The sequence below is a fragment of the Macaca thibetana genome, chromosome 1 (assembly GCF_024542745.1).
Source record: "Macaca thibetana thibetana isolate TM-01 chromosome 1, ASM2454274v1, whole genome shotgun sequence".
Taxonomy (NCBI): domain Eukaryota; kingdom Metazoa; phylum Chordata; class Mammalia; order Primates; family Cercopithecidae; genus Macaca; species Macaca thibetana.
This window is the reverse complement of record NC_065578.1, coordinates 133,063,097-133,132,493: the sequence shown is the minus strand read 5'-3', so window position 1 is coordinate 133,132,493 and position 69,397 is coordinate 133,063,097. Positions and strand designations below refer to the sequence as shown.

At 40.5% G+C, this 69,397-nt stretch overlaps 1 protein-coding gene across 2 annotated transcripts; it reads left to right on the top strand.

Moving 5' to 3' along the window:
* The first annotated feature begins 14,995 nt into the window (after positions 1-14,995).
* On the top strand, positions 14,996-53,606 carry SLAMF6 (SLAM family member 6). Of its 2 annotated transcripts, none has more exons than XM_050758922.1 (8): positions 14,996-15,114; positions 42,023-42,355; positions 47,360-47,623; positions 48,060-48,170; positions 48,509-48,547; positions 49,575-49,657; positions 51,486-51,557; positions 51,907-53,606. In XM_050758922.1, the coding sequence occupies exons 1-8, from the start codon at positions 15,066-15,068 to the stop codon at positions 51,952-51,954; spliced, it is 999 nt and encodes a 332-aa protein (XP_050614879.1). In that variant the 5' UTR covers positions 14,996-15,065; the 3' UTR covers positions 51,955-53,606. The 2 variants fall into 2 exon arrangements, with proteins under 2 accessions (XP_050614879.1, XP_050614887.1); XM_050758930.1 differs by lacking the exon at positions 14,996-15,114 and adding an exon at positions 17,789-18,066.
* The last annotated feature ends 15,791 nt before the right edge of the window (positions 53,607-69,397 follow it).

Here is a 69,397-nt window from a genome sequence, read left to right as displayed (position 1 = left end):
GTCCAAAGGTGCAGGCCAAGGAAGTTGTGCTGAGGGAGGAGGGTAGGGGCTTTTTTATAGCCCAAGAGGTAGGGAAGCTGATTGTACAAACAGGGCCTGGGGGGTCTTGAAACTACTAGAGCAGGAGTCGAGTAAGGGTCATGAGGAAGGGGTCTTTGGAAACTGTTAACCGAAACTGCTGTTTACAAACTTGTGGAATGTAGGTGAGCTGCAGGTCATGGGGGAGTGTGGTTGCCCAGCCGGAACCTCTGATGTATGCAAGTCTGTGGGTGTGTTCAAAGAGGAAGGGAAGTCTTGAACAAAGGGCCTGCTATGCCGGGTGGCACCGCCATGTCAGGTCTAGATCCCTGCCTAACAAAAGGAGCATATTCTAACCCAATGCAAGGAAGCTAAGAAGCTTGAAAAAAGGTTAGAGGAATTGCTAACTAGAATAACTAGTTTAGAGAAGAACATAAATGACTTGATGGAGCTGAAAAACACAGCACAAGAACTTCGTGAAACATACACAAGTATCGATAGCTGAATTCATCAAGCAGAAGAAAGGATATCACTGATTGAAGATCAACTTAATGAAATAAAGCATGAAGACAAGATTAGAGAAGAAAGAATGAAAAGAAATGAACAAAGCCTCCAAGAAATATGACACTATCAGAAAAGACCAAACCTACGTTTATTGGTGTACCTGAAAGTGACAAGGAGAATGAAACCAAGTTGGAAACACACTTTAGGATATTATCCAAGACAACTTCCCAACCTAGCAAGATAGGCCAACATTCAAATTCAGGAAATACAGAGAACTCCACAAATATACTATGTCCGGAATTGGTGGGTTCTTGGTCTCACTGACTTCAAGAATGAAGCTGCGGAGCCTCACAGTGAGTGTTGCAGTTCTTAAAGATGGAGTGTCTGGAGTTTGTTCCTTCAGATGTTCAGATGTGTCTAGAGCTCTTTCCTTCTGGCGGGTTCGTGGTCTCACTGTCAGGAGTGAAGCCGCAGACCTTCATGGTGGGTGTTACAGCTCTTAATGGCAGCGCATCTGGAGTTACTCGTTCTTCTCAGTGGGTTCGTGGTCTCACTGGCTTTAGGAGTGAAGCTGCAGACCTTTATGGTGAGCATTACAGCTCATAAAGGCAGCATGGACCCAAAGAGTGAGCAGCAGCAAGCTTTATTGCAAAGAGTGAAAGAATAAAGCTTCCACAGTGTGGAAGGGGACCCCAGTGGATTGCCACTGGCTGGCTGGGGCAGCCTGCTTTTATTCCCTTATCTGGCCCCACCCAAATCCTGCTGATTGGTCCACTTTACAGAGAACTGATTGGTCTGTTTTTGACAGAGTGCTGATTGGTATGTTTACAATCCTTGAGCTAGACACAGAGTCACAAAGTGCGAGTTAGCTAGATACAGAGTACCAATTGGTGTGTTTACAAACCTTGAGCTAGACACAGAGTACTGATTGGTGTATTTACAAACCTTGAGCTAGACACAGAGTGCTGATGGGTGCATTTACAATCCTTGAGCTAGACACAGTCAGAGTGCTAGTTCTCCAAGTCTCCACTAGGTTAGCTAGATACAGAGTACCAATTGGTGTATTCACAAACCCTGAGCTAGACACAGAGTGCTGATTGGTGCACTTACAATCCTTGAGCTAGACACAGAGTCACAGAGTGCTAGTCTTCCAAGTCTCCAATAGGTTAGCTAGATACAGAGTACCAATTGGTGTATTCACAAACCCTGAGCTAGACACAGAGTGCTGATTGGTGCGCATATGATCCTCCAGCTAGATATAAGAGTTCTCCAAGTCCCCATCCAGTTGAGGAGCCCAGCTGGCTTCACCCAGTGGATCCTGCACCAGGGCTGCAGGCAGAGCTGCCCACCAGTCCCCAGCGGCACCTGCACTCTTCAGTCCTTGGGCTGTCGATGGGACTGGGCACCACAGAGCAGGGGGTGGCACCTGTCGGGGAGGCTCAGGCTGCACCGGAGCCCACTGCAGGGGAAGTAGCTCAGACACGCAGGTTGCAGGTCCGGAGCTGCAGGTCCCGAGCCCTGCCCCACCTGGAGGCAGCCAAACCAGGGGAGAATTTGAGTGCAGTGCTGGCAGGCTGGCACTGCTGGGAAACCCAGCACAACTGCCACAGCTGCTGGCCCGGGTGCTAAGCCCCTCACTGCCCTGCCTGGCGGTGCCAGCCGTCAGCTCCCTGTGCGGGGCCCATGGAGCCTGTGCCCGCACCCCCCCCCCGGAACTCACACCGGCCTGCGAGTGCAGTGGGCAGCCCCGGTTCCCGCCCCGGCCTCTCCCTCCACACCTCCAGGCAAGCAGAGGGAGGGGGCTGCCACCTCAGCCAGCCCAGAGAGGGGCTCCCACAGTGCCGGTGCCACAGCAGGCTGAAGGCCACGTCAAGCGCCACCAGAGTGGACGCTGAGGCTGAGGAGGTGCTGAGAGTGAGGGCTGCTAGCACTTTGTCACCTATCAATACTCCTGGAGAAGAGCAACTCCAAGACACATAATCTTCAGATTCACCATGGTTGAAATGAAGGAAAAAATGTTAAAGGTAGCCAAAGAGAAAGGTCAGGTTACCCAAAAAGGGAAGCCCATCAGACTAAGGGCAGATCTCTTGGCAGAAACCTTACAAACCAGAAGAGTGGGGGCCAATATTCAACATTCTTAAAGAAAAGAATGTACAACCCAGAATTTCATATCCAGCCAAACTAAGCTTCATAAGCGAAGGAGAAATAAAATCCTTTACAGACAAGCAAATGCTGATATTTTGTCACCATCAGGCCTGTCTTACAAGAGTTCCTGTAGGAACCACTAAACATGGAAAGAAACAACTAGTACCACCCACTGCAAAAACATACCAAATTGTAAAGACCATCAACACTATGAAGAAACCGCATTAACTAACAGGCAAAATAACCAGCTAGCATCATAATGACAGGATAAAATTCACACATAACAATATTAACCTTAAACATAAACGGGCTAAATGCCCCAATCAGAAGATGCAGGCTAGCAAATTGGATAAAGAGTCAAGACCCATCAGTGTGCTGTATCCAGGAGACCCATCTCACAGGCAAAGAGACACATAGGCTCAAAATAACGGGATGGAGGAATATTTACCAAGCAAATGGAAAGCAAAAAAAAAAAAAAAAAAAAAAAAAAAAAAAGCAGGGGTTGCAATCCTACTCTCTGATAAAACAGACTTTAAAACAACAAAGAAAAAAAAGACAAAGAAGAGCATTACATAATGGTAAAGGGATCAATGCAACAAGAAGAGCTAACTATCCTAAATAGATATGCACCCAATACAGATGCACCCAGATTTATAAAGCAAGTTCTTAGAGACCAACAAAGAGACTTAGACTCCCACACAATAATAATGGGAGACTTTAACACCCCATTGTCAATATTAGACGGATCAACAAGACAGAAAATTAACAAGGATATCCAGGACTTGAACTCAGCTCTGGACCAAGTGGAACTAATAGACATCTACAGAACTCTCCACCCCAAATCGACAGCACATGCATTCTTCTCAGCACCACATTGCACTTAGTCTAAAATTGACTACATAATTAGAAGTAAAACACTCCTCAGCAAATGTAAAAGAATGGAAATCATAACAAACTGTCTCTCAGACCACAGTGCAATCAAATTAGAACTCATGAAGAAACTCACTCAAAACAACACAACTATATGGAAACTGAACAACCTGCTCCTGAATGACTGCTGGGTAAATAAAAAAATTAAGGCAGAAATAAGTAAGTTATTTGAGACCAATGAGAACAAAGACACAATGTACCAGAATCTCTGGTACATAGCCAAAGCAGTATGTACAGGGAAACTTATAACACTAAATGCTCACAAGAGAAAGCAAGAAAAATCTAAAATCGAAACTTAACATCAAAATTAAAAGAACTAGAGAAGCAAGAGCAAACAAATTCAAAAGCCAGCAGAAGACAAGCAATAACTAAAATCAGAGCAGAACTGAAGGAGGTAGAGACATGAAGTACGCTTCAAAAAATCAATGAATCCAGGAGCCGTTTTTTTTTTGGTTGTTGTTGTTTTGTTTGTTTGTTTTCAAAGATCAAAATAGATAGCTAGCCAGACTAATGAAGAAAAGAGAAGAATCAAATAGACACAATAAAAAATGATAAAGGGGACATCACCACTGATCCCACAGAAATACAAACTATCATCAGAGAATACTACAAACACCTCTACACAAATACTAGAAAATCTAGAAGAAATGGATAAATTCCTGGACACATACACCCTCCCAAGATTAAATCAGGAACAAGTCAAATCCCTGAACAGACTAATAACAAGCTCTGAATTTGAGGCAGTAATTAATAGCCTACCAACCAAAAAAAAAAAAAAAAAAAAAAAAAAAGCCCAGGACCAGGTGAATTCACAGCCAAATTCTACCAGAGGTACAAAGAGGAGCTGGTGGCATTCCTTCTGAAACTACTCCAAACAATAGAAAAAGAGGGACTCCTCTCCACTCATTTTATGAGGCCGGCATCATCCTGATACCAAAACCTGGCAGAGACACAACAAAAAAGAAAACTTTAGGACAATTTCCCTGATGAACAACGATGCAAAAATCCTCAATAAAATACTGGTAAACTGAATCCAGCAGCATATCAAAAATCTTATCCACCACAATCAAGTTGGCTTCATCCCTGGTATGCAAGGCTGGTTCAACATACACAAATCAATAAATGTAATCCATCACATAAACAGCACCAAAAAACACATAATTATTTCAACAGATGCAGAAAAGGCCTTTGACAAAATCCAACATCCCTTCATGTTAAACACTCTCAATAAACTAGGTATTGATGGAACGTATCTCAAAATAATAAGAGCTCTTTATGACAAACCCACAGCCATTATCATACTGAATGAGCAAAAGCTGGAAGCACTCCCTTTGAAAACCGGCACAAAACAAGGATGCCCTCTCTCACCACTCCTATTCAACATAGTATTGGAAGTTCTGACCAGGGCAATCAGGCAAGAGAAAGAAATAAAGCATATTCAAATAAGAAGAGAGGAAGTCAAATTGTCTGTGTTTGCAGATGACATGATTGTGTATTGAGAAAACCTCATCATCTCAGTCCAAAATCTCCTTAAGCTGATAAGCAACTTCAGCAAAGTCTCAGGATACAAAGTCAATGTGCAAAAATGACAAGCATTCCTATACACCAAAAATACACAGACAGAGAGCTAAATCATAAGTGAACTCCCATTCACAATTGCTACAAAGAGAACATAATACCTAGAAATACAACTTACAAGGAATGTGAAGGACCTCTTCAAGAAGTACAAACCACCGCTCAAGGAAACAAGAGAGGACACAAACAAATGGAAAAAACATTCCATGCTTGTAGATAGGAAGAATCAACATCATGAACATGGTCATACTGCCCAAAGTAATTTATAGATTCAATGCTATTCCCATCGAACCATTTGGACTTTCTTCACAGAATTAGAAAAAAATTACTTTAAATTTCATATAGAACCAAAACGAGCCCATGTAGCCAAGACAATTGTAAGCAAAAAGAACAAAGCTGGAGGCAGCATATTACCTGACTTCAAACTGTACTACAAGGCTACAGTAACCAAAACAGAATGGTACTGGTACCAAAACAGATATATAGACCAATGGAACAGAACAGAGACCTCAGAAATAACACCACACATTTACAACCACCTGATCTTTGACAAACCTAGCAGAAACAAGCAATGGGGAAAGGATTCCCTATTTAATAAATGGTTTTGGAAAAACTGACTAGCAATAAGCAGAAAATTGAAACTGGATCCCTTTCTTATATCTTATACTAAAATTAACTCAAGATGGATTAAAGATTTTAACAGAAGACCTAAAACTACAAAAACCCTAGAAGAAAACCTAGGCAATACCATTCAGGACATAGTTATGGGCAAAGACTTCAACACCAAAACACCAGAAGCAAAGGCAACAAAAGCCAAAATTGACAAATGGGATCTAATTAAACTAAAGAACTTCTGCACAGCAAAAGAAACTACCATCAGAGTGAACAGGGAACATACAGAAAAGGAGAAAATTTTTGCAATCTATCCATTTGACAAAGGGCTAATATCCAGGATCCAAAAAGAACTTACACAAATTTACAAGAGAAAAACAACCCCATCAAAAAGTGGGCAAAGGATATTAAGACACTTCTCAAAATAAGACATTTATGGGGCCAAGAAACATATGAAAAAAGCTCATCATCACTGGTCTTTAGAGAAATGCAAATCAAAACTATTATGAGATACCATCGCACACCAGTTAGAATGGCAATCATTTAAAAATTAGGAAACAACAGATGCTGGAGAGAATGTGGAGAAATAGGAACATTTTTACACTGTTGGTGGGAGTATAAATTAGTTCAACCATTGTGGAAGATAGTATGGTGATTCCTCAAGGATGTAGAAACAGAAATGCCATTTGACCCAGCAATCCCATTACTGGGAATATACCCAAGGGATTATAAATCATGCTGCTATAAAGAGACATGCACAAGTATGTTTATTGCAGCACTGTTCACAATAGCAAAGACTTGGAACCAAACAAAATGCTCAACAATGATAGACTGGATAAAGAAAATGTGGCACATATACACCATGGAATACTATGCAGCCATAAAAAAAGGATGAGTTCATGTCCTTTGTAGGGACATGGATGAAGCTGGAAACCATCATTCTTAGCAAACTAACACAAGAACAGAAAACCAAACACCACATGTTCTCACTGATAAGTGGGAGTTGAACAATGAGAACACATGGACACAGGTAGGGAAACATCACACACTGGAGTATGTCAGGGGGTGGGGGGCAAGGGGAGAGATACCATCAGGAGAAATATCTAATGTCAATGATGGGTTAATGGGTAAGGCAAGCCATCACAGCACGTGTATACCTATGTAATAAACCTGCACATTCTGCACATGTATCTCAGAACTTAAAGTATAGTAATAAAAAATAAATAAGTAAAAGCATCCCCAAACAGCAAAAAAAAAAAAAAAAAGAAAGAAAGAAAGAAAGAAAGAAGGGGCGGAGCAAGATGGCCGAATAGGAACAGCTCCAGTCTCCAACTCCCAGCACAAGCGACACAGAAGACCGGTGATTTCTGCATTTTCAACTGAGGTACTGGTTTCATCTCATTAGGGAGTGCTGGACAATCGGTGCTGGTCAGCTGCTGCAGCCCGACCAGCGAGAGCTGAAGCAGGGCGAGGCATTGCCTCACCTGGGAAGCCCAAGGGGGAAGGGAATCCCTTTTCCTAGCCAGGGGAACTGAGACACACAACACCTGGAAAATCGGGTAACTCCCACCCCAATACTGTGCTTTAAGCTAACGGGCACACCAGGAGATTATATCCCACACCTGGCCGGGAGGGTCCTACGCCCACGGTGCCTCCCTCATTGCTAGCACAGCAGTCTGTGATCTACCGGCAAGGCAGCAGCGAGGCTGGGGGAGGGGCGCCCACCATTGCTGAGGCTTAAGTAGGTAAACAAAGCCCCTGGGAAGCTCGAACTGGGTGGAGCTCACAGCAGCTCAAGGAAACCTGCCTGTCTCTGTAGACTCCACTTCTGGGGACAGGGCACAGTAAACAATAACAAAAGCAGCAGAAATCTCTGCAGACGCAAACGACTCTGTCTGACAGCTTTGAAGAGAGCAGTGGATCTCCCAACACGGAGGTTGAGATCTGAGAAGGGACAGACTGCCTGCTCAAGTGGGTCCCTGACTCCTGAGTAGCCTAACTGGGAGACATCCCCCACTAGGGGCAGTCTGACACCCCACACCTCACAGGGTGGAGTACCCCCCTGAGAGGAAGCTTCCAAAGCAAGAATCAGACAGGTACACTCACCGTTCAGCAATATTCTATCTTCTGCAGCCTCTGCTGCTGATACCCAGGCAAACAGGGTCTGGGGTGGACATCAAACAATCTCCAACAGACCTACAGCTGAGGGTCCTGAATGGTAGAAGGAAAACTAACAAACAGGAAGGACACCCACACCAAAACCCCATCAGTACGTCACCATCATCAAAGACCAGAGGCAGATAAAACCACAAAGATGGGGAAAAAGCAGGGCAGAAAAGCTGGAAATTCAAAAAATAAGAGCGCATCTCCCCCAGCAAAGGAACGCAGCTCATCACCAGCAACGGATCAAAGCTGGACGGAGAATGACTTTGACGAGATGAGAAAAGAAGGCTTCAGTCCATCAAACTTCTCAGAGCTAAAGGAGGAATTACATACCCAGCTCAAAGAAACTAAAAATCTTGAAAAAAAAGTGGAAGAGAAGATGGCCGAATAGCAGCAGCTCCAGTCTCTAACTCCCAGCGCGAGCGACACAGAAGACTGGTGATTTCTGCATTTTCAACTGAGGTACTGGATTCATCTCACTGGGGAGTGCCGGACGATCGGTGCTGGTCAGCTGCTGCAGCCCGACCAGCGAGAGCTGAAACAGGGCGAGGCATTGCCTCACCTGGGAAGCGCAAGGGGGAAGGGAGTCCCTTTTCCTAGCCAGGGGAACTGAGACACACAACACCTGGAAAATCGGGTAACTCCCACCCCAATACTGCGCTTTAAGCAAACAGGCACACCAGGAGATCATATCCCACACCTGGCCGGGAGGGTCCCACACCCACGGAGCCTCCCTCATTGCTAGCACAGCAGTCTGTGATCTACCGGCAAGGCAGCAGCGAGGCTGGGGGAGGGGCGCCCGCCATTGCTGAGGCTTAAGTAGGTAAACAAAGCTGCTGGGAAGCTCGAACTGGGTGGAGCTCACAGCAGCTCAAGGAAACCTGCCTGTCTCTGTAGACTCCACCTCTGGGGACAGGGCACAGTAAACTAAACAAACGCAGCAGACACCTCTGCAGACCCAAACGACTCTGTCTGACAGCTTTGAAGAGAGCAGCGGATCTCCCAACACGGAGGTTGAGATCTGAGAAGGGACAGACTCCCTGCTCAAGTGGGTCCCTGACCCCTGAGTAGCCTAACTGGGAGACATCCCCCACTAGGGGCAGTCTGACACCCCACACCTCACAGGGTGGAGTACACCCCTGAGAGGAAGCTTCCAAAGCAAGAATCAGACAGGTACACTCGCTGTTCAGAAATATTCTATCTTCTGCAGCCTCTGCTGCTGATACCCAGGCAAACAGGGTCTGGAGTGGACCTCAAGCAATCTCCAACAGACCTACAGCTGAGGGTCCTGACTGGTAGAAGGAAAACTATCAAACAGGAAGGACACCTCCACCAAAACCCCATCAGTACATCACCATCATCAAAGACCAGAGGCAGATAAAACCACAAAGATGGGGAAAAAGCAGGGCAGAAAAGCTGGAAATTCAAAAAATAAGAGCGCATCTCCCCCGGCAAAGGAGCGCAGCTCATCGCCAGCAACGGATCAAAGCTGGACGGAGAATGACTTTGACGAGATGAGAGAAGAAGGCTTCAGTCCATCAAATTTCTCAGAGCTAAAGGAGGAATCACGTACCCAGCACAAAGAAACTAAAAATCTTGAAAAAAAAGTGGAAGAATTGATGGCTAGAGTAATTAATGCAGAGAAGGTCCTAAACGAAATGAAAGAGATGAAAACCATGACACGAGAAATAAGTGACAAATGCACAAGCTTCAGTAACCGACTCGATCAACTGGAAGAAAGAGTATCAGCAATTGAGGATCAAATGAATGAAATGAAGCGAGAAGAGAAACAAAAGAAGAAAGAAGAAAAAGAAATGAACAAAGCCTGCAAGAAGTATGGGATTATGTAAAAAGACCAAATCTACGTCTGATTGGGGTGCCTGAAAGTGAGGGGGAAAATGGAACCAAGTTGGAAAACACTCTTCAGGATATCATCCAGTAGAACTTCCCCAACCTAGTAGGGCAGGCCAACATTCAAATCCAGGAAATACAGAGAATGCCACAAAGATACTCCTCGAGAAGAGCAACTCCAAGACACATAATTGCCAGATTCACCAAAGTTGAAATGAAGGAAAAAATCTTAAGGGCAGCCAGAGAGAAAGATCGGGTTACACACAAAGGGAAGCCCATCAGACTAACAGCAGATCTCTCGGCAGAAACTATACAAGCCAGAAGAGATTGGGGGCCAATATTCAACATTCTTAAAGAAAAGAATTTTAAACCCAGAATTTCATATCCAGCCAAACTAAGCTTCATAAGTGAAGGGGAAATAAAATCCTTTACAGATAAGCAAATGCTTAGAGATTTTGTCACCACTAGGCCTGCCTTACAAGAGACCCTGAAGGAAGCACTAAACATGGAAAGGAACAACCGGTACCAGACATTGCAAAAACATGCCAAAATGTAAAGACCATTGAGGCTAGGAAGAAACTGCATCAACTAACGAGCAAAATAACCAGTTAATATCATAATGGCAGGATCAAGTTCACACATAACAATATTAACCTTAAATGTAAATGGACTAAATGCTCCAATTAAAAGACACAGACTGGCAAACTGGATAAAGAGTCAAGACCCATTAGTCTGCTGTATTCAGGAGACCCATGTCACATGCAGAGACATACATAGGCTCAAAATAAAGGGATGGAGGAAGATTTACCAAGCAAATGGAGAACAAAAAAAAGCGGGGGTTGCAATACTAGTCTCTGATAAAACAGTCTTTAAACCATCAAAGATCAAAAGAGACAAAGAAGGCCATTACATAATGGTAAAGGGATCAATTCAACAGGAAGAGCTAACTATCCTAAATATATATGCGCCCAATACAGGAGCACCCAGATTCATAAAGCAAGTCCTTAGAGACTTACAAAGAGACTTAGACTCCCATACAATAATAATGGGAGACTTCAACACTCCACTGTCAACATTAGACAGATCAATGAGACAGAAAGTTAACAAGGATATCCAGGAATTGAACTCATCTCTGCAGCAAGCAGACCTAATAGACATCTATAGAACTCTCCACCCCAAATCAACAGAATATACATTCTTCTCAGCACCATATCGCACTTACTCCAAAATTGACCACATAATTGGAAGTAAAGCACTCCTCAGCAAATGTACAAGAACAGAAATTACAACAAACTGTCTCTCAGACCACACTGCAATCAAACTAGAACTCAGGACTAAGAAACTCAATCAACCGCTCAACTACATGGAAACTGAACAACCTGCTCCTGAATGACTACTGGGTACATAACGAAATGAAGGCAGAAATAAAGATGTTCTTTGAAACCAATGAGAACAAAGATACAACATACCAGAATCTCTGGGACACATTTAAAGCAGTGTGTAGAGGGAAATTTATAGCACTAAATGCCCACAAGAGAAAGCAGGAAAGATCTAAAATTGATACTCTAACATCGCAATTAAAAGAACTAGAGAAGCAAGAGCAAACACATTCGAAAGCTAGCAGAAGGCAAGAAATAACTAAGATCAGAGCAGAACTGAAGGAGATAGAGACACAAAAAACCCTCCAAAAAATCAATGAATCCTGGAGTTGGTTTTCTGAAAAGATCAACAAAATTGACAGACCGCTAGCAAGACTAATAAAGAAGAAAAGAGAGAAGAATCAAATTGATGAAATAAAAAATGATAAAGCGGATATCACCACTGACCCCACAGAAATACAAACTACCATCGGAGAATACTATAAGCACCTCTTTGAAAATAAACTGGAAAATCTAGAAGAAATGGATAATTTCCTGGACACTTACACTTTTCCAAGACTAAACCAGGAAGAAGTTGAATCCCTGAATAGACCAATAGCAGGCTCTGAAATTGAGGCAATAATTAATAGCCTACCAACCAAAAAAAGTCCAGGACCAGATGGATTCACAGCTGAATTCTACCAGAGGTACAAGGAGGAGCTGGTACCATTCCTTCTGAAACTATTCCAATCAATAGAAAAAGAGGGAATCCTCCCTAACTCATTTTATGAGGCCAACATCATCCTGATACCAAAGCCTGGCAGAGACACAACAAAAAAAGAGAATTTTAGACCAATATCCCTGATGAACATCGATGCAAAAATCCTCAATAAAATACTGGCAAACCGGATTCAGCAACACATCAAAAAGCTTATCCACCATGATCAAGTGGGCTTCATCCCTGGGATGCAAGGCTGGTTCAACATTCGCAAATCAATAAACATAATCCAGCATATAAACAGAACCAAAGACAAGAACCACATGATTATCTCAATTGATGCAGAAAAGGCTTTTGACAAAATTCAACAGCCCTTCATGCTAAAAACGCTCAATAAATTTGGTATTGATGGAACGTACCTCAAAATAATAAGAGCTATTTATGACAAACCCACAGCCAATATCATACTGAATGGGCAAAAACTGGAAAAATTCCCTTTGAAAACTGGCACAAGACAGGGATGCCCTCTCTCACCACTCCTATTCAACATAGTGTTGGAAGTTCTGGCTAGGGCAATCAGGCAAGAGAAAGAAATCAAGGGTATTCAGTTAGGAAAAGAAGAAGTCAAATTGTCCCTGTTTGCAGATGACATGATTGTATATTTAGAAAACCCCATTGTCTCAGCCCAAAATCTCCTTAAGCTGATAAACAACTTCAGCAAAGTCTCAGGATACAAAATTAATGTGCAAAAATCACAAGCATTCTTATACAGCAGTAACAGACAAACAGAGAGCCAAATCATGAATGAACTTCCATTCACAATTGCTTCAAAGAGAATCAAATACCTAGGAATCCAACTTACAAGGGATGTAAAGGACCTCTTCAAGGAGAACTACAAACCACTGCTCAGTGAAATAAAAGAGGACACAAACAAATGGAAGAACATACCATGCTCATGGATAGGAAGAATCAATATCGTGAAAATGGCCATACTGCCCAAGGTTATTTATAGATTCAATGCCATCCCCATCAAGCTACCAATGAGTTTCTTCACAGAATTGGAAAAAACTGCTTTAAAGTTCATATGGAACCAAAAAAGAGCCCACATCTCCAAGACAATCCTAAGTCAAAAGAACAAAGCTGGAGGCATCATGCTACCTGACTTCAAACTATACTATAAGGCTACAGTAACCAAAACAGCATGGTACTGGTACCAAAACAGAGATATAGACCAACGGAACAGAACAGAGTCCTCAGAAATAATACCACACATCTACAGCCATCTGATCTTTGACAAACCTGAGAGAAACAAGAAATGGGGAAAGGATTCCCTATTTAATAAATGGTGCTGGGAAAATTGGCTAGCCATAAGTAGAAAGCTGAAACTGGATCCTTTCCTTACTCCTTATACGAAAATTAATTCAAGATGGATTAGAGACTTAAATGTTAGACCTAATACCATAAAAATGCTAGAGGAAAACCTAAGTAGTACCATTCAGGACATAGGCATGGGCAAGGACTTCATGTCTAAAACACCAAAAGCAATGGCAACAAAAGCCAAAATTGATAAATGAGATCTAATTAAACTAAAGAGCTTCTGCACAGCAAAAGAAACTACCATCAGAGTGAACAGGCAAACTACAGAATGGGAGAAAATTTTTGCAATCTACTCATCTGACAAAGGGCTAATATCCAGAACCTACAAAGAACTCAAACAGATTTACAAGAAAAAAACAAACAACCCCATCAAAAAGTGGGCAAAGGATATGAACAGACATTTCTCAAAAGAAGACATACATACAGTCAACAGACACATGAAAAAATGCTCATCATCACTGGCCATCAGAGAAATGCAAATCAAAACCACAATGAGATACCATCTCACACCAGTTAGAATGGCGATCATTCAAAAGTCAGGAAACAACAGGTGCTGGAGAGGATGTGGAGAAATAGGAACACTTTTACACTGTTGGTGGGATTGTAAACTAGTTAAACCATTGTGGAAGATAGCATGGCAATTCCTCAAGGATCTAGAACTAGAGGTACCATATGACCCAGCCATCCCATTACTGGGTATATACCCAAAGGATCATAAATCATGCTGCTATAAAGACACATGCACACATATGTTTATTGTGGCACTATTCACAATAGCAAAGACTTGGAATCAACTCAACTGTCCATCAGTGACAGACTGAATTAAGAAAATGTGGCACATATACACCATGGAATACTATGCGGCCATAAAAAAGGACGAGTTTGTGTCCTTTGTAGGGACATGGATGCAGCTGGAAACCATCAATCTTAGCAAACTATCACAAGAACAGAAAACCAAACACCGCATGTTCTCACTCATAGGTGGGAACTGAACAATGAGATCACTTGGACTCGGGAAGGGGAACATCACACACCAGGGCCTATCATGGGGTTGGGGGGAGGGATTGCATTGGGAGTTATACCTGATGTAAATGACGAGTTGATGGGTGCTGACGAGTTGATGGTTGCAGCACACAAACATGGCACAAGTATACATATGTAACAAACCTGCACGTTATGCACATGTACCCTAGAACTCAAAGTAAAATAATTATAAAAAAAAAAGAAATAAGAGAAAAAATAAAATAAAATAAAATAAAATTGATAAATGTAAAAAAAAAGAAAGAAAGAAAGAAAAAACATAAAACAGAAGAAGAAAAGAAAAATTAGACTTTTAAAAATTTAGTTTTCTTCTGGCTTTTTGTTAGCTTTATATTTAAGTATTTTTCTGACATAATTAGAGTGGAATTGTTTTTCTAATTTTATTTTCAGATTACTCAGTGAGTATACACAATTGCAATTGAATTTTATATGTTGGTTTTGTATCTTTTCACCTTGCTGACCTCACTTATTTGTTCTAGTAGATTTTAGGAAATTCCTTACAGACTTTTACATATAAGTTTATGAAAGATGCAGTAAAGGACTTTATCTTCTTTCCCCCCCCCCAAAAAAAAAGATTTGTGCACTTAGTTCAGAAAAAAGTAAACAAAAAATTGACACAGTTAGAAATTAGGATTTTCAGTTCAGGAGAAAAAGTTCTCACCACGCCTCTAGAGGAAGGGGAAGTCTCAGTAAAAAGTATTTTCAGTTTATGACAGAAAAGCAAAACGTTGACTGCCTCAAGGTCTCAAGCACCAGTCTTCACCACGGAAAGCATGCTGTGGCTGTTCCAATCGCTCCTGTTTGTCTTCTGCTTTGGCCCAGGTAAATGTCAATGCAGACCGGTGTAGTCACTGAGTGACTTCCTGGTTTTGTGGCGCTTGCTCAACCTAAATCGTCTGTATACAATTGTCTGTCTGGTTCTCTGCCAAGGGATTGGGGTGGGAAAGGGGACACTCACAGTGTTACCTGATATACTACTACCTCCTCTCAACTTTGGATGCAATAAGCCTGAGATGGTTGTCGGTGAACAATTTCAACTGTGTCTGCATGTAAGAAAGTTATTTGCTGGGGCAGAGGAAATAAGTTTTTGCAAGACAAGACTGTTTCTGGTTTATGACCAGCATCTTGTGTTTTAAAGAGTACCAAGATCAAGAAAATGAGCCCTCATACCAATTTAGCTACTATCATACTGTGAACCTCAGGGAGGTTACTTATCCTTCCTGAACCTCACTATCCTCAGCTGAAATATTAAAAACCTATTATTCAGCTGAGCCAAATTTTCTGGGCCCAATCGAACACACTAAAAATAATCCTCTCACCTTTTGCTCGTTGCGGGAAAAAAAAAAAAAAAAAAAAGGTTTCCATCTCTCCCCTCCTTTAGTGCAAATAAGGACTAGCTAGTCCAGCAATACATGGCATTGAGAAAAGCACAGTAATATGACATTGCTTTTCTCACAGCAATATGGCAGTGAGAAAAGAATGAACTGATCCAACTGGCTTCTTGTTCCCTCCTGTCCATTATATGGAGAAGATGAAGATTCGTATCATATTTGGGAAACTACAAATGGTCCAAGGGAGACAAAGTGTAGCATTCAGGCAGAGATAGGCCAGGAGATAACGGAAACCTAGCCCAGAGCTAGCCCAGGGTAGCGGATGAAAGTAGGAAGCATTCACTGAGTGCTTATTGTATTTCAAGTATTGTTCCAGGTGCTGTACACACATTATGAGTCTCATGAGAATTCTATGAATTTATACTATTATTATCTCCATTTTAAAATAAAGAACTGAGGTGAAGTTCACTTAAATAATTTGCCCAAATTTCATTAGCCAGCATGCGGCAAGCTCTTGTAATAGTTCTGAGAAACAATGACAGTTGAATGAGTGTGGCAGCAGCATAAAAGAAAGAAGGGACCGAAGCAAGAGATCCCATCAATATGGAGTTAAGTAAATTAATTGGCAATTGGAATGAGGGGACAGGAATAAATATTCATCAAGCGCCTACTGAATGCTTGGCACTGTTCTAATTTGCATGAATACATCATGAACGAAGCAAGCAAAAATTCTAGCTCTCATAGAGTTAACATTTTAGCAGGAGACAAACCGTAAAAAAAGGTAAACAAGTAAAATAGTGTATTCGGTAGTGATAAGGCATAAATAAATCAAGTAGGAAAGGAAGAGATGAAATATGGTAAAGAGGGCAGTGAAATTTCAAACAGGATAAGCAAAGAAAGTGACAAAATTGGAAGGTGGACCGCAGCCACAGGAGGAAGGCGAGTTCAATTTTGGACCTACTGATTTTAGGATGTCAGTGTTCTATCCATGAGGAAGTTATGTGAAAGTTCCTGGGAACTTAGGACTAGGGGTAGGGCTGAGGCTAGAGACTTAAAAAATCAATGGCATAGAGATATGTTACATTGAGGAGAAAACTGGAATGAGTACAGAACTTTGGGAAATACATATAAAATGCAGAGAGAGAGAATTCTTTCTTTCATTCAAGAGCCACTTCCTGACCTGGGAGCAGAATCTTGAGTTTTTGCTTCATTTTTACCTCCCTGCAAAATTAATTCCACCTCTAGAATAAAATATTCTAAATGTCCTCATGTTAAAACTCCTCTTCTTCTCCCTATTTCCATGAATACTTCTTATAATGACCCTATGAAATTTACAGTGCTCCAATCTCCACTTCACAGATGGGGAAAGAAGGCACAGAACACTTAAGTAACTTGCTCACTGCCCCACACTTCTAGGGGAAATGGGTATAGAAAGAGAAACACATTTGAATGAGTTTTCAGGAGGCAGATGCAGGTGTTCTGAGACCCAGAAGGAGAGAAGTGGCTGCTAGAATTGGAAATCAGGAAGCCTGGCTCTGGAGTCTGTGCTTATAACAACTTCACTGCACTACTTAGCTTACACGCAGTCATATATTCACACAAATGCATACATAATTAGAAAATGTGAGGCTAGCAAAAAATAAATAAATAAACAAGCAGGGGACCTTGATAGAGAAAAACACGGGGACCTGCTTTGGACGGAGTGATGAAGAAAGGACTTTCTGGAAAAGTAACATCTCATCTGATATTTAAAGGGTGTGAAAAGTTAAACAGGAAAAGTCAAATGAAGAAGCTTTTAAGGCAGAGGGAATCAAGTGTACAAAAGCTCTGATGCAGGAAAGAGCCTGGAGTGATTTAGGAAGGGAAAGAAGACCACTGTTGCAAAAGCGTGGGGCAAATGAAATCAATGTTGGAAACAACCATGAAAAACAATGACTCACACCAGCCTACATTTTTTCAAGTGGGTTGGGCAGTATCCTGACTCCTTTTAGAAAATTTAGCTGAAGAGACAAACCATATTGAGAAATAATCCCATTTCCTTTAACTCAAGCCCTGGGTGGCAAAACTAACAGAACAAAACAATAATTATAGCTAAAATCAAGCATCATGACATCCTAGAGAAAATAAATCTCGTTCGTTTCTTCATTTCAATTTTTATAGATGGAAAATTGTCAAACTTAAATGTGCATATAAATTACTTGGGAGAATCTTACTAAAATGCTGATTCTGGAATAGGGAATGAGATTCTGCATTTCTAACAGGCTCGCAGGTGACACCAATGCTGCCTAACCATGGACCACACTGAGCAGCAAGGTTCTAAATTCCACTGGACTTCAGTCACACTGGGATTGCAGGGAGGAAGAAATAGGAACTAACTTTGAGTGTGTTTGCAGGAAGCAGACATAGGTATTCTGATGTCCAGGAGAGAGCGGTGGTTGGAAATGTAAGTAAAACAAACACATGAGGGCTGATTCTGAGGTTGAGTCAAAATGTGCAATGCTCTTCTGTGAAGAGATTGTGACCTGATGGCCCCCTGAGCAGTGTTATCTACTTTTTACCAACCGTCCACATCTTCAAATGTTTGTTGTGCTCAACAGGCAGAGAGCTGTTTTATATTTTTTCATTATCCTCAAAGACACGTGTTTTTCCACCTCTCAGAATCTGCAATCTCCAATGCGGCCTCCAGACATTCAGGCCTCTGTTTCTGGTCCTTTAAACCCAGATTCAGCTTTGGTTGTTTCTCTGTTCACACTCAGACATTTTTTATTAAGGTGAAATTCTTATAACACAATGTAATAATTTTAAAGTGACATTTTGTACATTCACAATGTTGTGAAACCACAACTTCTATTGTTCTAAAACATTTTCATCACCCCAAAAGGAAACCCTGTACCCACTAAGCAGTCGTTTCCCATTCTCCCCTCCCCCCAGCCCCTGGCAAATACTGATCTGCTTTCCGTCTCTGTGGGTTTACCTATTCTGGATAATTTCATATAAATGAAGTCATAAAACATATGACCTTTTGTGTCTGACTTCCTTCACTTAGCATCATGTTTTCCAGGTTCATCCATGTTGTACCATGTATCAGTACTTCATTCCTTTTTGGCTGAATAGTATTTTATATTCTGCATATACTACATTTTATTTATCCATTCATCTATCAGAGGACATCTGGGTTGTTTTGGCCTTTAGGCTTTTGCGAATAGTACTATTATGTATACAAGTATTTGACTACCTGTTTTTAATTTGTCTGGGTATATACCTAGAAATGGAATTGTTGGGTCATATAATTCTATGCTTAACATTTTGGGAAATTGACAAACTGTTTTCCACAATGGCTGTACTATTTTACATTTTCACTAGCTGTGTACAATAGTTATAATCTATCCACATCCTCATCAACACTTGTTTTTTTTTTTCCTTTTTAAAAGAATTATTATCACCATTCTAATAGGTGTCAAGTGGTATATTATTGTGGTTTTGATTTGCATTTTCCCAATGACAAATGATTTTGAGCATCTTTTCAAGTGTTTATTGGCCATTTGTATATCCTCTTTGGAGAAATGTCTATTCAAGTCCTTTGCCCATTTTAATTGAATTATTTGTCTTTTTGCTATTGAGTTATAGGAGTTGTTTATATATTCTTGAACCCAGACCTTTATATATGATCTGAAAATATTTTCTCCCATTCTGTAGGTTATCTTTTCACTTTCTTAATAATGTTCTTTGATGCACAAAAGTCTTTAATTTTGATGAAGTACAATTTACCTATTTTTATCTTTTTTTCTTTTTTATCATTTTATTTTAAGTTCCAGGATACATGTGCAGGATGTGCAAGTTTGTTACATAGGTAAACATGTGTCCTGGTGGTTTGCTGCACCTATCAACCTCACCTAGGTATTAAGCCCTGCATACATTAGCTGTTTTTCCTGATGCTCTCTCTCCCCGCTGCCTCATCCCCGACAGGCCCCAGTGTGTGTCTTTCCCCTCCTTGTGTCCATGTGTTCTCATTGTTCAGCTCCCACTTATAGAACATGTGGTGTTTGGCTTTCTTTTCCTGCATTAGTTTGCTGAGAATAATGGGTTCTGGCTTCATCCATGTCCCTACAAAGGACATGATTTCATTCCTTTGTATGGCTGCACAGTATTCCATGGTGTATACATACCACATTTTCTTTACCCAGTCTATCATTGATGGGCATTTGGGTTGATTTCATGTCTTTGCTATTGCAAATAGCGCTGCAATGAAGATACATGTGCAATGAACATGTACATACACATATCTTTATAACAGAATGATTTATATTCTTTTGGGTATATACCCAGTAATGGGATTGCTGGATCAAACTGTCTTTCTGCCTCTAGGTCTTTGAGGAGTCCCCACATTGTCTTCCACAATAGTTGAACTAATTTACATTCCCACCAACAGTGTAAAAGAGTTTCTATTTCTCCACAGCCTCACCAGCATCTGTTTTTTCTTGACTTTTTAATAATTGCCATTCTGACCCGTGTGAGATGGTATCTCATTGTGGTTTTGATGTGCATTTCTCTAATGACCAGTGACGTTGAGCTTTTTTTCATATATTTCTTGGCCACATAAATGTCTTCTTTTTTTTTAACACATGAAGAGTAAGTTTAATGAAATTCATAGTTACAGATATTCAGAAAATATTTGTTGGAGGAACTAATGAATACTTTTTTTCTTTTAATTTTTATTTTTAGTTCTAAGGTACATGTGCAGGATGTGCAGGTTTGTTACACAGGTAAACCTGTGCCCTGGTGGTTTGCCCCACCTATCAACCCATCACCTAGGTATTAAGCCCAGCATGCATTATCTATTTTTCTTAATGCTCTCCCTCCTGCAACCCCACTTCCCAAGAGGCCCCAGTGTGTGTTGTTTCCCTCCCTGTGTCCATGTGTTCTCATTGTCCAGCTCCCACTTACAAGTGAGAACAGCCAGTGTTTGGTTTTCTGTTCTTGCATGAGTTTGCTGAGGATAATGGCTTCCAGCTTTATCCACATCTCTGCAAAGGACATGATCTCATTCCTTTTGATGGCTGCACAGTATTCCATGGCGTATATGTTCCACATTTTCTTTGTCTGGTCTGTCATTGATGGGCATTTGGTTTGATTCCAGGTCTTTGCTATTGTGAATAGTACTGCAGTGAACATATGCATGCATGTATCTTTGTAACAGAGTGATTTATATTCCTTTGGGTATATACCCAGAAATGGGATTGCTGGGTCAAATGGTATTTCTGGTTCTAGATCTTTGAGGATTCCCACACTGTCTTCCACAATGATTGAACTAATTTACATTCCCACCAACAGTGTCAAAGTGTTCCTGTTTCTCCACAACCTCACCAGCATCTGTTGTTTCTTAACTTTTTCATAATTGCTATTCTGACTGCCGTGAGATGGTATCTCATTGTGGTTTTCATTTGCATTTATCTAATGATCAGTGATATTGAGCTTTTTTTCACATGTTTGTTGGCTGCATGAATGTCTACTGTTAATGTCTGTTAATGTCCTCTGCTCACTTTTTAATGGGGTTGTTTGATTTTTTTCTTGTAAATTTGTTTGAGTTCCTTGTAGATTCTGGATATTAGACCTTTATCAGATGAAGAGATTGCAAAAATTTTCTCCCACTTTGTAGGTTGCCTATTGGCTCTGATAATAGTTTCTTTTGCTATGTAGAAGCTCTTCAGTTTAGTTAGATCCCATTTGTCAATTTTTCCTTTTGTTGCAATTGCTTTCAGTGATTTCATAATGAAATGTTTGCCCATGCCTATGTCCTGAATGGTATCGCCTAGATTTTGTTCTAGGGTTTTTATAGTTTTGAGTTTTACATTTAAGTCTTTTTTTTTTTTTTTTTTTTTTTTTTTTTGAGATGGAGTTTCACTCTGTCACCTAGGCTGGAGTGCAGTGACGTGATCTCGGCTCACTTCAAGCTCCACCTCCCAGGTTCACACCTTTCTCCTGCCTCAGCCTTCTGAGTAGCTGGGACTACAAGTGCCCGCTACCATGCCCAGCTAATTTTTTGTATTTTTAGTAGAGACCGGGTTTCACCGTGTTAGCCAGCATGGTCTCGATCTCATGACCTCATGATCCACCCACCTTGGCCTCCCAAAGTGCTGGGATTACAGGTGTGAGCCACCGCACCTGGCCCGTCCTTAATCTATTTTGAGTTAATTTTTGTATAAAGCGTGAGGAAGGGGTCCAGTTTCAATTTTCTGTATATGGATAGCCAGTTCTCCCAGCACCAGTTATTAAATAGGGAATCCTTTCCCCATTGCTTGTTTTTGTCAGGTTTTTTGAAGATCAGATAGTGGTAGATGTGCAGTCTTATTTATGGGTTCTCTATTCTGTTCCATTGGTCTATGTGTCTGTTTTTGTACCAGTACCATGCTGTTTTGGTTATTGCAGCCTTATAGTATAGTTTGAAGTCCAGTAGCATGATGCCTCCAGCTTTGTTCTTTTTGCTTAGGATTGTCTTGGCTATATGAGCCCTTTTTGGGTTCCATATAATTTTTAAAATAGTTTTTTCTAATTTTGTGAAAAATGTTGATGGTAGTTTAATGGGAATAGTAGTGAATCTATTAATTACTTTGGGCAGTATGGTCATTTTCATGATGCTGATTCTTCCTATCCATTAGCATAGAATATTTTTCCATTTGTTTGTGTCCTCTCTGGTTTCCTTGAGCAGTGGTTTGTAGTTCTTTTTGAAGAGGTCCTTCACTTCCTTTGTTAGCTGTATTCCTAAGTATTTTATTTGCTTTGTAACAATTGTGAATGGGAGTTCATTCATGATTTGGTTCTCTGCTTGCCTGTGTGTGGTGTATAAGAATGCTTGTAACTTCTGCATTGATTTTGTTTCCTGAGACCTTGCTGAAGTTGCTTGTGAGCTTAAGAAGCTTTTGGGCTGAGATGATGGGGTTTTCTAGATATAGGATCATATCATCTGCAAACAAAGATAACTTGACTTCCTCTCTTCCTATTTGAATACGCTTTATTTCTTTCTCTTGCCTGATTGCCCTGGTCAGAACTTCTAATACTATGCTGAATAGGAGTGGTGAGAGAGGGCATCCTTGTCTTGTGCTGGTTTTCAGAAGAACTGCTTCCAGCTTTTGCCCATTCAGTATAATATTGGTTGTCAGTTTGTCATAAATGCCTCATTGTTTTTTAAGATATGTTCCATCAATACCTAGTTTATTGAGAGTGCTTAACATGAAGGGATGTTGAATTTTATAAAAGGCCTTTTCTGTGTCTATTAAGATAATCTGTGGTTTTTGTCTTTAGATCTGTTTATGTGATGAATTACATTCATTGATTTGCATATGTTGAACCAGGCTTGCATCCCAGGAATACAGCCAGCTCGATCAGGGTGGATAAGCTTTATGATGTACTGCTGTATTTGGTTTGCCAGTATTTTACTGAGAATTTTTGCATCAATGTCCATCAGGGATATTGGCCTGAAGCTTTCTTTTTTGTTGTATCTCTGCCAGGTTTTGGTATCAGGATGATACTGGCCTCATAAAATGAATTAGAGAGGAGTCCCTCCTTTTCAATTGTTTGGAATAGTTTCAAAAGAAAACTTTTTTTTTTTAGACTATTTATTACTGCCTCAATTTCAGAATTTGTTATTGGTCTATTCAGGGATTCAGCTTCTTCCTGGTTCAGTCTTGGGAGAGTGTATGTGTCCAGGAATTTATCCACTTCTTCTAGATTTTCTAGGTTATGTGCATAGAGGTATTTATAGTATTCTCTGATGATTGTTTTTATTTCTGTGGGGTCAGTGGTGATATCCTCTTTAACAGTTTTTATTGTGTCTATTTGATTCTTTTTTCTTCTTTATTAGTCTAGCTAACCTGCAGTCTATCTATATTATTAGCTTTTGCAAAAAAACCAGATTCTGGACTCCTTGATTTTTTGAAGCATTCTTCTTGTCTCTATCTCCTTCAGTACTGCTCTGATCTTGGTTGTTTCTTGTCTTTTGCCAGCTTTGGAGTTTGTTTGCTCTTGGTTCTCCAGTTCTTTTAGTTTTAATGTTAGCATTTCAATTTGAGAGCTTTCTAGGTTTTTGATATGGGCATTTAGTGCTCTAAATTTCCCTCTTAACAGCTGCTTTAACTGCGTCCAGAGATTCTGATACATTGTCTCTTTGTTCTCATTGGTTTCAAAGAACTTCTTGCTTTCTGCCTTAATTTCATTATTTAACCAGGAGTCATGCAGGAACAGGTTGTTCAATTTCTATGTAGCTGTGTGGTTTTGAGTGAGTTTCTTTGTCTTGAGTTCTAATTTAATTATGCTGTGATCTGAGAGACTGTTTGTTATGATTTCAGTTCTTTTGCATTTGGTGAGGAGTGTTTTACTTCCAATTATGTGATCGATTTTAGAGTAAGTTCCATGTGGCAATGCATAGAATGTGTATTCTGTTGTAGGGTGGAGAGTTCTGTAGAGGTCTGTCAGGTCCACTTGATCTAGAGCTGAGTTCAAGTACTGAATATCTTTGTTAATTTTCTGTCTCAATGATCTGTCTAATATTGACAATGGGGTGTTAAAGTCTCCCACTATTATTGTGTGGGAGTCTACATCTCTTTGTACATCTCTAAGAGCTTATTTTATGAATCTGCTCTTGTATTGGGTGCATACATATTTAGGATAGTTCTTCGTGTTGAATTTAACCTTTTGCTATGCCTTTCTTTGTCTTTTTTGGTCTTTATTGCTTTAAAGTCTACTTTGTCAGAAACTAGGATTGCAATCCCTGCTTTTTTCTGCTCTCCATTTGCCTGGTAGATTTTCCTCTATCCCTTTATTTTGAACTTATGCATGTCTTTGCATATGAGTCTCTTAAATACAGCACACCAATGGGTCTTCACAATTTACCCAGCTTACCATTCTGTATCTTTTAATTGGGGCACTTAGCACATTTACATTTAAAGTTAGTATTGTTATGTGTGAATTTGATCCCGCCATCATGATGCTAGCTATTTTGAAGACTTGTTGATGTAGTTGCTTCACAGTTTCATTGGTCTTCAGTGTGTGCTTCAGTATGTTTTGTAGTGGCTGACAATGGCTTTTCCTTTCCATATTTAGTGCTTCCTTCAGGAGCTCTTGCAAGTCAAGCCTGGTGGTGGATGAATTCCCTCAGCATTTGACTGTCTGAAAAATATTTTATTTCTCCTTTGCTTATGAAGCTTCATTTGGCCAAATATGAGATTCTGGGTTGAAAATTCTTTTCTTTAAGAATGTTGAATATTGGCCCCCAATCTCTTCTGGCTTGTAGAGTTTCTGCTGAGAGGCCTGATGTTATTCTGATGGGCTTCCCTTTGTAGGTGACTTGGCCTTTCTCTCTGGCTGCCCTTAACATTTTTCCTTCATTTTGACCTTGGAGATTGTGGTTGATCCTCTCATGGATCCTCTCACGGAGTATCTTACTAGGGTTCTTTGTATTTCTTGAGTTTGAATGTTTGCCTGTCTTGCTAGGTTGGGGAAGTCTCTTGCATGATATCCTGAAGTATGTTTTCCAACTTTGTTTCATTCACCCTGTCTCTTTCAGGTACGATAATCAGTTGTAGGTTTGGTTTCTTTACATAATCCCATAATTCTCAGAGGTTTTGTTTTGTTTGTTCCTTTTCATTCTTTTTTCTCTAATCTTGTCTGCCTATTTTATTTCAGCAAGATAGTCTTCAATCTCTGAATTCTTTCCTCCACTTGGTCTATTTGGCTACTGACACTTATGATTGCATTGTGATGTTTTCATGTTGTGTTTTTCAGTTCCTTCAAGTCATTTATGTTTCTCTCTAAACTGTTTTTTCTGGTTAATAGGTCCTGTAATGTTTTATCACGATTCTTAGGTTCTTTGCATTGAGTTAGAACACACTCCTTTAGCTCAGCAAAGTTCATTATTATCCACCGTCTGAAGCCTACTTCTGTCAGTTCATCCATCTCAACCTGAGCCCAGTTCTGTGCCCTGCTGGAGAGGTGTTACAGCCGTTTGGAGGAGAAGAGGCACTCTGGCTTTTTGAGTTTTCAGCATTTTTTAATTGATTCTTTCTCATCTTTCTGAGTTTATCTAGCTTTGATCTTTGAGTCTGCTGACCTTTGGATGGGGTTTTTGTGGGGACATTTTTGTTGATGCTGTTGTTGTTGCTTTCTGTTTGTTTTTCTTTTAGCAGTCAGAACCCTCTTCTGCAAGGCTGCTGCAGTTTGCTGGGGGTCCACTCCAGACCCTATTCACCTGGGTCCCTCCCCACCCTGGAGGTGTCATCAGTGGAGGCTGCAGAACAGCAAAGATGGCTGCCTGCTTCTTCCTCTGGGAGCTTCGTCCAAGAGGGGCACCAAACTGATGACAGTGGGAGTGCTCCTGTATAAAGTGTCTGGTAACCCCTGTTGGGGAGTCTCACCCAGTGAGGGGTCACATTGGATAAGGGACCCACTTAATGAAGCATTCCTTGTGTCCCTTGGTAGAAAGGGTGTGCTGGGATGGGGGGGATCCTACTTATCCAGACTGCCCAGATTCCTCAGAGCCAGCAGGGGAAAAGAGTAAGTCTGCTGATCCACAGAGTCCGCAGCCCCACTACTAATAGGGGTTCAATCCCAGGGAGATCAGAGTTCTATCCATAAACGCTTGGCTGGAGTTGCTGAAATTCCCACAGGGAGGCCCCACTCAGTGAGAAGGGATGAGTCTGGGTCCAGCCTAAAGAGGCAGCCTGGCCACAGTCTGCCACAGCTGCTGTGCTGCACCCTGGGGAATTCCTTCTGGGTCCGAACTACTCAGTCCCTCTGGCACTGGCAGGGGAAAACAGCAGACAGAAGCTGCAGTGATGGCTGCTGCCCCTTCCCCCAGGAACTCAGTAGTCTCAGGCAGTCTGCAGCCAAGTGGTGCCTGAGAATCTGCACAGCTCTGTGCTTGTGATTCAAGGCCCTTGTGGTGTTGGATCATGAGGGGATCTCCTGGTCCATGGATTGCACAGATCCATGGAAAAAGCATGGTTTCCTGGGTGGGGTAGCACAATCACTCACCACCTCCCTTGGCTGGAAGTGGGAGCACCCCTTGTCCCATGCAGTTTCCTGGTGGGCTATCGTTCCACCCTGCTTTTCTTCACTCCCTGTGGGTCATGCCAACCACCTAGTTAGTCCCAATGAGTGAACCTGGATACCTTAGCTGCTGGTGCAGGATTCACTCACTATTTTTGTTCTTCTCAGTGGGATCCTCCAACCATAGCTGCTTCTAGTCAGTCATCTTGGCCCCTCCCCGCATTTTATCTTTTCTTACTCATGCTTTCAGTGTCATATATCAGAATCCATTTCCAAATCCAAAATCATGAATATTTATCATTATGTTTTCTTCTAAGAGTTTTAGCTCTTATATTTAGGTGATCGACAATTTTGAGTTAATTTTTGCATATAATGAAAGGAAGGGGTCCAACTTCATTCTGTTGTATGTGGATATCCAGTTGTCCCAGCACCATCTGTTAAAGAGAGCAATCTCTCCCTATTGAATGATCTTAGCACTCTTGTCAAAAATCACCTGGCCATAAATGTTTGGGTTTATTTATGGACTCTCAATTTAATTTCATATAGACATCTATCTATATGTCTATCTTTATGCCAGTACCACACTGTTTTGATTACCATATCTGTATCAGTTTTGAAATTGGAAAGTGTGAGTCCACAAATTTTGCTTTTCTTTTACAATATTGTTTTGGCTATTGGCTTGAAATCACATATAAATTTGAGAATTAGCTTTTCCATTTATGAAAAAAATCAAAATTTTGATAAGGATTGCACTGACTCTATAAATTGCTTTGGGTGGTATTGACATATTAATATTATCTTCCAATTCATGAACATAGGATATATTTCCATTTATTTACATTTTCTTTCTTTCAGAAATGTTATTTAGTTTTCAGTGTATTATCTTGAACCTCTCTGGTTAAGTTATTGCCAGATATTTTGTTCTTTGAATGCTACTGTGCATGGAACTGCTTTTCTTAACTTCTTTTTCAGATTGTTCATTGCTAGTGTGTAGGAACAGAACTGATTTTTATATATTGATCTTGTATCTTACAACTTTGCTGAATTTATTTATTAGCTCTGATCATTTTTGTGGATTCTCTTTTTTTTTTTTTTTTTTTTTTTTTTGAGACAGAGTCTCGCTGTGTTGCCCAGGGTGGAGTGCAGTGGCCGGATCTCAGCTCACTGCAAGCTCCGCCTCCCGGGTTTTTATGCCATTCTCCTGCCTCAGCCTCCCGAGTAGCCGGGACTACAGGCGCCCACCACCTCGCCCGGCTAGTTTTTTGTATTTTTTAGTAGAGACGGGGTTTCACCGTGTTAGCCAGGATGGTCTTGAACTCCTGACCTTGTGATCCGCCCGTCTCAGCCTCCCAAAGTGCTGGGATTACAGGCTTGAGCCACCGCGCCCGGCCCATTTTTGTGGATTCTTTAGGATTTTGTATTTTCAAGGTCATGTTATCTGTGAATAGGAATAGTTTTACTCCTTATTTTTCAATGGAGATGCATTTTATTTATTTTTCTTGCCTAATTGCTCTGGCTAGAACTTCCAGTTCAATATTAAATAGAAGTGGTGAGACTGGGCACTGTTGCCTTTTCATGATGTTAGTTGAAAGGCTTTTAGTCTTTTATCCTTGAGTAAAATGTTAGCTGTAGGTTTTCATAAACGCCTTTTATCAGACTGAGGAAGTTCCCTTCTATTTCTAGATTCTCAAGTGTTTTTATTAAAAGAGTGCTGGATTTTTTCAAATGTTTTTTCTGCATCAACTAAGATGGTCATTTTTCTATTTTCTTCATTCTGTTAATGTCATATACTGCATTGATTGATTTTCATGTATTGAACCAGTTTTGCATTTCTGAGATAAATTTCACTTGGTCATGGTGTATAATCCCTGTAATATGAGCTGGATTCAGTTTGTTAGTATTCTGTTGAGAGTTTTTGCATCAATATTCATAAGGGATATTGATCTGTAGTTTTCTTTTTTCTGATATCTTTGGCTTTGGTATCAGGGTAATGCTAACCTAATAAAATGAGTGAGGAAGTGTTTTTTTCCTCTTCTGTTTCTGGGAAGAGCTTGAGAATAATTGATGCTAATTATTCCTTGAATAATTAGTAGAATTCACCAGTGAAGCCATCTGGCTTTTCTCTATCAGGAGGTTTTTGAGTACTGATTCAATCTCTTTTCTTGTTAGAGGTCCTCTTTAATTTTTTATTTCTTCTTAAGTCAGTCTTGGTATTTTATGTGTTTCCAGAAATCTGTTTCATCTAGGTTATTCAATTTGTTGGCATATAGTTATTTAAAGTGTTCTTTTAATCCTTTTAATTATTATTTCCGTAAGATCTGTAATAATGTCCCACTTCCAATTCTAATTTTAGTAATTTGAGTCTTTTCTCTTTTTTTCTTTGTCAATCTAGCTAAAGGTTTGTCAATTTTGTTGATCTTTTCAAAGAACCAACTTTTGGTTTCATTGATTATCTCTCTTGTTTTTCTATTCTCTGTTATTTATCTCTGCTCTAATTTTTATGATTTTCTTCATTCTAATAGCTTTGGGTTTAGTTTGCTCTTTTTTATCTAGTTTTTTAAGGTGTAAATTTCCTCCTTCTTTATGTTTTTATTATACTTTAAGTCCTAGGGTGCACGTGCACTTTGTGCAGGTTTGCTACATAGCAAACATGTTCCATGGCACATTTGCTACATGTGCCATGTTGGTTTGCTGCACCCATCAACTCATCATTTACATTAGGTATTTCTCTTAATGCTATCCCTCCCCCAGCTCCCCACTCCCTGAGAGGCCCCGGAGTGTGATGTTCCCCAGTGTTGTCATTGTTCAATTCCCACCTATGAGTGAGAACATGTGGTGTTTGGTTTTCTGTCCTTGTGATAGTTTGCTGAGAATGATGGTTTCCAGCTTCATCCATTTCCCTGCAAAGGACATGAACTCATCCTTTTTTATGGCTGCATAGTATTCTATGGTATATATGTACCACATTTTCTTAATCCAGTCTATCATTGCTGGACATCTGGGTTGGTTCCAAGTCTTTGCTATTGTGAACAGTGCCACAATAAACATACGTGTGCATGTGTCTTTACAGTAGAGTGATTTATAATACTTTGGGTATATATCCAGTAATGGGATCATTGAGTCAAATGGTATTTCTAGTTTTAGATCCTTGAGGAATCGCCACACTGTCTTCCACAATGGTTGAACTAATTTACACTCCCACCAACAGTGTAAAAGTGTTCCTGTTTCTCCACATCGTCTCCAGCATCTGTTGTTTCCTGACTTTTTAATGATCACCATTCTAACTGGTGTGAGATGGTATCTCATTGTGGTTTTGATTTGCATTTCTCTGATGACCAGTGATGATGAGCATTTTTTCATATGTCTGTTAGCTGCATAAATGTCTTCTTTGGAGAAGTGTCTGTTCATATCCTTTGCCCACTTTTTGATGGGGTTGTTTGTTTTTTTCCTGTAAATTTGTTTAAGTTCTTTGTAGATTCTGGATATTAGTGCTTTCTCAGATGGGTAGATTGCAAATATTTTCTCCCATTCTGTAGGTTGTCTGTTCACTCTGATAGCAGTTTCTTTTGCTGTGCAGAAGCTCTTTAGTTTAATTGGATCCCATTTGTCTATTTTGGCTTTTGTTGCCATTGCTTTTGGTGTTTTAGTCATAAAGTCCTTGCGCATACCTATGTCCTGAATGGTATTGCCTAGGTTTTCTTCTAGGATTTGTATGGTTTTAGGTCTAACATTTAAGTCTCTAATCCATCTTGAATTAGTTTTTGTATAAGGTGTAAGGAAGGGATCCAGTTTCAGCTTTCTACATATGGCTAGCCAGTTTTCCCAACACCATTTATTAAATAGGGAATCCTTTCCCCATTTCTTGTTTTGTCAGGTTTGTCAAAGATCAGATGGTTGTAGATGTGTGGTGTTATTTCTGAGGCCTCTGTTCTGTTCCATTGGTCTATATCTCTGTTTTGGTACCAGTACCATGCTGTTTTGGTTACTGCAGACTTGTAGTATAGTTTGAAGTCAGGTAGTGTGATGCCTCCAGCTTTGTTCTTTATGCTTAGTATTGTCTTGGAAATGTGGGCTCTTTTTTGGTTCCATATGAACTTTGAAGTAGATTTTTCCAATTCTGTGAAGAAAGCCATTGGTAGTTTGATGGGAATGGCATTGAATCTACAAATTACCTTGGGCCGTATGGCCATTTTCACAATGTTGATTATTTCTATCCATGAGCATGGAATAGTCTTCCATTTGTTTGTGTCCTATTTTATTTCATTGAGCAGTGGTTTGTAGTTCTCCTTAAAGAGGTCCTTCACATCCTTTGTAAGTTGGATTCCTAGTCCTCCTTCTTCCTTTCAGAGGGATAGAAATATCCCTCAGCACTACTTTCACTCCATTCCATAAGTTTCGGTAAGCTTTTTTTTGTTTGTTTTCACTTGTGTCAAGTTATATCCTAATTCCTCTTGGTATTTCTTCTTTGATCCATTGATTATTTTACACTATGTTGTTTAATTTTGACATATTTGTGATTTTTCCAATTCTCCTTCTGTTCTTGATTTCCAGTTTTATTCCATTATGGTCACAGGAGACATCATATAATTTATGTCTTTTATAGTTTATTGAGACTTGTTTTTGTGGCCTAATATATGGTCTGTCCTATGAGAACAACTTATGTGCATTTGAGGAAATGTATATTTTGCTGTGTTTGGATATGGTGTTCTTCGTATATATGTCAGGTACTGTTGGTTTATAATGTTTTCCAAGTCCTCTATTTCCTTATTGATCTTTTCTCTACTTGTTTTGACCATTATTGCAAGTGAGGTATTGAAGTCTTCAACTATTACTGTAGAACTATCTATTTCTCCCTTGAATTTTGTTAATGTTTGCTTTATGTATTTTGGGGCTGTTGTTTGGTGCATATGTGTTTATAATTGTTATAACTTTTTGCTGGGTTGACCCTTTTATTAATATACAATGTCCTTTATTGTCTCTACTAATAATTTTTGACTTAAAGTCTATTTGCCAATATTAGTATAGCTACTGTAAGTCTCTTTTGGTTACTACTTGCATGGAATATCATTTTCTATCTTCTTACTCTAAATGTATTTGTGCCTTTGAATCTAAAGTGAATCTCTGTATGTAGAAAATAGTTGAATCCTATTTTTCCAATTCATTCTGCCTATCTCTGTATTTTAATTGAAGAGTTCAATTCATTTACATTTAAAGTAATGACTGATATGTAAGGACCTACTTCTTGCATTTGCAGTTATTTCAAAGGACTAGATTTGGTCTTTTTACATAATGTCCCATACCTTCAATTTTTGCCATTTTCCATTTTTTTCTATATGTCTTAAATTTTTTCCCCTCAATCCCTCCACTATTCTATTCTTTCGTGTATAGTTCATATTTTTTAGTTTAGATTCCTTTCTCATTTCCTTTCCTGTATTTTTAGTTATTTTATTGTTATCCTCAGTATTACATTTAACCTCTTCAACTTATAACAAGCTATTTTGAATTCACACCACCTAGCTTCAATAATATACAAACACTGTGCTCCTATGTTGTTTCATTCTGCTGCCTTTATGTTGTTGTAACAAACTACATCTTTGTACGTGTGTGCTTATTAACAGATTTATAATTATTGTTTTACTCATTTGTCTTTTAAATCATGTGGGAAAAAAGAGAAGTTGCAAAGCAAAAATGCAAGAATACTGGCTTTTGTATTAATCTATGCAGTCATATCTACCTTTGTTCATTGTTTCTTGGTAGGGATTTCAGTTACTTTCTAGTGTGATTTTATTTCAGCCTGAAAGATTCCCTTTAGTATTTCTTATAGTACAAGTCTACTAGCAATAAACTCTATCTGCTTTTGTTTACCTGCAAATGTCTTAATTTCTCCTTCATTTTTGAAGGATAATTTTTTCAGATGTCAAACTCTTGGTTGATGGGTGGTTTTTTTCTTTCAACACCTTAAATATGTCATCCCACTGCCTCCTGGCAACAATGGATTCTTCTGAGAAATTGACTGCTGATTTTATTGAGGATCACTTGTACATGACTAATTGCTTTCTTCTGATGCATTTGAGATTCTCTCCTTGTTTTTGTTTTTCTGGTTTGATTATAATGTGTCTTGTTATGGATCTCTTTGTGATCATTCTTCTTGGAGTTCATTGACTTTCTTGGATGTAAAAATTCATGTCTTCTATAAAGTTTGGGAAGTTTGGGGATTATTTTTTCCAAATATTATTTATGCCCTTTTCTCTCTCTCCTCTCCTCCTTGGACTCCTATTATGCGTACTTTTTGGTATGTTTGATGGTGCCCCACAAGTCTCTTGGGCACCGTACATTTTTCTTCACTCTTTTCTGATCCTCAAACTGGATAATTTCAATTGACCTAGCTTCAAATTAGCTATTTCTTACTTCTGCCTACACAAAGCTTCTGTTGAAAGCCTCTAGTGAATTTTTTATTTCAATTATTGTATTTTTCAGGTCCAGAATTTCTACTTAGCACCTTGCTATTATTTCTATCTTTTAAAAACATTTACTTTTCTTTATATATCCTTTTCTTGATTTTCTTTAGTTCTTTGTCCATTGTTTCCTTTAGCTTTTTGAGTATATTTAAGATAGTTGAGGCCGGGCATGGTGGCTTATGCACATAATCTCTGTTTTGGGGCACTCCTTTAATGCCTAGACAGGCTATTTACCACTCTGCTTGAGCCTTGACTTTTTTCTTGTACCCAGCATAAATATCAGCCATAGATAAAAATCTTAGGGTCTTCTCAGAACTTTTCTAAGTATGCAGCCTGCCCTAGGCATGTATGTGGCTTTCCAAATTCCCTGGTATAAGCAGACATTTTTTAATGCCTGAATTCTTCTAAGAATCTTTCTCCCCAGCTTTTCCTCCCAGGCATTCAGCGTATCTATTTTTTGCCTCCACTATAATGTTTTACCCCAGATATTGATGGCCTTTCAGTGTTTATGAGAAATGTCCTCTGCATGGCTAATTTTCTACCTGAAAGAGGTAGTTGAAACAAAGACAAGTGCTTTTCCTCAGTTCTTTAGGGAGCATCCAGATAGTTCAAAAAAAGACAAATACAATTCTTTCAGAACCAGGTCTGCTCTATGCCTGCTGGAACCAGTGACCATGGTCTCCTACTGAAAATGTAGATGGCCATCTTCAAGACTGCTACCAAGATGGAGAAAAGAGATCGGGGAAAGGGCGATCAAACGTTCTGTAAAGCTCCCCAATCGTTTTTTAAATTGTATACATGTAAGCTGTACAACATGACATTTTGATATATGCAGTGAAATAGTTACTCTTATAGTCTAATTTACATGTTAATAGTCATGCAAATTAACATAGTCATTATCTTGCACAGTTACCGTTTTCTTGCAAGTATGGTAAGAGTATCTAAAATCCACTCTTAGCAAGTGTTCAGTATACAATACAATTGTATAAGTATAGCCTTCATGTTGTATATTAGATTCCAAGACTTATTTACCACATGTATCTGCAACTTTGTACCCTGTGACCTACATCTCCCCATTTCCTCCCTGTTCCCTCTCTCCACCTCTGATAAGCACTGCTTTATACTTTGTTTCTAGGTATTTGACTTTTTTTTAACTCCTTTTTTTTTCTTCTTTTTTTTTTTGGTGTGATCATGGCTCACTGCAACCTCTGCCTCCCAGGTTTAAACGATTTTCCCACCTCAGCCTCCTGAGCTGGGACTACAGGCATGTTCCACCATGCCTGGCTGATTTTTTTGTATTTTTAGTAGAGACAGGGTTTCACCATGTTGACCAGACTAGAACTGCTAGCATTTTTAAGTTGCCTCTTTTTTTGACTCATCATTTGCTTGGTTGCTATAATCCTTTGACTAGTTTCTACAGTTCTGACAAAGTTGATTCTGACAATGTTTGCTCATTCTGTGTGTGTTTGCATGAGTGTTCATGTTTTTTTGTGGAAGGATGGACCCTTGCAGCTATTTATTGTGTCATTTTCACTAATGTCACTGACCTTCAGACTTTAGGCCAGCAATTTCAACAAAGTAGTTACCATTCCCCTGAAATCCCTCTCCCCTTTGATGCCACACCTGCCTATACTATGCCTGTTGCTATATTAGGTGATCCCCAGCACCTTCTTTCCCTGTTCCTGGGCTACATGTGCTATAATCATTGGAGAAAGTTATTAGTGTGGTGCAAAGTGATTGCGGGTTTTCCCATTGAAGGTAATGGCAAAACCCGCAATCACTTTCACACCAGCCAATGCAAAACTGGACGGACTCTATGAATGTTGCCTGTCAACCAATCTTGGCCAATTCCTCCTCACTGCTTCCACACTCATTTATTGATCACTTGTCAGTTTCCTAACAAATTCCTCACAGCAGCTTTTACATGTCTCCTCCAGCTTCCTCTAGATTCTGTGAGATCTACTTCTCTTAGAACAACTTTGAGAACAACATAAGTGAAATATTCCAACTTCTTCCCGTTTAACCTCTAAATCTTTTGAGATCTTTAACCTCATTATTTTCAGTCTCAAAAGAAAAGGAGAACCACCTCTACCCAAGACTAACCTCTTCACGTATGCTCCTAAGTCCACCCTGGCTTCCTCCTCAGAAATGACACTGTTTTGAATACTCCCTTTCACCATATCTTAAGTTTTTTCTTTCTCTCCCAGCTGCTTCCCTTTGCTCCAAATTTGCTCAGGACTCTGCTACCCTAAAGAGTAATTTCCATTTGTCCTACGTTCTTCTCAACATCCTGACTATGTTTCTCCTCCCTTTCCTTTTAATTGTCTTGAGAAATCAGCCCCTACTCTCTTTCATACTGCAGTTGCCTCCTGTGGAGCTAACACAGCTTGCTATATCCCTCTTTACTATATCGATGGACCTAAGCTAGTCCCTCAGGTTAGAAACCCCAAAGTTTCTCGACTTTTCTCTCTTTCAGAATCTGCTTAGTTCTACCTCTCTCCTCTCTTTCCTAAGACACTGCTCTCTTTATACTTTCCCAATTTTCAAAAATACTTCATGTTTTTTAATATCTTCCAAACTAATCCTCCACTAATCAGGTAACCCTTAAAAACTTCTCTATTCTAATCTCAATCTACTTAACATTTACTGAGTTCCCTGGACCAGGTTATGGGGAAATACAATGCTGCCTAAGACATTATTTGAGTTCCCCAAAACACATCATACAGTAGATGAAACTTGTAAACAAATGTACCCCAAATGTCTGCTGTTTTGACATCCTCACCAGAGGATGGGCAAGACTTTAGCACCACCTTCATGTTGCAAGGGGTTCCCCAGTGACTTATGAGAGTCTCAAAGGAAAGCTTCCCATGAGTCCCCAAAGCAGCCTACCAGTTGCTAACATGAGGCATCTTTCCCATTCTTAAATTCCTTTTCTGCTTCTAGTCCTCTACACAGGATGCCAGCAGAGCCATTTAGATGCCCTGCCTATTCCAAGAACATCAATATTCATGCCAAGGGTGCTGGTCCCGGATGCTCCCAAATCATCCGTGTTGATTCCTGGCAGAGCAGAGAAAAGGACCTCCGTGTGCCCTCTGGGCCACACCACAACACCTTGGCCCTGAAGCAGCTCTGCTCCTGTCCAAAGTGTCACGTAGGGTCTTTTAAACATTTTTAGTAGCGTCTGACCTTCACTGTCCCTAAGCATATTTTCTCAAATCTAGTTTTGCTTTGGTTTGGTTTTGGGTCTATGGGGAACTATTCCTACCATCTCATCCATCCTGTGCCCCTTCTCCCTTTCCTTCACCACAAACTACTTTCTCCCCTTCGCCCTGTACCAATGCCAAACCCACATAAATATAAGCAGAGGCAAACAGATATTTTAGCTCATCCTTGAAGGATAAATAGGAGCTTACCATGAGGAAAGAAAGGTGAAGAAGGGCATTTTAAACAGAGGGAAAAGCAGTGAAAAACTAAAGAAAGCAAGGCATTCTTGGAAGAATTACAAATAATTAAGTAATGGAGAGCTCATAAGTTTTATTCAAGAGTTTGCTACAATGTCATCTCCTGTGAACTGTTCCCTGACAACTCCCAACTGTCCCCAGTTCATGATTCTATCAATTTGTGCTTCCGTGGAGCACATATCTCTAACAATTCAACATTTATTGAGCTAGAAAATGTGTGCTAAGTTCTAGGAATATAGAAATAATAATCAGAATCCCTGACCTCAAGATTATGGAAAAGAAAGGAAAATAATCTTATAACAAAGAGAAAGAACTGCTTGCAATTGCATGTGTAAGTGCAATAGTGATACGAGGGCAATGCAGATGCAAAGCCCTACACTAGCTCAATGCCCAGCCCACCACATCAGAACTAACTACTCATTTACCTGTCAGGCTCCTCTATCAGATGATGGACCCAAAGGACTGACAGTATTTATATTCCCAGTTTCCAGTCCAGGAACTGGTACGTAAAACAGACCTAATAAATATGGTCTGAATGCCATGGTTCCTGAGGTTTTACTAATTGAATTAGCATAGAAGTTAGCAAATAGAATGAATGACTTGTTACATAAACTAATTATTTCAATCTATAAAATCAATGGAACTTAAAGGAGTGTTCTAGGCAAGGGAAGAACAGCTCCTGGTGAGTCCTTGGGCCACTGAGTAAGCCCAGATCCCCTACCAAAAGGAGTTGAGCTTTAACATTATAGACAGAAAACCTCCAAGAGATGGAATGGAGATATGTCCATTCACTCAATAAATATTCAGAGGATGCTTACTATGTGCCAGGCAATGTTCAAGAATGTTCACAATAGTAAACAAAGCAGACAAAAATCTTTGTCTCCATAGAGCTTACATTCTAGTGGAGAGGTGACAAAATAAACAAAAACAAATATGCAAATTATAAAGTATACTAGATGGTAAGTCCTAGATGGTAAATCCAAAGGCAGCTGGATGTGCAAGGGTGGATAGGGGCTGATGGTGTGAAAAGAGTGGTCACACTTCCTTAAACTCTCTGAGCAGGAATGTTTGCATTAATGACTTTATAGAGGCAAAAGAGTAAGCTGCATGGATACTTGGAGGAAGTACATTCCAGACAGAAAGGATTGCAAATGCAAAAGCCCTGGCCTGCTCAAGGAATAGCCAAAGGGGCTGGAGCAAAGTGAACAAGGGAGAGAATATAGGAATTAGGTCGAAGAGAGAGAGATGGCCAGATCATTTTGGTCCTTATAGACCATTGACATGATTTTGTTTTGTTGTGTTTTGTTACTGTTTTAACTTTTTATACTGAAATACAAAGAAAAAAACTATACGACTCTTAAATGTCAGCTCAATGAATTATCATAAAATGAACAAATCTGTGTAGCCAAATACAGATCTAGAGATAGGACATTATCAGCATTCCAGGATCCTTCTTTTATACTCCCTCCTATTAACCACCTCTCCCTCCTCCTCAAAGGTAACCACTCTCTTGACTTCTGGCAGCATAGATTTGTCTGTTTATCAACTTTAAATAAATAGAATCATATCATTGTATTCTCTGGTATCTGGACATTTTGCTCAAAATTTTTCTTGTGGTATTTACCCATGTGATTCAGAGGAAAAAGGAGTCACGATGACAAATAACAGAGTATTAAAATGCTCATAGGAAAGATGTTGATGACAGCAATGATCATGTGCCTGGAACCCATATGACAATTCATGAAAGAGAGAGGAAGTGCAAGCTTACCCAGGAGCTGAGCACTAGGACGCCAAGAGACATTTCCTCCCCTATTCTGCTCCTCTCGTAAGAAGTAAGAAACCCTCAGAAATGACAACATTCCATGCTCATGGACTGGAAGAATCAACATCGTTAAAATGGCCAAAGCAATTTCTAGATTCAATGCTATTCCTATCAAACTACCATTGTCATTCTTCACAGAATTAGAAAAACTATTCTAAAATTCATATGGAACCAAAAAAAGAGCCCAAATAGTTGAAGCAATTCTAAGCAAAAACAACAAAGCCAGAGACATCACACTATCTGACTTTGAACCATACCATAAGACTATAGTAACCAAAACAGCATGGTACCAGTACACAAACAGACACATAGACAACTGGAAGAGAACAGAAAACTCAGAAATAAAGCCACACACTTACAACCATCTGATTTTTGACAAGGCCTACAAAAACAAGCAATGGGGAGAGGACTCCCTATTCAATAAATGGTGCTGGGATAACTGGCTAGCCATATGCAGAAGATTGACACTGGACCCTTACCTTTAACCATATACAAAAATTAACTCAAGATGGATCAAATATTTAAATGTAAAACCTCAAGCTATAAAAATCCTAGAAAAAAATAGGAAATATCCTTCTTGACATTGGCCTTGGCAAATAATTTTTGGCTAAGTCCCCAAAAGCAATTGCAACAAAAACAAAAATTGACAAGTGGAACCTAAGTAAACTACAGAGCTTCTGCACAGCAAAAGAAACTATCATTATAGTAAACAGACATCTTACGGAATGAGAGAAAATATTTGCAAACTATGTATCCAACAAAGGTTTAATATCCAGAATCTATAAGGAGCTTAAACCAATAAGCAAAAACCCCATTAAAAAATGGGCAAAGGACATGAACAGACACTTCCTAAAAGAAGACATACAAGTAGTCAACAAACATGAAAAAATGCTCAACATCAGTAATCATCAGAGAAATCCAAATCAAAACCACAATGAAATACCATCTCACACCAGTCAGAATGGCTATTAATAAAAGTCAAAAAAAAAAAATAGATGCTGGTTTGGTTTATGATATGGTTTGATTGTGTCCCCACCCAAATCTCATCTTGAACTGTAGAGCTCCCATAATTCCCGCATGTCATGGGAGGGACCCGATAGGAGGTAATCGAATCATGGGGGTAGGTCTTTCCTGTGTTATTCTCATGATAGTGAATAAATCTCATGAGATCTGGTGGTTTTATAAAGGGGAGTTCCCCTGCACACATTCTCTTTGCCTGCCACCATGTAAGATGTGACTTTGGCTGGGCACGGTGGCTTACATCTGTAATCCCAGCACTTTGGGAGACTGAGACAGGTGGATCATAAGGTCAGGAGATCGAGACCACAGTGAAACCCCATCTCTACTAAAAATACAAAAAATTAGGCGGGCGTGGTGGCGGGCACCTGTAGTCCCAGCTACTCGGGAGGCTGAGGCAAGAGAATGACATGAGCCCAGGAGGCGGAGCTTGCAGTGAACTGAGATTGCACCACTGCATTCCAGCCTGGGTGACAGAGCGAGACTCCATCTCAAAAAAAAAAAAAAAGTGACTTTGTGCCTCCTTCACCTTTCGCCATGATTGTGAGTGCCATGGCCTCCCCAGCCATGTGGAACTGTGAGTCAATAAAACATCTTTCCTTTATAAATTACTAGTCTTGGGTATGTCTTTATCAGCAGTGTGAAAATGGACGAATACACTTTTTTGACTTTTTAATAATAGCCATTCTGTCAGAATGACAGCTGGAAGAGAATAGAAAACTCAGAATACACTAATCTACTTTTTTATATTTTTGTATAGCCATATACAGAAGATTGAAACTGGACCCTTACTATTCTGTCAGAATGGCTATTATTAAAAGTCAAAAAATAAAAAAAAAATAGGTGCTAGGTCCCACGGTGAGGTTACAGAGAAAAGCAAACAGTTATACAGTTAGCGGGAAATGTAAATTTTCACTGTGGAAAGCAGTTTGGAGATTTCTCAAAGAACTTAAAACAGAGCTACCATTCAACCCAGCAACCCCATTACTGGGTATATAGCCAAAGGAAAATAGATGATTATGCCAAAGGAAAATAGATGATTATACCAAAAAGACATATGCACCTGTATGTTCATCACTATGCTATTCATAAAAGCAAAGACAAGGATCAACCTAGGTTCCCATCAATGATGGATTGGATAAAGAAAATGTGGTACGTATACACCATGAAATACTAACCAGCCATAAAAATGAATAAAATCATGTCTTTTGCAGCAACATGGGTGGAGCTGGAGGCCATAATCCTAGAAAACTAACACAGAAACAGAAAACCAAATACGACATGCTCTCACTTATAAGTGGGAACCAAACACTGAGCACACATGGACATAAATATGGGATTAATAGACACTGTGGACTACTAGAGGTGGAAGGAAGGGAATGGGTATGGGTTGAATAACTACCTATTAGTTAATATGCCCACTATCTGGGTGTGATATACCCATGTAACAAACCTGCACATGTACCCTCATATCTAAAATAAAAGTTGAAATTTTTAAGAAAAAGAAGGAAGAGATCCTGAGAAGGTTAGGTAATGATTATGGTTATTTATTCATTGACCCTCTAGAACATTTCCACAGACTCTACTACGTGTCAGACATGGTGCTGAGTACTGACATGCAAGGATGATTAAGGCATGGTCAGTTAGACAAACAGGTGAACAAGATTACAAAATAGTGTGAGAATTGCTAAGAATTTGGGAAAGGATGCTAAGGAAGCATCTTCTTTAAGAATCATTGTGACTATTTCACCTTTTTTGCTTAAACATTGATAGTTCTGAATAAGCTCACAAGAATGTGGCCATCATGTGTTACTATGAAATTATATATATTATTTCTATGTGTATCAATTTTGTCTCCTCCTAATCTTTCTGAGAGAATAAAGAAATATCTTCTGGTATAATGAAAAGAATACAAAGTCACTGGAGTCAGAAGACCTGGGTTTGAATCCTGACTCTGCTATTCTTTAGCTGTGCAACCCTGGGAAAATTAGTTAACCTTTCTGTGGCTCAGTTCCTTTATCTATAAATGGAAGTAATAATATCCATCCTGCCTGCCTCACAGATTGTAGTCAGCATCAATGAAATAATGTATAAGAAGAACTGACTATCCTATAAATCCCTGATATTAGTCCCTATTACCAGCCTTCTAAATTGCACAAGCCTACTAAGATGGACACACAGTAGGCAATCAGTAAATATCAGGCTTTAATTATACTTTATTAGCAAAGACTTGCAGTTTTTGGAGTCTATAGTTTCCTGTCCCCCTCAACCTAATGTCAGAGGAATTCAGAGGCTGGGGTCACAAAGTATAGTTATGACCTAGGAGTGACCAGCCAGTGTAGAACCCAGCGTGGACTGAGCCAGTTTCATATAGACTAGCTGCCTACTAACCAAGAGTGGCTGACATTTTGCTAGAGGTGAAGCTCTGGGACTGTGATTATTCGTTTAGAACCATCTCCTTATGCTTTCTTACTCTGTCATATCTCTGAGTTTTGGTATCAGAGAGCTCTAACAGACTGGCAGAGTTAGGTGAAAGGGTGCAGGACTTGGCAGGGAGATTGTCAGGAACATTTGTAAAACCTTTTCCTTCTGTGTTTACAGGGAATCTAGTTTCACAAAGCAGCTCAACCCCACTGATGGTGAATGGGGTTCTGGGAGAGTCGGTAATTCTTCCCCTGGAGCTTTCTGCTGGAGAGATGATCGCGTCCATCACTTGGCTTTGCAATGGAACATCTCTTGCCTTCATAGAACCCTCTGAAACCAAAAGTCCAAATATCCGCGTGACTCATCCTAAACAGCGAAAGCGACTGAACTTCACCCAGTCCTACTCCCTGAAACTCAGCAACCTGGAGATGGAAGACACAGGCTCTTACAGTGCCCAGATAACCACAGAGACCTCTGTAAAGCTGTCCAGTTACACTCTGAGGATATTCAGTGAGTCAAAATATGGGGTTTAATTCCATATGGACTGAAAAATATACATGTATTTCAATCCTATGTGACTTCAAATGTGCACTGTCACCTAGTGGTAAAGAATATGGCATTTGGAGTCATTGAGTCAGTGTCAACACAATGACATTGCAAAGCCAGTTAATGACAGAGCTGAGGACAGAGCCTGTCTTGTGTCCCAGCTCAGAATTACTTCACTCCAGTAAAATGGTCTTCTTCAACCGGAAATGTAGCAGAAGTAATGGAAATCAAATATTTATGATAGTGTTGCCTTGTGCATTACATGTATTTGCCATGTAATTCTCACAAAGCCTCCATGAGGTAGGTACAGATCTTATACCCTTGAGGCACAGCCTCAGTCACAGTGATTTGTGTACAAGTCACAGAGATAGTAATGGCAGCACTTCCCACATAACTACCTGCCACAACACCTCCCTTTTCACAAAGGCTAGTCTGACCCAGTAGAGTGATCTGTGTATAGAATAGTGGTCTACCTAGAAAGTTCTCTGCAAAGATAGGCTGATAATGAGAAGCATCCTTTCTGTCAAGTTTATTTAATTTTTAACAATATTTTCCCCCAATGGCTCATATTAATCACCAGTCAACAATCTGCCTTCCCAAGATTAAAAAGAATGAAAACGTTATCAACATAAAATTATGGAAACTATAATGAGGTTGCTTATGAGTCAATATCAGAAAAATACCTCTCTAGCAACCAGTGATATTCAGAGATGCCATTAATGGCTTTAGAATAATGACTTAGCAGGAGATTCAAGCATTAAATTGGCAATCAGACCAGAAAACATGAAAGACCACTGAAATTCTATAATTCTTATTCACTTGAGGGCCTGTAGTGTCTAAAATTCACTCAGAGTTCTTTGGGTTAAGACATGGTACTCAAAAAAGCACTGTTAAAATAAAATGTCTCCACAGACAGATTACAAGTTAACTTTTAGTATCCCCTGAATATTTGGCAGGTTTATCATGTTAGATTAGTCAAAGGCATGTCCTTGAAGAATAGAACACCAAACAGGTAAACGTAATGGGAAAGAGGTGATGTCTGGAAAACTTCTACACAAGCGATTCTAACTAAAAGGGAAAAATCACCCTGGGGCAATGTATTACTTTCCTGAGGCTGCTGAAATAGAAATACCATAAAGTAGGTGGCGGAACAAATTCATATCCTCTCACAGTTCTGGAGGCCAGAAGTCCAAAATCACAGTGTGGGCAGGGCTGTGTTCCCTCTGGAGGCCATAGGGGGCAATCTACTCTTTGCCTGTCCCATCTTCTGGTTGCTGTCAACACTCCTTGGTTTTCTTTGGCTTGTGGCTGCATCACACCAATCTCTACCTCCATAGTCAGGTTGCCTACTTCTCTTCTGTCTGTCTCAAACATCCCCTTGCTTTTCTCTTATGAGAACACTTGTCATTGGGTTTGGGCACTATCCAGATTATACTGAATAATCTCATATAACTTAATTCCATCTGCAAAGACCCTTTTGTCCAATAAGGTAATATTCAGATTCTGGGAATTAGGACACGGACAGATCTTTTGTGAGGTCATTATTCAACCCACTACAGGCAGAATCACCCTGGGTGACCAGTAATTATCAAGGCAGTGTAGGATACTGGAGAGAAGAGAGACTCATCCAATGGAAAGCCTGAAATGGGTACCAGGCTTCATCACGTTTGCTGAGATAATGTTCCTCTAACATTGTTGAGAAGACCAAGTATGACTTATCTTGCAACATCCACCCTCTTGAGGCTCAATACTGATCTCTTTCAGGGATTTTTAGAGTGCCATCTCCTTCAAAGGCACATACACAAAGAACTGTGTGAGCTATACCAGGTAATTTTATGATAGTGCAAAGGAATTTCTTTTTTTGTTTTTTTTGTTTTTTTTTTTTTGAGACGGAGTCTCGCTCTGTCGCCCAGGCTGGAGTGCAGTGGCTGGATCTCAGCTCACTGCAAGCTCCGCCTCCCGGGTTTACGCCATTCTCCTGCCTCAGCCTCCCGAGTAGCCGGGACTACAGGTGCCCCCACCACACCCGGCTAATTTTTTGTATTTTTTTAGTAGAGACGGGGTTTAACCATGTTAGCCAGGATGGTCTCGATCTCCTGACCTCGTGATTCACCCGTCTCGGCCTCCCAAAGTGCTAGGATTACAGGCTTGAGCCACCGCGCCCTGCCAGGAATTTCAAGGTATAAGTTATATAGATTTGATTTTTAACATTGCTCAATCTCTTGATATGTGCCAGGATATGAATGGCAAAGATTTGATTTTATGGGCCAATATCAATTAATTAGGACTGACTGCTAACATGGTTTGGCTCTGTGTCCCCACTGAAATCTCATCTCGAATTGTAAACCCTACATGTCAAGGGAGGGACCTGATGGTTGCTGATTTGATCATGTGGGAGGTTTCCCCCATGCTGTTCTCATGATAGTGAGCTCTCATGAAAGCTGATGGTTTTAAGTGTGGCACTTCCTTGCCCTTTCTCTCTCTCTCCTGCTGCCATGCAAGACACGACTTGCTTCCCCTTGCCCTTCCATCATGATTGTAAGTTTTGCTGAGGTCTCCCTATCCATGTAGAACAGTGAGTCAATTAAACCCCTTTTGTTTATAAAGTACCCAGTCTCAGATAGTATCTTTATAATAGTGTGAAAACAAACCAATACAACTGCCTAGAGTTTAATGTTAAGAAAATGTTGAAGCCATGATAAGTTTATTAATTGAGTCAACAATATTTGTTAGACATGGATAATGTCCAAGGCACTGTCTTGGCACCTGGAATACATCAGTGAGCAAAACAGACAAAGATCACTGTCCTCATGGAGCTGACATTCTGGAAGGGAAGTAGAGGCAGGTAACAAACAATTCACATAACATATAAACAAGTGATATAGCATGTAAGAAAGCCCTGATTGGTATGAACAAAGGAGAGATTAAAACAGCATAAGAAGCATCAAGAGTGCCAGGGAGCAGGGGACAATTTTAAAAGGAGTGATCAGAACAAGCTTCATTGAAAAGATGACATTTGAGCCAAGACCTATTGGAAGTGAGGAAGTGTGCCATGCAGATAACCGGAAACCACGCCATCTGGCATAGATAGCAAGATCCCCTGTGCCTAGCCTACTCAAGAAACACCAAGGAGGCCAAACATCCAGGAGCAGACTAAGGGGTAGGTAATAGAAAATGAGGCCAGAAAGGAAACAGGGGCCACATCGCATAAGGACTGAGAGCCATCACAAAGACTTTGGCTTCTACTCTCAGTGACACTGAGAGCCATCAGAAGGTTTTGCAAACAAGTAATATGATTTGACTTACTTGTCTAAAGGATTTCTTTGGCTGCTCTGTTGAGAATAGAGTTCAAGGGAGAGGGGTAGAAGCTAATGGCCCAATTAGGAGACCATTGCAATAGTCCATACAAGAGTTGATGCTAGCTTGGATCAGGGTGGTAGCAGTGGAGATGGTGAGTAGTGGTTGCATTTTGGACATATTTTGAAGATAAAGCCACCAGGATTTCCTGATGTGGGAGTATGAGATGAAGATATGAGTCAGCAATAACTCCAGGGGTTTTGGCCTCAGTGAGGGGAAGGATGCAGTTGTCAACAAGTCAGGTGGGGAAAACTGTAGGTTGAGAAGGTTTGGGAGAGAAAAACAGGAGTCCTTTAGACTATACTAAGTTTGAGATATACTTACACTCTTACATACATGTGGAAATGTCCTTACATATTCATTAAGTGGAAAAAGGTAGCAAGATGGATTTTTTTTTTAGTTCAGCCATCAACATTGGATGAGGAAGATGTGACTTTCATGACAAATATTTGCTATCCCTATACCAGGCACTGTCTCATTTATTCTTCAAAATTACCTGAGAAGTGAGTATTATTACCTAGTCTTACAGATAAGGAAACTGAGGCTTGGATATAGCAGTAATTTGTCCATGGTCATGTAGCCAGTAAATTACAAAGCCATGATCTTAATTCAGGTCTTCCTGACTCCAAATCCAACACTTTTCCCATACATGAAAACTCTGTTCTGGTAAGATTTCAGTACAGATACTCCACAACCCCTACTCAACTAAGCTTAAAGCACTACTCGGTCTCTTCTAATCAGAGAATTGGAGTCATTCTCTTCCTGGTTGGGTCATCTTTACTTCAAACCTCAGGCCAAGGCTAAGTTAGTAGCCTTTTCTGTTTTGCTCCCATGTTCCCATTGGTTCACAGTTACATCTTACTAGGCAGTATTTCCCGGTCTTTGCTCTCAGAAATATCTGCATCACATGTCATCTCACATGCCTAGATATGCTGCACTTCTTTGCTCCCCAGAATTGCCTGCTTGCTTTCTCAGCTTCTTCACTTCTTCCTTCCCCAGTTCTTTGGTTCTCAGCATTTTCCTTTCTGTCTTGCTGACCTTCTACATCTGAGTCTCTTTCTCACTATTGGAGCCAGCTTTAGATACAGTGAGAACCAGGATCCCCATAGATTCAAATTCCCCAAGGAAGTGATGCTTCCATCTTCCACCCCAGTTAGGTAATTCTGATAGCAGAGGAAACAGGACTCTTGCACCTGGTCTTTTGGCTTCTGACCTCACTGAGGTGCCGTCAGAATTCTCAGCTTGGTCTCCAAATTGTCTTTACACAGGGGCAGAGTACAAGTACTAGAAGGGACCCCAGGGATAAACTGGAGCCCAGAAATATAAAATGACCACCCCAAAACTATCCAACTAGTTGATAGAAACCTCAGTCTCTCTCTTCCCACTTCTTCTGCTGGCTATCCTGTCCCATACTGATGTCCTGCATCATTTGGTCATCCCAGACCTTGCTACCATCAATTGGGCAATAAAAGCAGAGTCCTTTACAGAGTCTACAGACCATAATATATACAGCAAAGGTGAAATACAAAACATTGAAGTGAAGGATATTTTTCACAGGGGGCTGAGCCAAGACATTTGTCCTTAATCTAGATCTTATTTTTCTGCAAACAGGACAACTGAGGAGCATACAAGTTAACAATTACAGTCAGCTCTTTCAGAATAGGACCTGTGAGATCCATCTGACCTGCTCTGTGGAGGATGCAGATGACAATGTCTCATTCAGATGGGAGGCCTTGGGAAGCACACTTTCAAGTGAGCCAAACATCACTACCTCCTGGGACCTCAGGATTTCCGGTGAACAGGACTACACCTGCATAGCAGAGAATGCTGTCAGCAATTTATCCTTCTCTGTCTCTGCCCAGAAGCTTTGCGGAGGTAACAGCTTGCCTCAGGTCTGAGAGCCTTGAGCAGCTGTGGGGTGTAACGCGTCCTCACATCCTACATAATTTCCAAAACTGTGGCCCAGTGGGAGGCAGAAAATGCTGCTGGGAGGGGACAGATGCCCTCTGGAGCTCTGCATCTCTCAGTACTCCCAGAGGACTCTCCCTTCCTCTCCATTCCCCAACCCCTCCTCCAACCCACTCAGAACCCAAAAGCAAAGGCCTGGGAAGGTACGATTGCTTTCTCCCTACAACTCCACTGGGCCCCACCCTCCCCTGCCTGCCACATAGGACTCTCACCCCAAAGCCTCTGGGTATAAATAAACCTACCTAGCCCCCAAATATGGCCTAGAAGAGGCTCCATGAAGGCTCCAAGAACAGTGGGCCTCACTTGATGTGTCTCAAATGTCATTTCTTTTTTCTCTTTTCAGATGTTAAAATTCAATATACAGATACCAAAATGATTCTGTTTGTGGTTTTTGGGATATGCATAGTCACCGGTTTCATCATAACGCTGTTACTTGTTTTGAGGAAAAGAAGAGGCAGGTTTCCTTTCTTCCTACTTGTCTCCTCTCCAGGGTTCCAGGGATTGAGAGTTTGGGGCCTCTGATTCCCAAGGATCTCTTGTGGAGGACAGGAGGAGGGAGGGAGGCTGCAAACCCCGGCTCAGCTAGTCCACTGAGATGATCCTGGGGTGTGATCTTGCACCTGCTAATATCCTCAGAGAAATATCCTACAGGGAAAAGTAGGACCCTGTCTCAGGGCTGCTTGCCCTTCCTTTTGGGTCCCCTCCCACCACATCCCAACACTCATGGGGTTGGGGGTGAAATGCCTCTCCCACTGCTGTCACACATTTCAATTTTCTGGTTTTATTTTTCAGATTCTCTACCTTTGTCTACTCAGCGAACACAGGGCCCTGGTGAGCATTCAGACTCTTAACTCTCCATCATAAAGCAGATGGGAAGAGCCAAATGGAAGAGAAAGGGGGATGGCAGAGGGCTGGATAATGACAGAGGAAGGAGTCAGAATGTCATTACTCAGACCACATGGTGTGAGGGGAGATGACCTGTAATCATGGGTCCTACATGGTTCACAGGCACAGGCATGTGAACCAGTCACTCAGACAGTTTCTCTTGGTGATATCAGGTTCATTCACCACCCTGCTGATGGAGACACTAAGTCCCAGTGAAAGGGATCATCCCTCGTCACCCAGCAAGTCCAGGGCACAGGCAGGATTAAAGTATCCAAGACACAAAACCAAACTGTCTGACTGCATCATTACTGTTGAGCCAGGGTTTTGGCAATGGATAGACACAGTGGAAAGAGAAAACATGATATAGAAACACAAACACAGGCTCTGGACTCAAGATTGGCTTTGGGTCTCGTTTCACGCATGAGTGATGCATGACATCACTTGTAGAGGAAAAGGCATAAGGTCTGAAGTCGGAAGACATGAATTTGAGTTCCGGTTTCATCACTGCCTGTATGGCTTTGCACAAGTCAGTTAAGCTTTCTGAGCCTCCAGTTCCTCATCTCCAAAATAATCAAATCCACTATAGGGACCTCTGAAAAGCTTAATAATATCCTGTCTGTGAAATAACTGGCTCCTTATGTTTGCCAACAAGGTGTCTTTAGCCCTTCCATAGGCAGTGCTATTTGGTCCCAGGAGCTTCCTGACCCACATGTGAAGCCTGAGGGAGACTCTGAAGCTTTAGGGGACCTCAACACCACCTCCTACCCCAAGAGATGTGGTCAGAAATAGACCACATGACTGAGAAGGTTCACCCAGAACTCCAAAGACTGTCAAGAATGAGTGATCCCTCAGGAAAGCAGATGCTTCAAACACCTGCCTATCTGGGGACACAGTGTGCACTGGGGAGGGCGAGGTCCTGGGAGAGCAGTCCCAGAGTCCTTCTGCCGTTGACTGTGCCTTTCTATGTTAACAGCAGAGCCTGCGGGGAACATAGAGTATGTTTCAGTCTCTCCAGTGAACAACACTGTGTATGCTTCAGTCACTCATTCAAACAGGGTGAGTCCTTTCAGCTTTATACGCCATTGTGTTGTCAGTTTTACAGCCATTGTTCACAAACTTGTCACCATAACCATCTGACTGATCAAATGACCATTGAGGGGAGGAGAAGACAGCCACAGCAACAGGGCCAGCAAAGTTATGTGCTAGACCACTCTGGTGTCTGCCGTTCTCACCCTTAAGGACATGTTTATTCACACCCTGCTTTACACCGTTCTCCAACTGCTTGATACATCAGTAAGTCTTGTCCCTTCAGCTTAATTACAAGCTGACTGAAAGTACAAATTATGTCTTCCTCTCTCTTGCCCTGTATCCTAGCCTAATGATCAGTAAATACTTGCTGAATGGGTCAGAGTTCCACTAAGTTTGAAAGTTTCCTATGGACATAGTTCCATAGCAGGGGACTGACTTCTCACTGTGGATGTAGGGGTCTTAGGGGAGCTCAGAAATAGTCTCTCAAGAGGGGAAGGGGGCACAGTAGAGGCCACTAAACCATGAGCAATGTTTCACTCCTCCCCTCTCATCTACAACATAACAGGATGGCCTTAGTCAAGCATCAGCAACTCATCTGTCATGCATCCGCAGCTCCCCACCACCCCTAAATAAAGGACCTGCAGGTGGCACGTCTCTAAATAATACTATACATTTTGAGAGGCCAGTTTTCATGTCTTCTGAAAAATAAGCCAGGAAAGCTTAGTATTTTCCAAATGATGTAAGCAATGATCTATCTAGAAATCTTGGATTCACTTCACCTATATTTGCAAAGTATGCTCCTTGATGACAGGGAGCAAGAAGGGGTACTCTCACTGGCTCAGGCATTTCTATTGCCTTTGCAAATTCCTCTTGAAGACAAGTTAACTCACACTCTGACAAATCAAAACACTAATTTCCTACAAATGTGTTAGCTTTCTGTTTAGCAAAAAGAAAAAAAAAATGTGCTTTGGAGAGTGCAGTGGCACAATCACAGTTCACTGCATCCTTAACCTCCTCAGGCTCAGGTGATCCTTTTTCCTCGGCCTCCTAAGTAGCTGAGACTACAGGTGCGCACCATTACATCAGGACAAATTTTCTACTTTTTGTAGAGACGGGGTTTCGCCACGTTGCCCAGGCTAGTCTCAAACTTCTGCACTCAAGTAATCTGCCTGCCTCATCCTCCCGAAGTGTTGGGATTACAGGCATGAACCATTGTGCCCAGTCGAGGTCTTGATAATTCTCTAAATACTTCTTTAATTTAAAGTGTCAAAATCTTTGAGTAGGTTCTTTGAGGGGCGTAGGGACTTCTGCTATTATTTCTGTAACGTGCATTCCACACAGAGCCATTCTTAAGGCCAAGTGTTCCTATTCTACCCATTCCCCATGCTTGAGGAGACCCCAATGACAGGATGACCAGGCAGTTAGAATTATAGCAAAAGATGGAGCAGGCAAAATGGGCAGTTTCAGTCATAGCTAGTAAAAATTTGAGGCAAAACATATAATATAACTATCTGGTATATAAGTTCTTTCTTAAAAAATGGAGGAAGGAAAGTAGAGGTGGACAAAGGACAAGAATACTTCCTTCCCTTCATACAGCAAGGCTGTCTTTCTCTGGCTCTTGAGCCCACTGGTTTGCTGCCGTGTTGCTCTTCTGTTTGGGGCTCAGGAAATGCCACTAAACCCTCACAGGTTTGTTAGCTAGTGATGCTTGGTCTTCCACTAAACATTCCCCAGCCTTCCTCTGGAAGAACTTTGACATCTTCTCTTTTTTGTTACACAGTCCTTCCTAAGAATATATCTATGCATTAATCTCTTTGTCTCTGTATAAGTCAAACTGGTATGATTCTTTTTACAGGAAACGGAAATCTCGACACCTATAAAAAATGCTACTGTCACAATTTACTCCACAGTTAATCATTCCAAAGAGGTAAACCCATGATTGCTCCATGTCTTTATATTCTTGCCTCTCTCCACAGACCTATGATTTTGCAAATAAAGTAAAAATAAAAAGGTCATCTTACAGATGCACAAACACCAGCAGCATACGGAAAGTCTTGGGACATCACCAAAACATACCCAACAAGTTATTTTGTGTTAGGGTCACCATGCATAACCGAGTTTTCAAATTACATGTTTTTTAATTTAATCCTGCCCTGTGCTGTCAATATCTCTACTATCTGCCTGTCAGAAGTCTCCAATTCTCCTCTGTAGTTATGAGGGGTGGGCTGAGGTTCCAGTTCCAATTAACCTACTTCATCTTCTTCTTTTTCCCACAGAGTAAACCCACTTTTTCCAGGGCAACTGCCCTTGACAACGTCGTGTAAGTTGCTGAAAGGCCTCAAAGGAATTCAGGAATGACACATCTTCTGATCCCATGAGAGAGAACGAAGAGCAGGAAGCTTGGTTCCTATTTGTTCCTGGCAAAGGAATCTGAATATCTAGGATAGAATTATCACCTCCTGTCCTTCAGATTTAAAACTGCTTACCTGGGTCAAACACCTAAGGATAACATCATTTCCAGCATGTGATTCAAATAATATTTTCCAATCCACTTCAGGCCAAAACATGCTAAAGATAACACACCAGCACATTGACTCTCTCTTTGATAACTAAGCAAATGGAATTGTGGTTGACAGAGAGTTTATAATCCAGAAGAGAACCACTTCTCTCCCTTTAGAAAGCAGTAGGATTGACTCGTTGAGAAATAATACAATGTGTTGGTTACACGTGTAGTCTCTGGAGTTGGATGGGCCCTGCTCATATCCTGATACAAGTTGAGCATCCCTTGTCTGAAATGCTTGGGACTAGAAATGTTTCAGATTTCAAATTTTTTTCAGATTTTGGAATATTTGCATTATATTTACTGGTTGAGTATCCCAGATCCAAAAATCCGAAATTCAAAATGCTCTAATGAGTATTTCCCTTGAGTTTCATTCATGTCAATGCGGGGCTCAAAATCTCAGATTTTGGAGCATTTTGGATATTGGATTTTTGGATTTGGGATGCTCAACTTGTACAATGTTTATTAGACACATCTCCTGGGACATAGTGCCTAACCTCTTGGAGCCTTAGTCTCCCAGACTGAAAAAGGAAGAGGATGGTATCACATCAGTTCCATTGTTTGAGCCAAGAATCTAAGTCATCCCTGGACTCCAGCGTCTTTGTCACCACGCCCTTTGGACTCTACCTCAGAAATATTTCTTGGACCTTCCACTGCTCCCCCAACTCCTTGACCACCATCCTGTATCCCACCATCACCACCTCTAACCTGAATCCTACCTTAACCTCAGAACAGTTCTCCCCACTTTTGTTCTTGTCCCTCTCTAACCCCCTCTCCACAAGACTGCCAGAGTAATGTTTTTAATATAAATTGGATCCTTCAGTTGCCTGCTTAAAACCCTGAAGACTTCCCAATGCACTGGAAAGAAATACATTTTCCATGGCCCCGGATGGTCTGACCCACCTCCAGCCTCAGCTAGCTTTACCCTTCTGACACTCTCTATGTAACCTCCCTGATCTTCTTTTAGTTTCTCTATTAAAGGAAAAGTTCTTTATGTTAATTATTTACATATTCCTGCAGGCCTTTCCTCTGCCTGCTGGGGTCCTCCTATTCTTTATGCCTTAATTTAAATATGTCACCTCCTAAGAGAAACCTTCCCAGACCACTCTACCTAAAATGAATCTTCTAGACCGGGTGTGGTGGCTCATGCCTGTAATCCCAGTACTTTAGGAGGCCAAGGTGGGGAGATCACTTGAGGTCAGGAGTTCAAGACCAGCCTGGCCAACTTGGTGAAACCCTGTCTTTACTAAAAAATACAAAAAAGTTAGCCAGGTGTGATGGTGCACCCCTACAATCCCAGCTACTTGAGAGACTGAGGCAGGAGAATCACTTGAACCCGGGAGATGGAGGTTCCAGTGAGCCGAAATCGTGCCAATGTACTCCACTCTGGGTGACAGAGTGAGACTCTGTCTCAAATCATATAAATAAAACTAAACAAAATAAAGTAAAATAAAATAGATCTTATTATTCTGTTACACCTTCTATGTCATTTATTGCATCATTAAACAGTTATTTTTATTTTGTTAACATCTATTTCTCCCACTATACCCTAAGCTCTTCAGGAACAGAGACTGTTTTGTTTATCACTGTAACCCTAGCACCTAACACAGTATCCAGTATATGGCAAGTGTTCAAAAAAAATTTTTAGTAAATAAATGAATATGTAATGGGGTTTTGTGAAAATGAAATAAGACAATACACCTGGAATCCCTAGCATAGCTCTCAGCCACATAAAGGAGTTCAATAATGGCAGTCAGCATTGTTGGTATCATTACTGATATAATTAGTACAAATTAATAATAGTACAAATTAATTATTATTACTGAATTACACAGAATCATCTCACAAACCTTCAGCACAACCAGACATGTGACAAAGACCAGCTCTCAACACCATAAGATTCAAAGGGAAGGGGTTGGGGAGTTGGAGTGGGGAAGAACTGAAATAATGGCTGAAAAGAATAGAAAAGAAAAACAAAGCTCATCAAAGTTAATTAATCTCAAATGTTAGCCATCAGTTACATCATTAGTCAGTGGAGTAGGACAAGATAGGGAAGTTTAATCAAGAAAAAGGAAGAGTTTCCAAGGAATAGGTTCATGGAGACTTCAAAGAAAAGAGAAAAAAGAGGGTTACTGCCATGTTCGTGCAAGATGACCTGAAGCTCAGGGGAAATCTCACTGGGCAGGTAAGAGAGTGCTTTCCTTTCAAGCAGACCACCCCCCAAAAAAAATAGTAATTTTTTTTTTTTTTTGTGTGTGTGTGTGTGTGTGTGTGTGTGTGTGTGTGGAAACTTTGAAGACTTCCAAGCTTCTTCAGAGGAGGAAAAGGAACAATCTGTAAAGTCAGTGCAGGTAGAAAAATATTTGCAACATCTAGGGTGCCTAAAATCAGCAAGAAAATTAGGGGATATGTCATGGAAGGCACTACTAATTCATCTAGAGCAGGAAATCTACCAGAATCTACCCTGAGTCTGGACTGCACTGGGGAGGATCACAGACAAAACAAAAACTAAGGGCATATCTGTGGATATCTAAGAGGTGAATAAGAAAAGAACTCATAAGAAAATTCAGCTCACATGTCATTATAGACCAGTTACTAAAATACAGACTTCCTGATTGCTATATTTCTTTCAATCTCTTCAACTTTCTCCCTTTTTATCATAAATACCACACTCTCTTCTCTTGGCTTCTGTGACACTACGTTCCCCCAGTTTTACTCCTTCCTTCCTAGCTGCTTCTCAGGCTCTTTGCAGATCCACTGCCTCCTCCACAGGACGAGTAAAGACTGAAGCTAAGGCTCACATGTGGGTCCCTTTCACTTCTCCATCTATGTACTCTTCTTATCTGATGTCAGCCATTCCTACTGCCTTGATAGCATTTATAAGTTAATGGTTCCCAAACACATTTTAAGTCCTGACCTCCTGGCTTACCTCATTAATGCCTCCTTGGCATCACCATTTGCATATCTTGTAGATATATCAAAGGTTTTTTAAAAATCAAAACTCTTGGGCAGATGCAGTGGCTCACACCTGTAATCCCAGCACTTTGGGAGGCCGAGGCAGGTGGATCACTTGAGGTCAGGAGTTTGAGACCAGCCTGGCCAACATGGTGAAACCCTGTCTCTACTAAAAATACAAAAATTAGCCGGGTGTGATGGCGGGCTCCTGTAATCCCAGGTACTCAGGAGGCTGAGGCAGGAGAATCGCTTGAAACCGGGAGGCAGAGGTTGCGGTGAGCCAAGATCATGCCACTGCACTCCAGCCTGGGCAACAGAGTGAGACTCTGTCTAAAAAAATAAAAATAAAAACAATCAAAACTTGATTTCTCTTATCAAGCCTTTTCTTCTACTATGCTTTTTCGTATCAGTAAAGGGTATTGTTATGGGAGACTCTCAATCAGATCTCCTTTATAAAACTGAAAACTACCCAGTACTCACCATATAACTAATCATTTTTGTTTTCTTGTGGGAAACAAATGGATTTAATCAACAATAACCTAATGTATTGTTCTGAAGTTAAATACATTAAACCCGGATGCCCCATTCCCAAAAGATAAATTATGCATTTTGCAAGCAGGGAAGAAAACATGCAATGCTTACAAAATTCCTACCAAAAAACAAACTTTCTTTGCCCAGGAGGTAAGCTTGTTCTTTAATATTTTCATTATAGAATTGAGGAAATAGTAGCCCCATTAAACTACTTTGAATAAGGTAAGATGGCTGTGATTGGCTATCCTGGAAAGGTAATGAAAGGGAATAAAAATACTCTTCCCTCTCTGACAGCCCCCAGTCATTCCCACTGTGTGGTCACGAAATGTTGACAAGGCCTACAAGACCCCTACTCACATCTCTACTCCTTTCACAGCATTCCAGCCACACTATTCTTTATTCAGCTTCTAGAATAATCTAGACTCTCCCTGCTTCTGTGCCTTGTGCATACTGGGACCACATCCCTGTGAGGCAACAATTAGCTGGTGCTGAGTAGCCTCTGTCCTATTCTAAACGGGGCTTGCACTTCACATTTCACTCCTGGCCTGCCATGCCTACTTCACTCACTTATGATACCTACCTCGTACTGAAAATAGTTAAGTTTCCAACCTCTTACCTACACCATAAAGCTTTGCCCCTCATCATGTTGGTCAAAGGAGCACATTAATTCGTCCCAAAATAACAATGTCTGATCTCACTTGTCCACACCCCATCCCACCCTCAAGTCAACACCTGAACCCCATGTAGCTTTAGGACACTTGCCTGAAGCTTTTACCATTTAGCCTCCCTCAGGGTTCATTGTGTACATTGATATGAGGAAGCAGGGCCATAGCTGGATGCAGAACAGAGAGAAGGCTACCCTGTCCAAGGTCACTGGATAGACATTTCACACTGAGTTTCAAGGTGATGAAAAGAATGGGCTAAGAAGTGATTTCTCAAATGGAGGGGGAGCAAGTCTGACCCCCTGACTTTCCCCTTCCCAGAGGCTATCTAAAAGCACTCTCTGTGGGAAGAAAGGAGGGGGACATCATCACTGACCTTTTACTACCAGACCTCTAGAATGAATGGCCATGTCCAAAGCTTTCGCTTCCTCACCCCTAGCCCACTCTTCTGAAGCTGCATTCTTGAAGGATATCAACCTCTAGAGGCAGAGATCTTTTCTCTGCATTCTGGTGCTCTCTGCAGCATTTGACATCACACAATCCCCCCATCACCCTTGAGGTTTCCCTCCTTTTAATGCCCATTAAGTCACATCATCCTAGTTTTATCTTTCTGGCTCCTCCTTACCTCTCTCTCACTTAGTTTCTCTTATTATTTATGTCCTATAATTAGATTTGTTTCCCTAGGTTCTGCTGACTGGGTATCTTCCTGGATGTCTCATAATCACCTTGTATTCTGTTGTTCATTCTCCCTTTGACTTCTAATGACCCAAGGAAAGTAGAACATCCCTCTCAGGATGCAACAACAATCCAAAACACAGGGTGAATTCATGGCAATTTAAGACACGGGGGAAGTAATTCCAATATCTAACTTCTGAGCACAGAGATTTTCAAAGGAAAAAGGGTGTGGGAAAGGAGCCTGCCTGTGATAGAGGGCAGAATGTGCCGTTTAAAAGGGCATAGTCAATATTATATTATATTTAGAAAACAAAAGGTACCTATTAAACAATGAATCCTACACATCATTTTGTTTAATAAATACTTATTATTTAGTCATTCATTTAGTAACCACTTAACTGCCAACTGTGTGCCAGGTACTAAACTAAACACTGGTGATGTGACCTTGAATGAGATAAAAATGGCCTCCATCCAGCATCATGCTACCTGACTTCAAACAATACTACAAGGCTACAATAACTAAAACAGCATGGCACTGGTTCCAAAACAGATATATAGACCAATGGAACATAACAGAGGTCTCAGAAATCACACCACACATCTACAACCATCTGATCTTTGAAAAATCTGACAAAAACAGGCAATGAGGAAAGGATTCCCTATTTAATAAATGGTGTTGGGAAAACTGGCTAGCTATATGCAGAAAACTGAAACTGGACCCGTTCCTTACACCTTATATAAAAATTAACTCAGGATGGATTAAAGACTTAAATGTAAGAGCTAAAACCATAAAAACCCTAGAAGAAAACCTAGGCAACATCATTCAGGACATAGGCATGGGCAAAGACTTCATGACTAAAACACCAAAAGCAATGGCAACAAAAGCCAAAATTGACAAATGGGATCTAATTAAACTAAAGAGCTTCTGCACAGCAAAAGAAACTACCATCAGAGTGAACAGGGAACCTACAGAATGGGAGAAAATTTTTGCAATCTATCCATCAGGCAAAGGGCTAATATCCAGAATCTACAAAGAACTTAAACAAATTTACAAGAAAAAAATCAAACGACTCCATCAAAAACTGGATGAGGGATATGAACAGACACTTCTCAAAAGAAGACATTTATGCAGCCAACAAATGTATGAAAAAAGGCTCATCATCACTGGTCATTAGAGAAATGCAAATCAGGGAGGATCAGGCAAGATGGCTGAACAGGAACAGCTCCAGTCTGCAGCTCCCAGTGAGATCCACGCAGAAGGCAAGTGATTTCTGCATTTCCAACTGAGGTACCTGGTTCGTCTCATTGGGACTGGTTGGACAGTGGGTGCAGCCCATGGAGGGCAAGCTGAAACAGGGCAGGGTGTGACCTCACCCAGGAAGTGCAAGAGGTTGGGGGATTTCCCTTTCCTAGCCAAGGAAAGCTGTGAGAGACTTTACCGGGAGGAATGGTACACTCCTGCCCAGATATTGCGCTTTTCCCATGGTCTTAGCAACCAGCAGTCTAGGAGATTCCCTCCAGTGCCTGGCTCAGCGGGTCCCATGCCCACGGAGCCCAGCAAGCTAAGATCCATTGGCTTGAAATTCTCGCTGCTAGTGAAGCAGTCTGGGATTGACCCGGGATGCTGGAGCTTGGTGGGGGGAGGGGCGTCTGCCATTGCCAAGGCTTGAGTAGGCGGTTTTATGCTCACAGTGTAAACAAAGCCACTGGGAAGTTCAAACTGGGCAGAGTCCACCACAGCTCAGCAAAGCTGACTGCCTCTCTAGATTCCACCTCAGTGGGCAGGGCATCTCTGAACAAAAGGCAGCAGCCCCCATCAGAGACTTACAGATAAAACCCCCATCTCCCTGGGACAGAGCACCTGGGGGAAGGGGCAGCTGTGGGTGCAGCTTCAGCAGACTTAAACATCCCTGCCTGACAGTTATGAAGAGAGCAGTGGTTCTCCCAGCACAGCGTTCAAGCTCTGATAATGGACAGACTGCCTCCTCAAGTGGGTCCCTGATCCCTGTGTAGCCTGACTGGGAGACACCACCAAATAGGGGCCAACACACATATACACTATGGAATACTATGCAGCCATAAAAAAGGATGAGTTTGTGTCCTTTGTAGGGACATGGATGCAGCTAGAAACCATCATTCTCAGCAAACTATCGCAAGAACAGAAAACCAAACACCTCATGTTCTTACTCATAGGTGGGAACTGAACAATGAGATCACTTGGACTCGGGAAGGGGAACATCACACACCAGGGCCTATCATGGGGTTGGGGGGAGGGATTGCATTGGGAGTTATACCTGATTTAAATGATGAGTTGATGGGTGCTGAGGAGTTGATGGGTGCAGCACACCAACATGGCACAAGTTTACATATGTAACAAACCTGCACGTTATGCACATGTACCCTAGAACTTAAAGTATAATAATAATATTTAAAAAAATAAGTAGGGGCCAACAGAAACCTCATACAGGAGAGCTCTGGCTGGCATCTTGTGGGTGCCTCTCTGGGACAAAGCTTCCAGAGGAAGGGTCAGGCAACAATGGTTGCTGTTCTGCAGCCTCTGCTGGTGACACCCAGGCAAACAGGTCTGGAGTGCACCTCCAGCAAACTCCAACAGACCTGCAGCTGAGGGGCCTGAGTGTTAGAAGGAAAAGTAACAAACAGAAAGGAACAAAATCAACATCAACAAAAAGGACGTCCACACCCCATCCATAAGTCACCAACATCAAAGACCAAAGGTAGATAAAACCACAAAAATTGGGAGAAATCAGCACAGAAAGGCTGAAAATTCCAAAAACCAGAACACTTCTTCTCCTCCAAAGGATCACAACTCTTTGCCAGCAAGGGAACAAAACTAGACAGAAAATGAGTTTGATGAGTTGACAGAAGTAGGACTCAGAAGGTGGGTAATAACAAACTCACCTGAGCTAAAGGAGCATGTTCTAACCCAAAGCAAGGAAGCTAAGAACCTTGAAAAAAGGTTAGACGAATTGCTAACTAGAATAACCAGTGTAGAAAACAACATAAACGACCTGATGGAGCTGAAAAATGCAGCACAAGAACTTCATGAAGCATACATAAGTTTCAATAGCCAAATCAATCAAGTGGAAGAAAGGATATCAGTGATTGAACATCAACTTAATGAAATAAAGTGAGAAGACAAGATTAGAGAAAAAAGGGAGAAAAGAAATGAACAAATCCTCCAAGAAATATGGGACTATGTGAAAAGACCAAATCTAAGTTTGGTTGGTATACCTGAAAGTGATGGGGAGAATGGAACCAAGTTGGAAAACACTCCTCAGGATATTATCCAGGACAACATCCCCAACCTAGCAAGGCATGCCAACATTCAAATTCAGGAAATACAGAGAACACCACAAAGATATTCCTCGAAAACAGCAACCCCAAGACACATAATAGTCAGATTCACCAAGGTTGAAATGAAGGAAAAAATGGTAAGGGCAGCCAGATAGAAAGATCAGGTTACCCCCAAAGGGAAGCCCATCAGACTAACAGCAGATCTCTCAGCAGAAACCCTACAAGCCAAAAGAGAGTAGGGACCAATATTCAACATTCTTAAAGAAAAGAATTTACAACCCAGAATTTCATATCCAGTCAACAACTTTTCTTAAAGAAAAGAATTTACAACCCAGAATTTCATATCCAGCCAACAACTTTTCTTAAAGAAAAGAATTTACAACCCAGAATTTCATATCCAAACATAGTTATGAAACTGTTTCATAAATGAAGGAGAAATAAAATTCATTACAGACAAGCAAATGCTGAGAGATTTTGTCACCACCAGGCCTGCCTTACGAGAGCTCCTGAAGGAAGTACTAAATATGGAAAGGAACAACCGGTACCAGCCACTGCAAAAACATGCCAAATTGTAAAGACCATCAATGCTATGAAGCAACTGAATCAACTAATGAGCCAAAAAAAACCAGCTAGCATCATAATGACAGGATCAAATTCACACATAACGATATTAACTTTAAATGTAAATGGGCTAAACGCCCCAATTAAAAGAAACAGACTGGCAAACTGGATAAAGAGTCAAGACCCATTGGTGTGCTGTATTCAGGAGACCCATCTCACAGGCAAAGATACACATAGGCTCAAAATAAAGGGATGGAGGAAGATTTACCAAGCAAACAGAAGGCAAAAAAAAAAAAAAAAAAAAGCAGGGGTTGCAATCCTAGTCTCTGACAAAATAGACTTTAAACCAGCAAAGGTCAAAAGAGACAAAGAAGGGCATTACATAATGGTAAAGGGATCAATTCAACAAGTAGAGCTAACTATCCTAAATATATATATGCACCCAATATAGGAGCACCCAGATTCATAAAACAAGTTCTTAGAGACCTACAAAGAGACTTAGATTCCCACACAATAATAGTGGGAGACTTTAACACCCCAATGTCAATGTTAGATCAATGAGACAGAAAATTAACAAGGATATCCAGGACTTGAACTCAGCTCTGGACCAGGTGGACCTACAGAACTCTCCACCCTAAGTGTAAATTAAAAAAAAAAAAAGAACTCTCCATGCCAAATCAAAAGAATATTCTCAGCACCACATCATACTTATTCTAAAATTGACCACATAATTGGAAGTAAAGCACTCCTCAGCAAATGTAAAAGAAAAGATATCACAACAAACTATCCCTCAGATCACAGTGCAATCAAATTAGAACTCAGGATTAAGAAACTCACTCAGAACCGTACAACTACATGGAAACTGAACAACCTGCTCCTGAATGACTACTGGGTAAATACCAAAATGAAGACAGAAATAAAGATGCTCTTTGAAACCAATGAGAACAAAGACACAAGGTACCAGAATCTGTGGGACAAATGTAAGGCAGTGTATACAGGGAAATTTATAGCACTAACTGCCCACAAGAGAAAGCAGGAAAGATCTAACATCAACACCCTAACATCACAATTAAAAGAACTAGAGAAGCAAGAGCAAACAAATTCAAAAGCTAGCAGAAGACAAGAAATAACTAAGATCAGAGCAGAACTGAAGGAGATACAGACACAACAAAACCCTTCAAAAAATCAATGAATCCAGGAGCTGTTGTTTTGAAAAGATCAACAAAATAGATAGACTGCTAGCCAGACTAATAAAGAAGAAAAGAGAGAAGAATCAAATAGATGCAATAAAAAAATGATAAAGGGGATATCACCACCGATCCCACAGAAATACAAACTACCATCAGAGAATACTATAAATACTTCTATGCAAATAAACTAGAAAATCTAGAGGAAATGGATAACTTCCTGGACACATACACGCTCCCAAGACTAAACCAGGAAGAAGTTGAATCTCTGAATAAACCAATAGCAAGTTCTGAAATTGAGGCAATAATTAATAGCCTACCAACAAAAAAATGTCCAAGACCAGACAGATTCACATCCGAATTCTACCAGAGGTACAAAGAGGAGGTGGTGCCATTCTTTCTGAAACTATTCCAAACAATAGAAAAAGAGGGACTCCTTCCTAACTCATTTTATGAGGCCAGCATCATCCTGTTACCAAAACCTGGCAGAGACACACACACAAAAAGAAAATTTTAGAACAATGTCCCTGATGAACATCAAAGCAAAAATCCTCAATAAAATACTGGCAAACCGAATCCAGCAGCATATCAAAAGGCTTATCCACCACAATCAAGTTGGGTTCACCCCTGGTATGCAAGGCTGGTTCAACATACACAAATCAATAAATGAGAAATGCAAATCAAAACCACAATGAGATACCATCTCACACCAGTTAGAATGGCCGTCAGTAAAAAGTAAGGAAACAACAGATGAGATGCTGGAGAAAATGTGGAGAAATAGGAAGACTTTTACACTGTTGGTGGAAGTGTAAACTAGTTCAACCATTGTGGAAGACAGTGTGGAAATTCTTCAAGGATATAGAACTAGAAATACCATTTGACCCCACAATCCCATTACTGGGTGTATACCCAAAGGATTAAAGTCATTCTTCTATAAAGACACATGCACACATATGTTTATTGTGGCACTGTTCACAGTAGCAAAGACTTGGAACCAACCCAAATACCCATGAATGGTAGACTAGATAAAGAAAATGTGGCACACATACACCATGGAATACGATGCAGCCATAAAAAAGGATGAGTTCATGTCTTTGCAGGGACATGGAGGAAGCTGGAAACCATCATTCTCAGCAAACTAACACAAGAACAGTAAATCAAACACCACATGTTCTCACTCGTAAGTGGGAGTTGAACAATGAGAACACACGGACACATAGAGGGGAACATCACACATCGGGGCCTGTGAAGGGGTGGGGGTTTTGGGGAGGGATAGTATTAGGAGAAATACCTAATGCAGATGACTGGTTGATGGGTGCAGCAAACCACCATGGCACATGTATACCTATGTAACAAACCTTCACATTCTGCACATGTACCCCAGAACTTAAAGTATAATTTTAAAAAATGGCCTCCATCCTGAAAGGGATAACAGATCATGAGGATAACAGACAGTAAGCAAATATATAACAGATCCAAGTAGGTACACACAAATAAATATATGATTACATCTTGTGATAAGTGTTACGAAGGAGGGCTTTGGAGATATCGGTCATGTCTTTGAAGATGCCAAGTTTGTACCACCTAAGGGTCTTAATGCTTGCTGTTCTCTCTGTGGAGTTCTCTTCTTCCAAGTCTTAGTCTAGCTAACTTCTTCTCACCATTCATATCTACGCTATAATCTCATCTCTTCAAAGAGGCTTTCCCTAATTTTCCTACTTAAAATTGTTCCCTGTCTCCCCAACCCCATTCGTTCTGTTCTGTTGCCCTTTATTTTTTCAAAGCACTAATCACGATTGGAAAATACATTATTTCTTTTACTTATTTATTTATTTATTTATTTATTTATTTATTTATTGAGATGGAATCTCGCTCTGTCACCTACGCTGGAATTCAGTGGTGCGATCTCGGCTCACTGCAAGTTCCGCCTCCTGGGTTCACGCCATTCTCCTGCCTCAACCTCCTAAGTAGCTGTGACTACAGGTGCCCGCCACCATGCCTGGCTAATTTTTTTTTTTTTTTTTTTTTTTTTTTTTTTTTTTTTTTTTAGTAGAGACTGGGTTTCACCGTGTTAGCCAGGATGGTCTCAATCTCCTGACCTCGTGATCCGCCCACCTCGGCCTTCCAAAGTGCTGGGATTACAGGCGTGAGCCACCACACCTGGGGAAAATACATTATTTCTATACAGTTTTGTTTTTTGTTTTTTGTTTTTTGTTTTTTTGTTTTTTGTTTTTTGCACAGCTCCCTGACTAGACTCTAAGTTCAATGAAATCATGGATTGTGTTCCTTTTCATCACTGCTGTATTCCTATCACTCAGAATAATGCCTAATACAAAATACTCTAAATATTTGACAAATGAATGAAGAAACAATTAGAGAATGGCAAAGAGAAGCCTAAATAAATAGGGTGACTAGGAAGGCTACTCTTAGGTAGTGACCTTTTGTTTTGCTTTCATCCTTTTAAAATATACAAATAATAATAAACTGCAACAATAACTTCTTACCTGGTGTGGGTACACAAGAATAGAGTGATTCACAACCTATAACGTACTCTTTTAGGGATTCACATAATTGAGTATCAGGAGACGTCAATAAAATGGATTGATACTCAACATCCATTCTATCTTTCTTAGATGGCCTTCTTGTGTTATAGAAACAGAACATCTAATAAACTATATTTCCTAGACTTTTATAAAGCTAGGAAATGCCTCTGTTTTTCTTCCTCTGTTTTTTGTTGTGCAGACATAGCTTTGAAGGAGGCAAAGAGTTGGATTTAATCAGTGTTAGCATTTCAGAAATAGAATTCATCTTTCAGAAATAGAATCACAGGCATTGGTGACTTGACTGCATATAGGAGATGAGGAAGACAGACTATGATGAGTTAAAAGTGTCTTAGACTGAAATTCAAAAATGAAGAAGGAAGTTTGGAGAGGAAGATAACTAATTCAGTCTTGAATGAATTTAAGTTGCCTGAAGGTCATCCAAGGGCAACTTGGTAGGCAGTCAGAAATACAGGACTGAAGCAATGGAGCATAGTTGGGGTTGGAGACACAGATTTGGAAGCCACGTGCATTTGGATGGAAGCTGAAGCCGTGAGATTGGTGAGATCACCCAGATAGTGTGTGAACTGTGAAAAAGAGGGAGCTCCAGGTAATTGCTACTGAGAAGCAGAATCCAAGAGATGATAAAAAAGAGGGGGTTAGGTGGGGGTAGGAATTGACAGGGAGGTGGGAGAACCAGCAGATCCCAGGGTCATAAAATCTCAAAAAAAAAAAAAAAAAAAAAAGATCATGAAAGTGGAAATGATGACAAATTCTGTATAAAACTTCAGATCAATTTTTGGTAACTAGGAGGTCATGCATGACCTTAAGATGAGCAATTTTACAAAATCGTACCACCACTACTCTTCCTGTTGCAGTCATCTGTTATCCTCAGGTGACTACCTCCTGTTCCTTGAAGAGTTTAGCTTCTGGTTGACTCTTACATTCTTCAACACCACTCCTTCATAATTCTTTCCATGTACATGATCTTTCCATTAGCGCAGCTTTTCAGATCCTTGACCTCCTCTCCTCTAATGATGCTGTCCTCTACCTTTTTTATTCCTTTAGCCTTTCAGCCTTTCACTTCCATAGTCAAACCCTAGTACCAAAAGCCATACCCTTCTATGATCTTAATTTCGAGCACCCCACTGTCTCTGATCACTACCTTCTATCTTTCATTTCATTCCCTCTTGTGCCCCAACTCTAACAATCCTTTAACTTCCATCCTCTGGCCTACAATCCATTGATCCAACCACTTTTTACTATCCCTCACACCCCTTGTGCCATCACTTTCCTCCTTATTCAGCTTAAATAATAGTCATTCTCACCACTTTCTTTCATACAAAGCAGTTGACTCTGTTGTCCCTCAACTTTATGTTGTAACTGCCAGGCCAAATAATAATAATAATAATAAAAGTTAATACTACTTAAATCCAACTGTTTGGCTCAATCATGACTGATTTTGCACAACTAAAGGTAGTTAGAGAAAACCATACAACCACATTGACTAGTCTTACTGAAAGTTATGATCCATAATCTCAATGCTGACAGACAATTATGCTTTATTTCCTTAGTTCATTCTCTCACTCCCTAAGACAACTAGGAGATGAGGGCAGAGAGGTAATGAGGGCATGAACCTTCCAATACTTCTACCCCCATCCTTGCTCCCAATTTCCTTATTGATAAAATAGAAGCCATCTGAAGAATATTTCTATGCACTTCCACCATAACATTTACCACCTGCCTACATCTATGCCCTTCTCTGTTTTCTCTTCTCTTACTGTGGATGAATTAACTGTGCTTCTAGCAAAGGACAATTCCTCTACTAAAACCCACCTCTTCTCACCTACTTAAGGACATCACTCCAGCATTTCTACCCTTTCCCTGCTTTAACAAAATTTTCTATTTACTGAATCTTTCCCATCAACTTGCAAACATGTTATTTCTCTTATCTAATAAACAAAATTCTCTTGAGCCCACTTCTCTCTCTAGCTACTGCCCCATTTTTCTCCGTCCTTTCCAGAAAAATTCCAATTTCTTTCCTCCCACTATTTTGACCCATTGAAACACTCAGTCCTCAAATTAACTGACCTATCAGCAACATTTGCCATGGTCAATTCCTTCCTTTTAGAAACATGTCTTCAGTTATCTTCCCAGACATCACACTCTTCTAATTTTCATGCCACATAGTGGCCATTCCTTAATTTCCTTTGCTGATTCATTCTCATCAGCCCTGCCTTTTAACACCAGATTGCTCCAGGGCTGAGTTCTTAAAGCACTTCTCTTTTCTTTTTATTTTCATTCCAGTAATAAACTCATCTAGCCTCACGAGTTTAAATACCTTCTATAGGATGACGAATTTCAAATTTATACCTCTAGTCCCACTTAACCACTAAACTCCATTCTTTATCCAGCTGCCTCAGGACTTCCACATTTGATTGTCTAATCAATAGCTCATATGTAATTGGTCCAAACCTGACCTCCTAATCTTCTCCCAAGTCTGTTTTTCCCACAGTATTTCTCAACTTTGTAAATTGCAACTCCATCATTCCAGTTACTCAGGCCAAAAATATTCGAGTTCTCCTTTTTCTCAAAACCCAACATCCAATCTGTCATCATATGCTGTTGGTTCTCCAATAACATGTATTCATGACCAGCTGCTTGACTGCCACAGCTCTGGTCCAGATCACCACCATCATCTCTCATCTAAATTATTGCAATACACTCCTAATCTGGTTGCTCTGATTCCTATTTTGCTCTTTTCAATCTATATTCAACACAGAGTTATCCTTTTAAAACTCCAGTCAGAATATATCACTTCTTTGCTCAAATCGTGCAGTGGCTTTTCATCGCACTCCCGGTAGAAGTTAGGATCACTAACATGGCATATGAGACCTTACATGATTTGACCTTCACTCTCCTACTGCTTCTCTGACTTCATTTTCTAGTAATTTTCCCCACACTCTGTCAGCTCCAGCCACACTGGCTTCCTTGCTTTTCTTTGAACATGATGAAGACACTCCTACCTCAGGGCCTTTACACTTGCTATTTCCATTCCCTGAAATGTTGTTCTTCCAAATATTCATGTGATTCATTCCTTTACCTCTTTAAGGTCTTAACAAAAGAATATGGTTGGAACTAGAGATACAGACTTGGGAACAATTTTTGTTTGGGTGGCAGCTGAAGCCATGGTATTGGTAAGATCTTATAAGGAGTATGTGTTTAATGAAAAGAAAAGATTATCACATACAGAGCCCTGGGTAACATTACTGATGATGAGAATCCCAAAAGAAGGAAAAAAAACAATTGATAGAGAGGGGAACAAAAAATTCCTAGTGTCACAAAATTTAAGGAAGAAGAGAGTTACAAGAAATAGAAAATGTGTAACTAAATTCTACAGAAAACTTAAGTAACATATGATTTTGTGAGTAGGAAATCATCAGGGACCTTCCGTTCACATGGTAGAGTCGAAGCCAGTAAACAATGAGTTGAGAAATGACTGGAAGAAATGGAAGTAGAGACTGAAAATGGAAATTCTTATTTTGAGAGTTTGGTTCAGTACAGAAAGAGAAAAATTAGCTGTTAGCCAGGAGGTGAATATAAGCACATTAGAAGGAAGATTTTTGTTCTTTTGGGATTCTTTTTGACTTTCAGGGAAAAAAAAAACATTTGAATATATTTACAGACTAACAGATAGGAGGTACAAGAGGGAGAAGCAAAAGATTCAGGAGAGAAAAGGAATAATTGATGTAGCAAAGTTCTACAAGGAGGCTTCAATAAGTATTCAACAAATATTTATGGTGTGCCTACTACCACATGATGACAAGTGTTGGTATACAATGATGACTGAAATAAACATCAGGTAATTTGTAGCACAATGATTGTGGGTGAGGTTAAGACCACAACTGTAGGTTCTAGTTTAAAAATTGAAAGGAAACAAAGAAAAGAGGAAAGGTTGGTTATGGGAAATTAAGAAACTTTGTATGTCATAGCCTCAATTTTCTTAGCAAAGCAAGGGACTGCAACCCGTTGAGAGTAAAAAGGATATGAGAAGAGGGGTTAATAAAGGTAGTGTATGTTAAAGATTTTCAATAACAATTAAAGGGAATAGGAGAGGCGGCTAATGAAAACAAAATAAAAAGAACTAACAAATAGTTCTGGGTGCCTTAATGTCATTAACTTGTAAAATCTGTAAAAGTTTCATTATTTACAATTTTGTAGGTTCTATCCAGTAACACACAGAATTCAAATACAGAATGATTTGTAAAGTTAGAAGGTAGCTGGTTGTTTGTAGGGCAGGTGAAAATGTAAGATATAGTTCTGGAATCCAGAGAAAATCCAAGTTTTCAACTTAGGTTTGTCCATTTCCAACTCTTCTTTCTTTTGCCTACTTCTAATACAGAGATGATAAAGGCTAAACACTTAATTTCCTAGCTCCCCTGCAGTTGGGTAAGCCATGGGACACACTTCTGACCAATGAGACATAAACAGAAGTCTGCAAATACGGTCTCTTCATGTCCTGTTTCCTTCTGCCTAGAGCACAGTTGTGGCGCCAGAGAAGCGGCAGCCACTTGGCAACAAGTAGGACAAAGTCCACATAGTAAAGATGACAGAGCAGAAACACAGAAAGACTCTGGATTCCTGATGGTAATGCTGAGCTGCTGCATTAGCTCTGGACTGCCCTACCTTAGACTTTACCATGTGGAGCAAATAAACTCTTAATTATGTAAGACATGGTTTTTGTGTTTTCTGGTAATTTGCAACCAAATGCATTCATAACT

Bases quoted from the DNA above. Each gene is read 5' to 3' on its own strand.
- SLAMF6 (XM_050758922.1), top strand. From the start codon at position 15,066: ATGCTGTGGCTGTTCCAATCGCTCCTGTTTGTCTTCTGCTTTGGCCCA. The intron at 42,356-47,359 runs GTGAGTCAAAAT...TTCTGCAAACAG, and splicing joins TTACACTCTGAGGATATTCA to GACAACTGAGGAGCATACAA. The intron at 47,624-48,059 runs GTAACAGCTTGC...TTCTCTTTTCAG, and splicing joins TGCCCAGAAGCTTTGCGGAG to ATGTTAAAATTCAATATACA.